Source organism: Melanerpes formicivorus, unplaced genomic scaffold (genome assembly GCF_026170545.1).
Source record: "Melanerpes formicivorus ecotype bairdi unplaced genomic scaffold, bMelFor1.0.p_v2 SCAF_9, whole genome shotgun sequence".
NCBI lineage: Eukaryota > Metazoa > Chordata > Aves > Piciformes > Picidae > Melanerpes > Melanerpes formicivorus.
In genome coordinates this window covers 8,367,985-8,440,073 of record NW_027142361.1, presented here as the reverse complement: position 1 = coordinate 8,440,073, position 72,089 = coordinate 8,367,985, and positions in this window count along the sequence as shown.

The following is a 72,089-nucleotide window of genomic DNA, read 5'->3' as shown; positions in this document are numbered from 1 at the left end:
AGGAGACTCAGGGGAGACCTTATTGCTCTCTACAAATAGCTGCTTAATCTTACTGGATATAGAACACACCACCACCATTATGTACACATAAATAGATCTTTTGAGTTAATCTGCTATGAAAATTTTACTTAAAAGCATCAACTTACCAAAAAAAATTGACAGTGGGGAGAAGGGTAAACCATCCTTGCGTGTAAGTATTTGTTGTTGTGTTCCTAGTAGCGGCTGGTAATTAAATGGGGTTTGCAACAGATGGGAGGAATGTAAGTCAGTTTGTGGCAGAAGGCAGACATGCTAGCTAATGAGAAATCACAAAAGTATACTGCAAACAGTTGACTGAGATGGGTAAGTGAGCTGGGTCTGTTATGCAAACTGTATTTCTGTTAAAGCTGTGAACATTTTAACAGGAGAATTAACAGTACCCTTCAGTTATTCAAGTACAACAGTATGGATAAGTATTATGCACATTTCCAACATCCTCCAAAATATCTTAAAGGGAGAAAGGGGATCCGCTCATTAAATCAATTAGAAAGAAAGAAAAAAAATTATATATACATATATATATATATATATACACACACTGGCCAGGCAGCAACTAATAAAGATATGTGATATCTGGTCTGCAAGAACTGACTGAAGAATAAATGATAAACTTTATAATAATTTTGGCAGAATGTGAACTGATGATGAAATTAGTTACTGATATTTTTACAATTTCTGCCAGTACTGTGATTGACTGTAAAAGGTAATGCTTGTTCTGTGGAAACAATGAACTCATTTCTTGAAATACAGATTAAATTCTATTCATTTGAACAACAGTAGACAGTTCTACAGTTCACAAATAACCTTATATTGTAAATATCAGAGAAGAGAGGAGCTATTCCTGTATCTACATGGAGATAAGACTGGACCAACTCAAGAAGGTGATATCAAGAAAAACTACTTCATAATGAAATGTATTTGATTAATTGATTAAGTATCAACTGCCCTACTTTCATAGCCAGTCTTCATGGAATGATACATGGAAGAAGTCTGAGAAGGAAAGTTAAAGCACTTGAAAACCAGAGCCATCTCCAGCTCAAGTCAGGGATGCATCAGTCTTATTTATTGTATAAATAAATGATATGTTAGCCTCTTACCACTCCTGTTAGATGAAACATGTTTGCTGAAGATAAACACCTGATGCACAGTTCAAAATACTGGCTCTGTCTAGACTCTTTGACATTCAGAAATCACAGAGGTGGTCATCACACACGTTCGGTTGGTGAATGCTAGTCCTATTGGAAGCACAAAATGTAGTCACCCTATGGATCACTAATGAGTGTATTGTGTTTTGGTAAGTTGAGATTGTTTGGCTCAGTGTATAACATATGTTTCAGATGCCAAACAACTTAAATTTGTCACATCTATGTCATCTATCCTGCATATGATCTGTCTGTTATTTTCAAATGAGGTCCCTCATCATGTTACAAGTTTACATCTGTTTCCGGATCCCACTTTTTAATCAAGTTTACTTCTGATCTATACTTCAGCTGTAAAGAAGCCTTTTAAAAGGTAGAGATTCAGAAGGTCAACTGTATCCACATCTTTCTGTCTTTTATAGTGAGATGCCCTCTTGGCAATTCTATTGATTCTCCTATTTTATCATTAAGACCTGAATAGAAAGGAAGTATCCACATAGAGAATAATGGTACCTCTCATCTGGCATGGATTTAATTCATAGCCCTTCATTTTTGCTGTTTTCAGTATGCATATGTGGGATGTTCATGTAAGGGTCTCATATGTATCCCTTTGAATTGTACAATATAACAATTTCCACAATTTTGCACTTCTACTTGACTCTAACAGATAAAAAGGTTTGGGGAAATCAGTTTTCCCAAATGAAAAAGCACAGTGACTCTGATAAGTGTGATACATTTCAAGTTGGAAAATTCTAAAAGAAAACCCCAAAGATCAAGATAGCTACATTCTGGTACTGAGTTATTCAAAGAGAGTGAGACAAGAATGCCGAATGAATGACAGTTGAACACATTTTGATTTCTCACCTCCAATTTCCTAAGGACATTGGCTGCTAAAACTTTACCATCACTCACACAATAAAAACATATGTATTTTGAAGGTAACATACATATTTTAAAGAGAACATACTAGTAAGTTGCTTTATCAGACATATTTATCAGCTATGTGGATGTGAGACATCTTTTTCCGAGAGTTTTTTCCTTAGCAAAGAGTACTCTATGAACTTGTCAGTGTAAATTTGACTGCAGGGTTCTAAGAAAATTAGTAATAACTAGGAGAGTTTTAAACTATTTGGACTAACAAAGATCTCCTATACCTAGATCTAAAGTAACTTGAAATAGCAGTTGACTTTATATTTATGAGACAGACTGTAGACAAAGGGACCATTGCTTAGCAATACCATAAAGAAAAATATATAAGCATTTGATTATAAGCTTCAATTAGATGTTTAAAATATTGCTTGAGTGGAGGAAGCAGTATACATGAATCATCTGGTGTGGCTGATTTCCCCCACTCCCTTTTATTTAATCAGCTTTACAGTGTCATTGAGATGGGAAAAGACCGAGAATGCGTGTAAATTCCAGACTTAGACTTATGTATCAAAATTTCTGGAACTATTGAACCATTACCCCAGCCATTATCTTTCAGATTTATCTTCATATAGCCTTTTTTAATACATAACTGGTTTAACACCACAGGATTTAAAGGCATCATTGTTAAACCAGCTGACCAAGGTTTTACTGATCAGCTTTGCTGCTTTTCACAATACTGTGGAGCTGATTTGTGTGACGAAGGTGGCCAGCAGGAGTTGTGTATGGCACAGATTCCCATCATGCTGTATGAGTCCATCTCTGGGAACTTCTGTCCCTCCTAAAGTGAAAGACAGTTTATACAAGCCAATGAATTATGTAAACAAGTCACTATCTCAAAAATCCCTAATTTACCAAATCCTTATAAATAAGTACACATAGAATTACCCTCAGACCTTCCTTTTCCTTGTCTGAAAAACATTTTCAGACACACATTTTGATATATAAAGTTTATAATGTTTCTGTTAAATAAGATGCAGAAGATGTTGCATACATTGCAATAAAAGATTCACAACATCAGACTCTGAAGAGGAGATTTTTTTTGATGTTTCACACAAAGAATAATAATGCATATATGGTTTTGTAAACAAATAGTAATAAAGAAATTTAGGAAATCAAATGAAACAAACAACAAGAAAACAAAAAACAAAACCACAAAACAACCAACCAACCAAAAAATAAAAAAAACCTAAGGAATTTTTCTAGACCACCTCTGATTCCCATTTCAAGTATGTGCCTTGACCTTGCTGAAACTTCATTGATCTTCCCTTTCATCCTTGGTTTCCGAGCAAAGAAAGCACTAGTATGCTGCTCTAGACAGGTTTGGATGAACAGAGCACCAGGATGAAGAGATGAAGGTGCTAGATATTCTAGCAAGGTGCTGCAAAGACATGAGCAGTTTTTCATGGCAATGGAATTTTTACTACGTTGAGTTGGGTGTTGCACTTGTTACATTCCTTCAGGAATGTCTATCTGCCCTTCTTGTACTGAGTTCCACTTTTTGTGGGCTGGTGGAAAGAAGCCATTCTAAAGAACTACTTTTCATGCTTTTATCTAGAAAAGGGATGCAGTAAAGCAGATGAGAGAGCACCCTCTACAACACAGAGTATGTTCTTCCTTCTGTGAGAATGTGAAAAAAGGAGCTACACCAGTTTTTCTTTCCTTTGGGGAATATGCTGAGAAACAGTACTAGCTGCTTTGACCCTTCAAGCATTATGGACACCTGAAAGGTGTCAAAACACAGGGAGTGTGTTATCTTCCATGCTAGCAGGTGTTGGGATGTTTTGTATGAAGCAGATGACTATCTAGGTCCCAGTTAAAATCTTAGTTCTCAAGGCCCTTACATACATTCAATGAATTCAATGTATCTCCATCTGAGATGAGAGCTATATGCCTCTTGTAGCTCAGAGGAAGGGTCAGACTCAAGATCTAAATAAAATTATCTCCTTTTACACTTTAGTCCACATTTTTTTCCAAGAGATCCAAAACAACCCCAACAACCCTTTATGTTCCCAGGTAGGACTATCAGGAAAAGAGCTCTCAGGTTTACTCAGAGAGGATAACTTTGATTACTCTGTCAAGAGATGTTTTTGTCAGGTCAGCACTGTATTTCTTTGTGAAGAATAAAAGGATTGAGAAAAGACATATAAGAAAGAAATGGGGACATACTTCTTTTGAAGTACAAAAGCAGTGTGTTTTGAATGTTTGAGGCTTTTATTATGGCTGCTTGTGTACCTCCACAAATGAAGCTAGAATGCAGAGAAGTCAGCATTAAAAATTGTTTTCAGAGCCCACTGTGCTGAAGTGTTTCATTATAGAAGAAAATTAAAGGAATCTGCTGTACCTACAACAGCAACATATGTTTCTCTCTATATATATTTAATTGTAGAATTTAGATTACAAGTTTTTAATGTAAAACACAGCAATAATTAATCCAATTTGAAGGCAATCTGTTGCTATAAAAATTAAGCATGTTCACAGCTATGCAAATGCTCTTTTAAAAATCAGATCAGTCTGACGGCAAATAACATTCTGTGTGACAGGTAGTGCTCTAACAGTTTGCAATCTTCCTCCTAGACTTGACTGTAGCACTTTTCAACATTTCTTTGAAATAACAATACCAGCAGTGAGGCAAAGCCAGCATGTTAACTATTCAAGCACTTCTTTTATTCAGATACTGTACTTTGTAATTATATTTCACTTCTTACAAGCTTTTATAACAATTGCTGTACTTTTCAAATATAGAATGTTCTTCTATTTTTAGGTACCCTTTTTTTCAACTGTATCTTCCATTGTGATGAATTTCCCCTATATATTTAGTTTTTCTGCATTGTTTGTTTTCCTTCTCCCTGTTTTCTCCATGTGAAATATTTTTCTATTCCTCTTCATTTAATGCCTTTGGATGGTTAGTTTACAACAACTGTAAACCCCCAAGTTGTGTTTTCTGAGAATATCATCTCTATTAATAAGGTAGAAAACAGCAGTGCTTCAGAGGTGTTCCTTTCAGTATGGTGCAGTATTAAATAAAGGCATTTCCATGGATATAACCTGAAGGATTTAAGTTAACTGTAAAAGTGAGAAGTGCAAAATCAGGTGAGATGTCATTTTGTGTGAAGGAGAAAAAAGTGATGGCAAAGTGAGCCCACTGGTAATATCCTGAAATGAAAGCACACGTAAAACTGACACATAAAAATTTTCCCAGCTAGAGCAACTGCTTTGATAAAACATTTCTGTGTCAACGCATTAGACAGAGTTCCTTTGGAGTTGACCTGAAGTGGGAAATAAATTCCCATGGGAATGAAGAGTTACAACAAACCTCACCACCTCCTGCTGGAAAAGCAATCTGCACATCTTGGACCTTACCTTGACTAGTCTAAGTATATAGGGTGTATTCTAAATACCTCATTGACCAGTGCACATGATTATTGCCTGGGGAAAAGAGGAATAAACAAATATATAATAGATTTTTATCATGTCCTAGTGTGCCCTGGAAGGAATGAACATGCAGCAGAGGTGAGTCCAATTATTAATGTACAATAGAAACCAGCTTGTGACTGCTTCATTTTACAAGCTTAATCACAAATAACACATTTCCCATACAATATGAAATGGTCTGGTCAAATTGCTTATGAGCTTTCAGCACTTTGACATGAAGGTAGTTCCTTTGATGTTAGGAGAAATGCTGTGATTTTAGACAGACTTGTCCAAAATGAAAGTCAGTCCCTGTTTTTTTACAAATACAGAAACTGGAAAATGGTGCTATTTATTAATTTGTTTTTAGCAAGTTCCATTACCCTGAGGGGTTTGAGAAAATGAATTAATTCTATAAGGAAAAAGTTGCCTTTGTGAAACTGGTGACTGAAAGCCAGGTGTGCATGTGGGACTCTAGTCATGAATTAGGATGTGCAGTTCGGGATTGTTTGATATAGTTGTGCAAATGTGTGCATGTGAGTTCCTTCATGAGGATGAAGAAAGAAATCCCAGCATCAACACATTATAGCAGAACATTGAGAAAACAAGATGGAAGTCAAAATTTCAGCTAGGCCTTACAGTATGATCCCAAAGTAAATAAATAAACAATCAAATAAATAAAGAGGAACAGAGTTTTGGGGAGCACTTTCAAAATGTGAACAAAGAAAACTACTGACTCCATCCTCCATTTCTTCGCAAATCCTCCCTGCAAGAACACAAATATTACGTAACTGCCTTAAATAAAAATTGAGTGCAATGGTATAAATGTGTTCTATGTGATGGCTACTTGTGCTGGGTTGAGGCAGCCCCCTTCCCCACCACTGGCAACAATAAACACTCAGATAAACAGATTGCAAAAGTGATGGAAAGTTTAAATAGAAAGCAGTGAACTTCTACAGAAAAGCAAAAGCACAGTGATAAAGAAAAATCCCACAGCAGACCCAGAGAGATCCCATCCTCACCTGAGGGTACACCCGAGACCCTCAGGGCTCCTTCTTCCCCCTCCCACTGCTAGGCTAGTCTCAGCTGGCCAGATCTGAGACTGCCCATCCCCCCGTGGCCTTGGGCCTAGCCAGGCCCAAAGCCAGGAGACATCTCCCCCAGTTACCGGCTGACGGAGGAGGAAGAAAAGAGATAGTGCTAGACTCCGCACTGGATCTTATAGTGGTGCAAAGGATTGTGGTAGGAAATACTACATAATTTCCTGTGTCCACCCCTCTGGGCTGGACTTCTGGACACAGGAAGTAAACATTGCAGGGGGGCACCCAGCTCAAACTGCAACACGCCACCCCTTATTTCATACCACAATCTTTGCACCCAAACACATCATTAAATCAGAAATCTTCCGATGACATGTTCGGCGAAGTCCATATCTTCATCTGGGCGTCCACCCAAACAGTCTCTCATTCAGGCTCTAGTGTCAGTCCATTCCAGTTCTTCTTCCCTCATCTAGTAGAACCTCTCGGCGATGCAGAGTTCACTCTTCTGCGGTGCAAGCTCTTCATGGATCCGTTGGACATCCTGGTCACCTGGAAGGAACCTCACAACTTCTCAACCAAACCTTTATTCCCATCTCTATTTACTCAGCGGCATGTTTCCACCCCTGGGGCAAGCCAGTCAGAACAATCAGGCTCTAACTGCTTCTCCACCCCTCCAGGAAAACAGCACGCTGAGCCTTTCATAACCCTGCACGGACCTATCCCAAGCCCAGTGCTGACCGTTTCCAGCCACGGCCCAAGGCTCTACAGATGCATGTCACAGTACACCGCCTTCCCGCTAGGCGTTCGCGTACCAAGACGTGACAGCATCCAAAAACTTAACCCTCCCCTGGCGGAGGGAGGGGCTGCACCACAACCTAGTGAGAAGAAGGGAGGTGGAGCCAGGTGCTCGGCGCCATTTTCGGAACTCTTCCGAAAAGGTTGGGGAAGAGACTAGGGCCGGCCCCGCCGCAGCCCAAGCGCACGGCCAGGACCGCCGCCGCCGCTACAAGCGCACAGCCGGTCCCGCCGCCGCAGCCCGAGCGCACGGCCGGGGACCGCCGTCGCCGCTCCGAGCGCACAGCCGGTCCCGCCGCCACCGCAGCTCAAGTGGACGGCCGGGGACCGCTGTGGCCGCTCCGAGCGCACGGCCGGACCAGCTGCCGCCCGAGCACACAGCAGGGCTCCGCCCACCTCTGCCGCCGCGGTACAGAATCAAAATCGCCTCCACCCCTCGGGCATTCAAACATCTCCTCCAGCAAAAACCATAAGCACGTCCTCAGGGCCCTTGAGAACAGCTTTCAGCTGGAGTCCCCATTCGCCCATAGGGAGCCGAGCTCGACCGCTCGCCGCGGCTGGCCCTACCCCGCAGCGAGAGCGGACCTGACTTTGATCTGCTCACCACTGCACCTCCCCCACTTCACTCTCTGCCGCTTTTACTGCTCCGCAGAGAATAAAGGTGGGGGAAGGCAGGTCCCGCATTCTCAAGCGGTGCCCCCATTCCGATGGTTAAGAACCACCCCTGCTTAAAATAGCAAGAGGGACTCTCTGCCACCGGTCACGCACCAGGAGTCCCCCTGCAATCCACAAGAACTTAACACAATCGCCCCAACAACAACACGAGCCCCCAACTGCCAAAAACCAAAACGACGCCCAGAACTAAATTTAAACTCCCTTATCTTTTGCAATCCGATCTGCAGAGTAGCCACAATAACCAACTCCTACTCCTGGCTGGCTCGCCAAGAATGTAAAGGGGTTGGGGGCAGATCCTCTGCCCACCTCAACCATCCTCTGATACCAAGAATGTACTAAGGGTTGAGGCAGCCCCCTTCCCGACCCCGGCAACAATAAACACTCAGACAAACGGATTGCAAAAGTGATGGAAAGTTTAAATAGAAAGCAGTGAACTTTTACAGAAAGCCAAAAGCACAGTGACAAAGAAAAATCCCAAACAGACCCAGAGAGATCCCATCCCTACCTGAGGGTACACCCGAGACCCCCAGGGCTCCTTCTTCCCCCTCCCACTGCTAGGCTAGTCTCAGCTGGCCAGATCTGAGACTGTCCATCCCCCTGTGGCCTTGGGCCTAGCCAGGCCCAAAGCCAGGAGACATCTCCCCAGTTACCAGCTGACGGAGGAGGAAGAAAAGAGATAGTGCTAGACTCCGCACTGCATCTTATAGTGGTGCAAAGGATTGTGGTATGAAATACTACATAATTTCCTGTGTCCACCCCTGGGCTGGACTTCTGGACACAGGAAGTAAACACTGCAGGGGGGCACCCAGCTCAAACTGTAACACTACTGTACTTCCCTTATCAGACAGGAGAAGGCAGGGCACAAGATAGGGTCAATTGAGAAGTCGGGAGCCCAGCTGCAGTGCATGTACACCAATGCACGCAGCCTGGGCAATAAGCAAGAGGAGCTGGAGGTCCTGGTCCACCAGGGCGACTATGATATAGTCGCCATCGCAGAAACTTGTTGGGACAACACGCATGATTGGAGTGTGTCGAGGGTTGGAAGGGTAAGGCCAAAAAGCCTCCTCCCTCCCCCCTGTAAAGTAAAGGGAAAGAAAATTGAAGGGAAAGGGAAAAAAAAACCTCACAGCTGAATTAGCAAAGCAATGGGTGCTGTATATTTACAAAGCAGGGAAACGCAGGAGAATTTACAGAATTTACAATATTTACAATATATACAAAGATATACAATAAAGTAGCACAGAAATGAGAGTTCCCCCCTCTGCTGAGGGGGTTCCCCACCTCTGCTCCCCCTTCTCTCCCCCTTTCCCCAGAGCGGGTTAGAAAGAGAGAGAAAGAGCAAAAAAAGTTAGAAGCATTTATGTGTTAATTGGAAAGCAGTTAATACAGGCCTTGCAGTTTATCAGTTTCAAGGTCAAGCCTTGGCCGAAAGCCCAGAAACAGCAAGCTGCTGCTGAAGGAGGGGAGACAGAACTGAACTGGAAAAGTGCCGGAATGCCCAGGATACCCTCCTGCACTCCCAGTTCAGAAGGTGCTTCCTCCCAATCTACCAATGAAATTAGTTTAGATCCATCTTTTTCGTTTACAAAAACATCCGTCCACCATATTCCCTTTCTTAAGAGGACAGCCTCAAACAGTCACAGAGTGCTACACTGCGGGGTTACAGGCTCTTTAGGAGAGACAAGCGAGGGAGAAGAGGAGGAGGGGTGGCTCTGTATATTAGGGAGTCACTCTCTGCCACAGAACTTGAGGTGGAAGATGAGGGACTTGAGAGCCTGTGGGTTAAAATCAGAGGGTAGCCCAACAAATCTGACATCCTGGTTGGAGTCTGTTACAGACCACCCAACCAGGATGAGGAGGCTGATGAATTATTCTACAAACAACTGGAGGCTGTCTCAATATCATCAGATCTTGTCCTTGTCGGTGACTTCAACCTCCCAGATATCTGCTGGGAACTTAATTCAGCAGAGAGGAGGCAGTCCAGAAGATTCCTGCAGAGCATGGAGGACTGCTTCCTGATGCAGCTGTTAAGTGAGCCTACCAGGGGACAGGCTCTGCTTGACCTGCTGTTCTGCAATAGGGAAGGGCTGGTGGGAGACGTGATCATGGGAGGCTGCCTAGGGTGCAGTGACCATGAGATAGTGCAGTTTTCAATATGCAGGGAGATAGGGAGGACCACCAACAGAACCTTCACTTTGGACTTCCGGAGGGCAAACTTCAGCCTGTTTAAGAAACTTATTTGTAAAGTTCCCTGGGTACCAGCCCTCATGAACCAAGGGGTCCAGGAGGGTTGGACCTACTTCAAACAGGAGCTCTTGAAGGCACAGGAACTGGAAGTTCCCATGTGCCAAAAGATGAGCCGGCAGGGAAGCCAACCGGCCTGGATGAGCAAGCAGCTCCTGGAGGATTTAAGGGGAAAAAAGAGGCTGTATCACCTTTGGAAGGAGGGGAAGGCTTCTCGGGCTATGTTCAAGGAATTTGTTAGATTATGTAGGAATAAAATTAGAGAGGCAAAGGCCAAGTTGGAGCTGAAGCTGGCCACCTCTGTCAAAGATAATAAAAAGCATTTTTACAAATATATTAACAATAAGAAGAAGGGCAAGAAGAACTTCCACTCCTTATTGGACCTGGAGGGGAACACGGTGACCAAAGATGAGGAAAAGGCTGAGGTCCTGAACACCTCCTTTGCCTCAGTGTTTAACAGCATGATGAGTGGCCTCCTGAGCTGGGCGATGGGGTCGGGGAGCAGTGTAATGCCCCGGTAATCCATGAGGAATTAGTTTGGGACCTGCTGAGCCACTTGGACACTCACAAGTCCATGGGACTGGATGGGATCCATCCTAGGGTGCTGAGAGAGCTGGCAGATGAGCTGGCCAAGCCGCTCTCCATCATTTTCCTCCAGTCCTGGCTCACTGGAAAGGTCCCAGGTGCCTGGAAACTGGCCATTGTGGTCCCCATCCACAAGAAGGGTCGGATGGAGGAACCTGGAAACTACAGGCCAGTCAACCTGACCTCAGTGCCAGGGAAAGTGATGGAGCAGATTATCCTGGCAGCAATAACTGTGCACCTGAAGGACGGCCAAGGGCTCAGGTCCAGCCAACATGGATTTAGGAGGGGCAGGTCTGGCCTCTCCAACCTGATCTCCTTCTATGAGCAGGTGACCCGCCTGGTGGATGTGGGGAGGCCTGTGGATGTAGTCTACCTGGACCTCATCAATTCCTTTGACACCGTCCCCCACAGTAAACTGCTAGCTAAGCTGTCAGCTCGTGGCTTGGACCTCAACACTGTGTGCTAGCTAAAGAAACTGGCTGGATGGCCGATCCCAGAGAGTGGTGGTGAATGGTGCCACATCCAGCTGGCGGCCAGTCACCAGTGGCGTCCCCCAGGGATCAGTACTGGGCCCCGTCCTCTTCAACATCTTCATTTATGATCTGGATGAGGGCGTTGAGTCAGTCATCAGCAAGTTTGCAGATGACACCAAGTTAGGAGCAGATGTTAGTCAGTTAGAGGGTTGAAAGGCTCTGCAGAGGGACCTCGACCGACTGGACAGATGGGCAGAATCCAATGGGATGGCATTTAACAAGTCCAAGTGCCGGGTGCTGCACTTTGGCCACGGCAACCCCATGCAGAGCTACAGGCTGGGGTCAGAGTGGCTGGAGAGCAGCCAGGCACAGCGGGACCTGGGGGTACTGGTCGATGGCAGGCTGGACATGAGCCTGCAGTGTGCCCATGTGGCCAAGAGGGCCAATGGCATCCTGGCCTGCATTAGGAATAGTGTGGCCAACAGGAGCAGGGAAGTAATTGAGACCCTGTACTCTGCATTGGTTAGGCCACACCTTGAGCACTGTGTCCAGTTCTGGGCCCCTCAGTCTAAGGAGGACATCGAGACACTTGAACGTGTCCAGAGAAGGGCAACAAGGCTGGTGAGAGGCCTTGAACACAAGCCCTATGAGGAGAGGCTGAGGGAGCTGGGATTGTTTAGCCTGGAGAAGAGGAGGCTTAGGGGTGACCTCATTGCCCTCTACAACTACCTGAAAGGTGGTTGTAGCCAGGAAGGGGTTGGTCTCTTCTCCCAGGCAACCAGCACCAGAACAAGGGGACACAGTCTCAAGCTGCACCAGGGGAGGTTTAGACTTGAGGTGAGGAGGAAGTTCTTCACCGAGCGAGTCGTTCGTCATTGGAATGGGCTGCCCAGGGAGGTGGTTGAGTCACCATCCCTGGAGGTGTTCAAGAGGAGATTGGACGTGTGTGATGGGTTGGGGCAGACCCCCCTCCCTACCACGCGCAGAAATGATGACTCAGACAAACGGATTGCAAAAGTGATGGAAAGTTTAAATAAAACATTGAGTGCGTGCAGAGAACTAGAAATACAGTGACAAGAGGAAACCCCAAAACAGACCCAGAGAGATCCCAACCCCATCTGAGGGTGCACCCAAAACCCCCAGGGTTCCTGCTTCCCCCCCCCCCCCCCACCGCTAGGCTAGTCTCAGCTGGCCAGATCTGAGAATGCCCATCCCCCCGTGGCCTTGGGCCTAGCCAGGCCCATGGCCAGGAGATCTCTCCCCCAGTTACCAGGCGGCGGAGAGGAAGGAAAGAGGAAGTGCCAGACCCCGCTGTGAGACTTATAGTGGTGCAAGGGATCATGGTAGGAAATAACCTAATTCCCTGTGTCCACCCACTGGGCTGGGCTTCTGGACACAGGAAACACCCCTGTAGCAGAGGACACCCAGCACAAACTACGACAACGTGGCACTTGGTGCCATGGTCTAGTCATGAGTTCTGTGGTGATAGGTTGGACTCAATGATCCTCGACGTCTCTTCTAACCTTAGTTATACTGTGATACAGTGATACTGTGAGAACGAGAATCCGTTCAAAACTTGTTGCTGAACACTAGATTATTCATATTCCTGTTCTTCCTGGAAACATTAAGACAGTAACAAGGTGTGGTGGGTTTGGAAGGGGTAAGGCCAAGAAGCCACCTCCCTTCCCCCTTGTAGGGTAAAGGGAAAGAAACTTGAAGGGAAAGAAAAAAAAAACTCACAAGCTGAATTAGCAAAGCAGTGGAGCTATATTTACAAAGCAATGTAGGGAATGCAGGGGAATATTTACAAATTTACAATATCTACAATATATACAAAGATATACAACAGAGTAACACAGAAATGAGAGTGACCCCCCTCGGCAGAGGGGTCCCCCACCTCCGCTCTCCCCTCTCTCCCCCCCCTTTCCCCAGAATGGGATAGAAAGAGAAAGAAAAGAGAGGGAAAAAAAAATGTTAGAAGCAGTTTGTGTTAATTGGAAAGGAGTTAATATACAGGCCTGATATCTTGTTTTCAAGGCCGAGGCCTTGGCAGAAAGCCCAGCACAGAGACAGAGCTACAGAGCTGCTGCACCGTGGAAAGGCAGAAGCAAGACTGACAGAAAAGTCGTGGAAATGTCCAGTTCACTCCCAGTTCAGAAGGTGCTTCCTCCCACTCTTCCAATGAAATTAGTTTAGACTATTCCTTCCGTTTACCAACTTCCGTCCACCATATTCCCTTTCTTAAGGGGGCAACGTCAACCGGCCACAGTCCACCCCTTCTAAACAATTTCATTGGCTGTTCATACTGTCCATCCAATCCAAAACGATATTTACAGTTCGTAAGCAAAGTTCATAGTCCATTCCGGCTATGCTCAGATGTAGATGATTCAAAAGTCCAAGAAAATCAGAAAATGAGAAAAATGGAAAACAGTTCATTTCTTCACTGACGAAGCGAAGAAAAGGGAAACAGGGATTCTCAGGGTCTCTTAGTTGACTCAGGGCTCTCAGGGATCTCAGGGTTCGTGCACCGTAGATTCCTTGTTGACTCTTCCTCTGGACGCGATGTAGCTGTACAACAGTTCGAAATCAACCTCTTTCAGCTAAAGTTAAATTTCTTTGTGGTATACACTGAATTTCACCATTCTCTTGCATTACCCAATAAGTGTGACCAGGACCTTCAGCTGAAACCACCCCTCGGACAGGTTTAGCCTCTCCTGAGGGTGAAAATACCCAAACAGTTTTACCCAACTAATTCTTTTCTCTAACAACAGGAACTCTGTCACCTTCTACTTTTCGTAGCAAATCTGAATGTGCAGGTCCAGTTCGGTTCACTGAACCTCTACTATTTACCAGCCAGGTTGCTTGTGCTAAATGTTTTTCCCAGTTTTTCAAAGATCCACCTCCCATGGCTTTGAGAGTGGTCTTCAACAAACCATTGTAGCGTTCAATCTTCCCTGAAGCTGGTGCATAGTACGGAATGTGGAATATCCACTCAATACCGTGCTCTTTTGCCCAGTTCTTTACAAGGTTGTTCTTGAAATGAGTTCCGTTGTCTGACTCAATCCTCTCTGGAGTTCCATGTCTCCACAGGATCTGTCTCTCCAGACTGAGAATGGTGTTGCGTGCAGTCGCATGTGGAACTGGATAAGTTTCCAACCATCCAGTGTTTGCCTCTACCATAGTAAGCACGTATTGCTTACCAGAACGAGAACGTGGTAGAGTGATGTAGTCAATCTGCCAAGCTTCACCATACTTGTACTTGGACCATCTGTCACCATACCACAAGGGCTTAAGTCGTTTTGCCTGCTTAATAGCAGCACAAATGTCACAGTCATGGATGACTTGCGTGATAGCATCCATGGAAATGTCTATGGATCTGTCACGAGCCCATTGGTATGTTGCATCTCTGCCTTGATGTCCTGACGAATCATGAGCCCACCGAGCTAAGAATATCTCACCTCGGTGTTTCCAGTCAAGATCAAGATTAGAGTCCATGTCTACTTGAGAAACTCTTGCAGCTAGATCTGCCTGATGGTTGTGTTGCTGTTCCTCAGTAGCTTTGCTCTTAGGAATGTGAGCATCGATGTGTCTCACTTTCACTGGAATTCTCTCGATTCGATCAGCAATGTCCTGCCACAGGTTGGCTGCCCAAATGGGTTTTCCTTTCCTCTGCCAACCACTCTTCTTCCAGTTCTTTAGCCAACCCCATAGAGCATTGGCTACCATCCATGAGTCGGTGTAGAGATAAAGCTTTGGCCATCTCTCACGTTCAGCCATGTCGAGAGCTAGCTGGACAGCTTTTACCTCTGCGAACTGACTGGATTCTCCTTCTCCATCTTTCGCCTCTGCAACTCGGCTTGTTGGACTCCACACTGCAGGCTTCCACCTTCGCTTGTTTCCAACAAGACGACAGGAACCGTCTGTGAACAAAGCATATTTCTTTTCATCATCAGAGAGGTCATTGTAAGGAGGAGCTTCCTCAGCACGAGTCACTTTCTCCTCTGGAGGTTTGGCACAGTTGATACCTTCAGGCCAACTTGAGATCACCTCCACTAGACCAGGTGTTTCAAGATTTCCCATTCGAGCTCTCTGTGTTATCAGAGCCATCCACTTAGACCACGTTGAGTCTGTGGCATGATGTGGTGCGGAGCCTTTGCCTTTGAACATCCAATTCAAAACTGGTAATCTGGGAGCTAGAAGAAGTTGTGATTCAGTTCCAATCACTTCAGAAGATGCTTTTACTCCTTCATAGGCAGCTAGAATCTCTTTCTCTGTTGGAGTATAATTAGCCTCTGAACCTCTGTAACCTCTACTCCAGAAACCAAGAGGTCGTCCACGTGTCTCACCTGGAGCTTTTTGCCACAAGCACCAGGTTGGACCATTGCCACTTGCAGCCGTGTACAAGATGTTCTTAATGTCTGGACCATCTCGGACAGGTCCCAGACCCATTGCTTGAATTACCTCTTGTTTTATTTGGTCAAAGGCTGCTTGTTGTTCAGGTCCCCAGTGGAAATGGTTTCTCTTTCGAGTCACATCATACAGAGGTTTCACAATCTGACTGTATCCAGGAATGTGCAGTCTCCAAAATCCCACTATCCCCAAGAAACGTAGGGTCTCTTGCTTGTTTGTGGGACTTGCCATGGTAGAGACTCTATTTACCACATCCACTGGAATGTGTCGGCGTCCATCCTGCCACCGCACTCCCAGAAACTGAATCTCTGTGGTAGGTCCTTTCACCTTGTCTCGCTTGATGGCAAAACCTGCATCCAGAAGAATGTCAATGATTTTGTTACCTTTCTTGAAGACTTCCTCAGCAGTTTTACCCCATACGATGATATCATCGATGAACTGGATGTGTTCTGGAGCACCGCCTTTCTCCAGAGCATCGTGGATCACTGCATGACAGATGCTTGAGCTGTGGATCCAGCCCATTGGCAGCCTGTTGAAAGTGTACTGGATTCCTCTCCAGGTGAAAGCAAACTGAGGCCTGCATTCCTCTGCTATGGGAATAGAGAAAAATGCATTAGCAATGTCTATGGTAGCATACCATTTGGCCTCTTTGGATTCCAGCTCATACTGTAGTTCCATCATGTCTGGTACTGCTGCACTCATAGGTGGTGTTACTTCATTCAGGGCTCGGTAGTCTACCGTCAGGTGCCAGTCTCCATTCTGCTTCCGCACAGGCCACACTGGACTGTTGAAAGGTGAATGAGTTTTGCTGATGACTTTCTGACTTTCCAACTGACGAATCAGATTCTGAATGGGTAACAAAGAGTCACGGTTGGTTCTGTATTGTCTGTGATGCACTGTCTGAGAAGCAACCGGCAATTTAATGTCCTGTATCTTATGTTGTCCCACAACTGCAGATTCATCAGAAAGCTCAGGTCTGGCAGATAGCTTCCATTTTTGTCCATCAATTTCTATAGAAGCTACTCCAAAAGCCCATTTGTATCCTCTAGGGTCTTTGAAACGCCCTTCTCTCAGAAAATCAATTCCCAAAATACAAGGTGCATCAGGTCCGGTCACAACTGTATGCTTCCTCCATTGTTTACCAGTTAAACTTATATTAACCTCTACCTTACTTAACTCTTGTGATCCACCAGTGACTCCCAGAATAGTTATGGACTCTGATCCCTGATAATTTGATGGTATTATGGTGCACTGAGCTCCTGTGTCAACCAAGGCCCTGTACTTCCGAAATTGTGAAGTGCCAGGCCACTGGATGTACACATCCCAATAGATTCTATTATCTCTGTTATCCCTCTCCTCCCCCTGGCGGGAGGCAGGGCACCCCTAGTTATGGGGAACATGCACACATGTGCATTGCACATATTGTGCAGGGTTATAACTTTGCATGTTATAACTGGAGCCACTGTTGGAGCCATAAGAGTCGTTCTGGGGATCTGTGGAAGTAACAGCTACCCTTCTGGTATTGCTACCTCGGGTTCTGCCACTTTGCAATTCCCTCAGTCTCCTGAAAAGATTAGAAGTTGGTTGGCCATCCCAGCGGTTCATGTTCTCACCAAACTGATCACGCAGAGTTATCCAAATAGTTCTACGTGATTGCCTTGGTGGTCTGTTTTGGAATGACCTGTTTTGGAATGTCCTGTTTTGGAATGACCTCCTTGGAGGACGTGTATTCCTCACAGACGAGACTTGTACCCACCTGGAGGAAGAATTGAAATTATCCCTTTGTGCCAATTGGGATATGGAATTTCTAAATTCATCCTTTAACTCTCTTATGCAATTTTTTATATCACCAGACATAGTTTTAATGGCTGAAACCAAAGAACCACGTGTCATGCTATCCTCCAATTGTCTCATTTGATCACTGAATTGGCCAACCGTGGGAGAAGCTCCACCATAACTTCTTGACACAATTCTGCTTGCCAGAATGTTTGCATAATTAGAAGGAGCAAGCTTGATGATCTTTTTAGCAAGACCAATACCCCCAGGAATGTCATCAGGATTCAGAGTTTCATGTTCACCATAGAGTAGCTCTCTAACAGCAAATTCTCTCAAGCGCTTAATTCCCTCATCTATGGTAGTCCAGGGTTTAGGATTCCATGGAAGATCATCTCGCGAAGGGTATCTCAGGGCAACCGCCATTAAAAGGCGTATCCACAGATTAACCTTACCGAGAGCTCCGCCTAGTTGTCTATCTATTCCATTGTCCCTTGAGAGAGTTCCTAACTGAGCTGCTGACTTGTCTCCAACTGTTAGAGCTGAAGCACCTGTATCATAACACCTACTAAGCCAAGCTAGAGCTGGCTCCTTATCTGCCCTGGTGAAATCTTTACGGACATTTCGCAATTCCTCGCGGGGCGAAGAACAGTCCGTAATATCATCTTGATCTTCATCTCCCTGAATTCTTTGCCCATATAATCCTGCTGTCATTCTCCTAAGGATCTCTTTAAGCTGAGAACCACCTTTGCCAGCTGCTTTCCTAACTTCATCTCTATCCTGCTTTGATCTCACTAGGTTAGCTAGATCTTTAAAACAAACCTTCTCTTCCTCCTCAGCAGGATCTTTTAGAGTAGAGGGCCCCTCACCAGGATCAGTCTCCTCCTCTTCTTCTCCATCTTTGCCCTTTCCACCTCTAGTCTTTAAAGGAGCCACCTTAACTGGAGCTGTGTTTGAATTTACAGCCACCTTAATGGAAGCTGACAGGTCCTGAGATAAATCAGCTGCTGGGGCAGTGACTTCCGGTCCCACCAAGGGAGTGGGTGGAAGTGACGTTGCTCCGTTAATGGCCGATGGAGAAGAAGAAGGAGGAGAAGGAGTGGGAGAAGGAGTAGGCGCCATGTTGATACCAGCCGATGCCCTTGGCTGCTTGCCAGAATCAGCAAAGTCATTTAGAGCTGCCTTACCAATTAACTTTTTAGCCTTCTTTTTAACTGACACGGGTTCTCCACAGTCCTCGTCACTAGATGACTCTGGGACTGATCGAGAGCCACAGTGTTTTCTTTTTGATCTAGTTTTAATAACAAAACACGCCCTGGACACCTTTTTCTCTCGCCACAAGGAATACAGAGAAAACACATTAGTTATCACCAGCAGCAGAATTATACACATCACATAAATCACCTTTGGATCCCAGGCATCACCTAAAGTTACTCTCTCCTCAGGCGGAATCTTAAAACCCTTTATCTCAATTGGGAGAGTGGTGGAGGTATCATTCCTGTATCTCACTGGCCATAATAAATTAATACATTTTCCGTACCATAATTTAACTTTATACATAACCGACATATAAATTGTCCGCACCAAATATTTACCCAGGTAATCCAAAATCAAACCCAAACAATATCTGTAAACCAGAGCCCCAAAAATTGAAAAGAATAATCGCTCCACAAACCGCAATACCTTCATGTTTGCTAATTCAGCTAGAAAACACTAAATCAATCAAGTAATAAATTAAACTAATTATCTGCCCCACGTTGGGCGCCAATAAAAAAATGTGGTGGGTTTGGAAGGGGTAAGGCCAAGAAGCCTCCTCCCTTCCCCCTTGTAGGGTAAAGGGAAAGAAACTTGAAGGGAAAGGAAAAAAAAACTCACAAGCTGAATTAGCAAAGCAGTGGAGCTATATTTACAAAGCAATGTAGGGAATGCAGGGGAATATTTACAAATTTACAATATCTACAATATATACAAAGATATACAACAGAGCAACACAGAAATGAGAGTGACCCCCCTCGGCAGAGGGGTCCCCCACCTCCGCTCTCCCCTCTCTCCCCCCCCTTTCCCCAGAATGGGATAGAAAGAGAAAGAAAGAGAGGGAAAAAAAAATGTTAGAAGCAGTTTGTGTTAATTGGAAAGGAGTTAATATACAGGCCTGGTATCTTGTTTTCAAGGCCGAGGCCTTGGCAGAAAGCCCAGCACAGAGACAGAGCTGCAGAGCTGCTGCACCGTGGAAAGGCAGAAGCAAGACTGACAGAAAAGTCGTGGAAATGTCCAGTTCACTCCCAGTTCAGAAGGTGCTTCCTCCCACTCTTCCAATGAAATTAGTTTAGACTATTCCTTCCGTTTACCAACTTCCGTCCACCATATTCCCTTTCTTAAGGGGGCAACGTCAACCGGCCACACAAGGCTATTCCATTAAGAAAAATGTTGGCAAGATATGAAAAGGTGTAAAGATTACATGACTGCTCTAGCTAGGTAAGCTAAATAAACACTGGTTTGAGTAATTGCTTTGTATATAGAGAAATTCTCCTGAAAGAACAAGCATCAGCCCATTAAAAAAACTAAATATGCTACACTTAATCGAATGTTCATGAGGTCTATAGAATTACAATCAACTGTTTGAGTCCAATAGTTCCTATGGAGATGCATGTTAATATACTCTACCCTAAAATTCACAGATATTTCAAATACAGTTAAACTCATGATATTGAGGGTATGGATTTTGAAGTTAATGTTTTGGTGAACAAGCCCAATAGGTGCATAGTTCCACTTCTGACTGATATTCTTATGAGCTCTCTGCATAGGGCACTAACTCACTAGCACTGCTGGTACTGTAGAAGTTCCTGCATGGTTTCAGTTATAGACTCCTGTTCATCTAAGCCCAGTTTTCAACTTGCCTGTCGAAATTTGCTACAGAACTGCAATCAACCAAGAAGTTATTCATTCTGAATTTCTGTGTTTCTTAATCTGTCTTTTATTTTCATAAAGAAAGAGAATAGTTTTCTGAACTGGGCATTTTACCTCAACAATACTGATTTAATCTACCCCCTGGTTAAGGGTTTACACCTGAGTCTCACTTCAGACTCTTAGAAACAGATCCTACAAACTATTATTCAGGACAGAGATTTCCCAAATGTAAGTAATGTCAGTGAGGTAGATAATTTTTCTGATGCAGATAAATTTGTGTTTTCATGGTCAGGCCATTAGCTTGAACTATTTGTATTGTCTTGCATTTTAATATAAAAATAAACCCAGCTATTCTCAGTTATCTAAGGAAAATAAAATCCTGAAAATGAAACAATATGAAATGTCCTTTAAATAAAATAAAATTAAAAAAACAACCATTGTTACTTAAATAATGTCAGGTTTCAGGGGATTTTTATTATTGTTTGACTTGAGAGAAATTTTTTCTCAGCTCTTCTGTCTTCCCAAGAGGAGAGGATGAACGGAGGTGAGGCCAGAGAACTGGGGGCCTTTTTTTTTTCTGTTTCATTAAGAGAATGGAATTTTGATGGTTTGGATGCAATCACAGGTTTGTATCAGATTATTTTTCTTCTGAATCAATTTCTTAATCTCTTTGTCTCAAACATTAGTTAGTTGGCTGTCTTGTTTGCTGCCTTGGGAGGTTATGTTGTAGCGGGAGGAAGTGAGAATGTATAGAGGCATTCAGTTAGGATGATAGGCTCCATATGCTTCCTCTATAGTCAGGGGAGAGCAATAAACACCTCAGGAAGGCAATTCAAAGCATCAAAGTTAAAGCAGACCCTCTAGTCAGCAGACTCACTCTCTAGACCTAGAGGCTTTATGGACCATATCTTCACTGACTACAGGAAGAGTTTAAACACTTAGCTCATATATAGACACACATGCCTCTAGGTCAGGGCAATCCCAGATATCAATACAGGCTGGGGTATGATGAAATTGAGAGCAGCCCTGCGGAAAACAACTTAAGGGTGATGGTGAATGAAAAGCTGGACATGAGCCAACTCTGCACACTTGCGGCCCAGAAGGCAAATCACATCCTAGGCTGCATCAAACAAAGCGTGGCCAGCAGATTGAGAGAGGTGATTCTACCCCTTTACTCTGCTCTGGTAAGACCTCACCTGCAGTTCTGCATCCATCTCTGGAGATCTCAACATAGAAAGCATATGGACCTGATGGAGCAGGTCTGGAGGAGGGACACAAAAATTATCATGAGGCTGGAACACCTCTCCTACATGGACAGGCTGAGGGAGCTGTGGTTGTTCAACCTGGAGAAGAGAAGGCTCCAGGGAGACCTAATAGCAGCCTTCCAGTACCTGAAGGGGGCCTACAAGAAGGCTGGAAAGGAACTGTTTACAAAAGCTTGTAGCGATGAGGGGCAACAATTTGAAATCAGGGAAGAGTAGATTTAGATTGGATGTTATGAACAAGTTCTTCACCACGAGAGTGGTGAAACACTGAAACAGGTTGCCTGGGTAGAGAGGAGATGCCCCATCCCTGGAGATAATCAAGGTCTGGCTTGACAATGATCTGAGCAACCTGATCTAGTGAAAGATGTCCCAGTTCGCTGCAGGGTATTTGGACTAGATGACCTTTGGAGGTCCCTTTCAACCCAAATCATCCCATGATTCTGCGCAGCCACAATCATAAGTGCCTCAGTGAACCTCCTGCTGAATTGAGGCTGAGACATAGTTCTCTTAGATCTCCCAAAGCTTTCGGGGTATTGACATTACAAAGGATTTTTCTCAGTTTTAGAAACAAAAGGAATCTAAATTCTGTCAATTTTGTAATCTGCTGCATTTATTGTAACCATTACAAGTAGATTGTTCATTTAGGGCTCAAACTAATCTTTTAAAGCAAACAATTTCAAAATGTGGGGAGAGAGGTCAGTAGATGAGTTCACTTTTTCTTGTCTGCAAACCTCACTGCAGGGACAAAGATGACCTTGTTTGTTAATCTGCAGTGTAAATGACTGGAAACTTTTATGTGACTGTAGTGAAGGCACATTATGCCCCGATACTGAATCTTGTCCCAGCATGTGGATAAGTTCCCCCATCTCCAGGAGGAAGACGAAAGCCAAGGCATTAGCCAGGCCAGCACGCACCCAGCGCATGCAGTGCTCGTGCTGACACCAAGTATGGGCATAATTCTAGCTTCACGCTTTCTATAGGCTGAAGCCAGTTGTTTATGAGAGTGCCCATTGGTCAAGCCCAGCCTCGAGGAATCTATAAGTATCACCCCAGTTGGTAAACAAGTTGCCCCCTCATTCACTTTGTCTCTGTGCTTGCTCGAGAGAGTAACTCTCGAGCTGCAGCCTTTGCCATTGAGCTTATTGTTGTTAGCTTCTGTTATACATGCACGCATACTGGAAGCCTCTGCATCGTGAAGAAGCCCAGAGGGAGGACCTTAGTGATGCCTGAGCTCAGCGTCGCTACAGCCAGTCATAGCAACCATGAGAGCCGACCGTGCCACCGGAGGACTGGACCAACCCCCGAGGGTAAGATCTGCCCAGTTGCCGGGGAGAAGGGGCTTGATCGATACCGAGTCCACATATGCCCTAGCCCACCATAGCGAGAGAGGAGCCGCCAAGTGCTGCTCTGAGCCCTGTGAATCTCAGGGAAGACTAAAGCATTGTTCGTGCCTATACTGCACTGAACCCGGGACCACTCCGAGAGTCCCGCTGTTCCTTTAAGCTCAGTAAACGAGAATCCGCTGCCTAACGCAGCCGCATTCTCTCCCTGAGGCTGTTTGCATCAGCCCCGAGAATCGCCGTGGTTGGGCTGACCCCCGTAGTTTTGCCTGCTGCCGAATCATCCGAGCCCACCTACCGGCCGCCGTCGTCCCGCCCTGCCGTGCGAGTCGACCCCAACCAGGACCGATCCTTGTTGTCTGGAGGGAATTGAATATCTTCCACGTGCTTCCCATCTACTAGCACTCAGTTCAAAGTATCCGCGTCCAGCAGAGTAAGCACTGACGCACAGAAAGATTGTAATATTGCTGTGTATAGCCAGAAGCCGCCCGCGTCCCGCCGAGTCGCCATCTAGTGGCCAAGCGGCGGAACCGCACCCTTCGTTATATAAATATCGAAATAGTCTGTAACTAGTTCAATTAAGTTATAATCACAACACTAAGCTACTTGTGGAATCTATTTCACGAACGTGCACTAGAACATGTATATAAGTTGGTGATTCATTGGTTATTAATAGTTTGATAATTAATAAAAATAATATTTTCATAATTCATATTTCATATTAATAAATTTAATAACCTCTTCACCACAGTGACACATGCAGGAAAAGCTTTTATCAGGGGAGATTAACCTTTCCTCTATTTTATTTCTCACCTAATACATCACAAAGCACTTTCTTTGGAAAGCAACTTTTGTTGTTCTTGCTCAAAATCCACTTGTCAACATTTCCTAGGTGTATTCACTGGCTTCTCTGTGGAAGATGGCAATGCAACTCAACATCCTATACTTGCCACTTAAATGATAGGGCTGTGAACTGACTGGAAATCTTCAGGGCTTGTATACAGACACATGCAGTGAAGCTTTTCTGCCATGTATTTAAATGTGGATAACCTCCAGCCTAGATGCCATATAACCAATGTTAAAGCAACCTGGTGTTTGAAATATTAAGTCTTGCTGAGAGCCACTGTATGTTAGAATGAGCACAGCATGGCACAGACATGGCTATATGGTTTCTACAGGGGATATTAACTCAAATGCAGCATTTCACTAATGCAGCTACTTGGCTTCCCAACAGGAGCTTGCCCTCAGATTAATAAATAGGTATAATCTGTATGTGTCACTGGTTTCACCAGTCTGTCTGTGCAGACTACAAGATAAAATCTGCTGTGGATGAAGAACTTGTAGTGAAGGTTAAATGTGCTCAAAAGTTTCATTTTTTCCTACCCATGATTTATTTGAAATACAAAATTATATTACCGAATGCTTGATGTACAAAGAACATGAAAGAGATTTTTTTAAATGACCTTCAGGAGATTTCTGAAGTTGTCCACAGTCCTTCAGATCTGAGATAAAAGAAAATCTGTACCTGCTGGCTCCACTAATGAATGATCTTCTGTGTTTTAAACTCAGATTATTTTGAGGCATTCTACCGTTGCATAGCAAAATATGAAATCTTGTACTTAGTGACATTGGCCTCATTTTCCATGTCAAATTCTTAGCTAGTATCAGCTGATGCCAGATTCATTAGCTGCTTTGAATAGCTTAAATTTACACCATCAGAGGAACTCGGTCCTACTCTTGAAAAATCTGAGCCAACACAAAAGGACTTTCCTCTCTGCTTCTTATAGGTCTTTCCAGTATTATAGCTACTAATCCCATATGTAGCTTGTGCTGCTGACAGATGTTCTCAATAATTATATTGTTGGGTCTTCTGCTTACTATGTTTAGCATGATACTGACGTATGGCAACGCTGCGACGATACTGGGGAACTGAGCCAATGTTGCCATTTCCTATTTACAAAGTAATATGTTTGGGAACCAACATAAATTCAAATAGGAAGGAGTTTTCTGATGAGAGCCCTGCAGTCAGTGCTGGTTAGTGGGAGGCATAATATGTAAATGGAGAGATTAAGTGCTTTAATTAATCAATTACTTAATTAAAGGGGCAGGGCTGACAGCTGCATAATCATAGTTGGTTCTTTGGAGGTTGAAACATTTTCTTACTCTTTTCAGGCTCTCAACCTTCATGTCACTTTACATTTCCTTCATTCCTTTTCCCATCCTAATGTCCTGCTGCTTCTTTCTTTACAAAATTAGACTCTTTCTCATCATCCCTGCTGCCCAGACATATTGTCTTTTTGGCATAATTTCTCTTCTAGACTACTACAACTGGATTTCTCCCTTTATTTTCCACATAATTTCATATAGAGCTGTAGAAATTTTCTGCCTCTCTTCCCACTGCCTCAGTTGCTTTTTTTGCTTTTTCATTGCTCTGTTCCACAGTACCAGAATTTGGCACAAGGATAATTCAGATATATCCTTTTCCGTTTGACACTTGAGGATCTTTTGGCTCTTCTCAATTCACTTCCATAGTGGACTTCCTACAATGCCTCTTCTGAACTTCTCAGTTAGCAAAACAAAGGAACCTTGAAGCTTGTTGAAGGCTGAGTGCTAAAATCAGGTGTTTCATCAATTACTTTTATTTACAAAGTTTAACTGTACTGACTTCTAACAGATTCATGACTCTTTCAGCCAGCACTTTACCCCAAAAAGTCATTCTTGATAAGCTCTGTTTGTTTGCTCATTTGTTTGTTTTGAGGGTCAGGTTCTTAACATGTTTGGAGACTGACTAGTGTTTCTTTCCTGTGTTGTTCTTCCCACCTCAGTGCTCTGTGCACACATACATGTCTCCTAAGGCATCATTCCCTCAAACCCTTTATCAACACAAGCATTGCAATGGCATTGTTTTAGATGCATGTGCTTTACAGGAGGTTTTCTACAGATTTGGCCATCCCTTTTAAAGTGTGTTTAACATCACATTGTTATGAATATACTGGTGATCTGTGATTCGTGTTAAAGGTAGAGAATTCAGAGTGCACTGGGACTGAGGGTCAGAAGCTTGCAGGATCCTGTTTTGAGGACAAAGGGGGAGCTACATATTTTACAGACTTAAACAGAGACAGTGTGTTTGGCTAATTGGAGACACCAAGGCTAAGGAGAAGAACTGAGAATTTGTTTTCTTTAGATAAGAAGCCTGGACAATTGAGCATGCGTGAAAGTGGATGCTTTGGCCCTTACCACACCGAACGTAGGGAGAAGGGATTTGATCACCTATTCTGAAGACTCATTATCATATGCCTGCCTTCTATTTAGCATAAGCTTGTTTATGTAGATGATGTAATTATATAAGATGAAGAAAGCTATTGTAAAGCTGCTGTGGGGTGAAGTTTTGTACCCTCGCATGCCCAACCAGTTGCTTTGCTTGCTTTTATTGCATTTATTGCCTTTTATTACCTTCTTAAGATCTTTTAGTGCCAATAAAACTGTTACCAAAAACTTTTACCAGGAGTGTAGTGGTTTGGAGAGAAGGCCTAAGCTCTCTCTCCCCCACAAAAAGGAAGAAAAACCACAGCTAGCCCAGCCGGAGAAGCAAGGAAAATGCTATATTTTACGAGCAATGTGGAAAATGCAAAATATGTACACAAAATATACAGTATTTACAACATATATACAGAAATATACAGCAAAGTAAAAAAAACAAGAATACAGGAACGAAATTCCCTCCTCTGGAGAGAGGGTTCCCCCCCGTACCCCCCTCTGACTGAATCCAAGAATGTGGAGTCTCCAAAATCCCACTATCCCCAAGAAACATAGGGTTTCTTGCTTGTTCGTGGGATTTGCCATGGTAGAGACTCTATTTACCACATCCAATGGGATGTGTCGGCATCCATCCTGCCACCGCACTCCCAGAAATGGAATCTCTGTGGTAGGTCCTTTCACCTTGTCTCGTTTGATGGCAAAACCTGCATTCAGAAGAATGTCAATGATTTTGTTACCTTTCTCGAAGACTTCCTCATCAGTTTTACCCCAGATGATGATATCATCGATGAACTGGATATATTCTGGAGCACCACCTTTCTCCAGAGCATAGTGGATTACTGCATGACAGATGCTTGAGCTGTGGATCCACCCACTGGCAATCTGTTGAAAGTGTACTGGATTCGTCTCCAGGTGAAAGCAAACTTTACTTTAGAATAAATCTTTATTTAGAATAAACCAAACCAGGTTGGAAGAGACCTTCAAGATCATCGCGTCCAACCCATCAACCAATCCAACCCACCCAAACAGCTAACCCATGGCACCAAGTACCCCATCAAGTCTCCTCCTGAACACCTCCAATGACGGCGACTCCACCACCTCCTTGGGCAGCCCATTCCAATTGGCAATCACTCTTTCTGTATAGAACTTCTTCCTAACATCCAACCTGAACCTCCCCTGGCGCAGCCTGAGACTGTGTCCTCTTGTTCTGGTACTGGCTGCCTGGGAGAAGAGACCATCATCCGCCTGCCTGCAACCTCCCTTCAGGTAGTTGTAGAGAGTGATAAGGTCACCCCTGAGTCTCCTCTTCTCCAGGCTGAGCAACCCCAGCTCCCTCAGTCTTTCCTCATAGGGCTTGTGTTCCAAACCCCTCACTAACTTTGTTGCTCTTCTCTGGAGTCGTTCCAGCAAGTCAACATCCTTCCTAAACTGAGGGGCCCAGAACTGAACACAGTACTCGAGGTGTGGCCTAACCAGTGCAGTATACAGGGGCAGAATGACCTCCCTGCTCCTGCTGGCCACACTGTTCCTGATGCAGGCCAGGATGCCATTGGCCCTCTTGGCTGCCTGGGCACACTGCAGGCTCATGTTCAGCCTACCATCGACCAGTACCCCCAGGTCCCTCTCTGCCTGGCTGCTCTCCAGCCACTCTTACCCCAGCCTGCAGCACTGCATGGGGTTGTTGTGGCCAATGTGCAGAACCCGGCACTTGGATGTGTTAAATCTCATGCCGTTGGATTCTGCCCATCTGTCCAGCCTGTCGAGGTCCCTCTGCAGAGCCTCTCTACCCTCCAGCAGATCAACTCCTGCCCCCAGCTTGGTGTCATCAGCAAATTTACTGATGATGGACTCAATGCCCTCATCCAGATCATCAATAAAGATGTTAAAGAGCACAGGGCCCAGCACTGATCCTTGGGGCACACCACTAGTGACTGGCCGCCAGCTGGATGTGGCACCATTCACCACCACTCTCTGGGCTCGGCCATCCAGCCAGTTCCTAACCCATCGCAGTGTGCTCCCGTCCAACCCATGGGCTGACATCTTGGCCAGCAGTTTGCTATGGGGGACGGTGTCAAAGGCCTTGCTGAGGTCCAGGTAGACTACATCCACAGGCCTCCCCACATCCACCAGGCGGGTCACCTGCTCATAGAAGGAGATCAGGTTGATCAGGCAGGACCTGCCCTTCCTAAATCTATGCTGGCTAGGCCTGAGCCCTTGGCCATCCTCTAAGTGCTGTGTGCTTGCACTCAGGATGACCTGTTCCATAATCTTGCCTGGCACTGAGGTCAGGCTGACTGGCCTATAATTCCCTGGCTCATCCAACAGGCCCTTCTTGTGGATGGGCACCACATTGGCCAGCTTCCAGTCCTCTGGGACCTCTCCAGTGAGCCAGGACTGCTGGAAAATTATGGAGAGTGGCCTGGCCAGCTCATCTGCCAGCTCTCTGAGCACCCTAGGATGAATCCCATCTGGTCCCATGGACTTGTGGGGATCCAAGCTGCTGAGGAGAGTTCCAACCACCTCCTCATGGAACATAGGGAAACTGTGCAGCTCCCTGGCTCCTTCTGCCAGCTCTGCAGGCCAGCTGTCAGGAAGACGTTCTGTCCTTCTAGTAAAAAATTGAGGCAAAGAAGGTATTAAGTATCTCTGCCTTTTCCTCATCCTTTGTTACAACTTTCCCCTCTGTGTCCACCAAGGAGTGGAGGTTGTCCTTGCCCTTCCTCTTGCTATTAATGTATTTATAGAAGGACTTTTTGTTGTCCTTCACAGCAGAGGCCAGTCTAAGCTCCAAATGTGCTTTTGCCACCCTAATTTTCTTCCTACAAGACCTAGCAACATCCTTAAACATTCCGTGGGTTGCCTCACCTTTCTTCCAAAGATGATACACCCTCTTTTTTTCCCTTAGTTCTTTTAGAAGTTCATTACCCATCCAGGCTGGCCGTCTGCCCCGGCGGCTCATCTTCTGGCCCATTGGCACAGCCTGTCCCTGCACCTTCAACAGTTCTTCCTTGAGGTAGGCCCAGCTCTCCTGGACCCCTTTGTTTTTAAGGGCTTTATCCCAAGGAACCCTCTGAATTAGTTCCTTGAGTAGCCTGAAATCCGCCCTCCGGAAGTCCAGAGTGGAGGTCTTCTTGCTACCCCTCTTAGATTGATCGAATAATGAAAATTCAATTATCTCGTGGTCACTGGCCCCTAAACACCCTCCGACCACCACATCGCCCACCATCCCTTCCCTATTGGTGAAGAGGCCAAGCATAGTGTGACCGTTTGAGCCTGTGCCTTTAAGAAAGGGACAGTTCTGGAACACTCTGGCTGAATGTTTTGGAATAATAACAAAAACAATCAGATATTCTAAACGAATTTCATTGGTAGATTGCTAGAACGCAGCTTTAAGTTTTAGTGCAGCTGGAATTTTTTCTCAGTTCATTCCTTTCCCTCTCCCTTCCAGCTTGCCTGCTTCTGGGCTCCTAGCCAGAATGACCTTAGACAAGATAAGCACTAATCCTGCATGCGCTTTTTTGAGGCCTAACAAAATTTCATCCTTATTAATTACCTTTTCTCTCTCTCTAGCCCTTTTTGGGAAAAAAAGGGAGGTAGGGGGAAAGAGTGGGGAACAGGGGGGAGAGCCCTCCTCTGTCCGGAGGAGGGAATTTCATTCCTGTATTCTTTTTTTCCTTGCTGTATATTTCTGTACATATATTGTAAATACTGTGTATACTGTATACCTAGCCTGCCTTAGAATAGAATAAACCAGGTTGGAAGAGACCTTCAAGATCATCGCGTCCAGCCCATCAACCAATCCAACCCACCTAAACAACTAACCCATGGCACCAAGCACCCCATCAAGTCTCCTCCTGAAATCCTCCAATGCCTTTCCACATTGCTTGTAAAATATAGCATTCCTTCCACTTCTGTGACTGAGTTGGCTGTGTTTTTTTTTTCCTCTTTGTGGGGGAGAGAAAGCTAGGCCTTCTCTCTCAACCCACTACACATAGCCTTACCCCTGGTAGGCTCACGCAACACCTGGGATAAGAAGCTGTCCTCCATGCATTCTGAGAACCTCCTGGATTGCCTCCTCTCTGCTATGTTAAGATCCCAGCAGATGTCAGGCAAGTTGAAGTCGCCCATGAGAACAAGGTCAGGTGATCTTGAGACAGCCCTAAGCTGCCTATAGAATGCTTCATCAACATCTTCCTCCTGGTTGGGTGGTCTATAACAGACTCCAACCAGGATGTCAGCCCTGTTGGCCTTCCCTCTAATTCTCACCCACAGGCACTCAACCTGATGGTTCCTGATCTCTGTCTCAATGGCATCTAGTGCCCCCCCGATGTGCAGGGCCACCCCTCCACCCCTTCTTCCTTGCCTGTCTCTCCTGAAGAGCCTGTAGCCATCAATTGCAGCACTCCAGTCATGTGAGTCGTCCCACCAAGTCTCTGTGATGGCAACTACATCATAACTTTCCTGCTGCAGCAAGGCTTCCAGCTCCTCTTGTTTGTTGCCCATGCTTCATGCATTAGTGTACATGCACTTCAGCCGGGCTGCTGGTTTCACCTCTGGCTCTGGCTTATCACCCCCAGACTCCAGCCTGGGGGGACTGGTTTCAGCCCCTTCCCCCTTCAAATCTAGTTTAAAGCCCTATCTATAAGACCTGTCAATTCCCTTCCTGGAATCTTTTTCCCTTTGAGGGATAGGCCATTCTCATACACTCTGTTCTTTCCCCTCCTCTGGGACAGATGTACTCCATCTGTTGCCAGCTGACCTGGTGCTGTAGAAAGTTTTTCAAGATTGAAAAAGCCAAAATTCTTTTGACTACATCAGCCTCTAAGCCACTTGTTGACTACAGCTGCTGACCTGTTCCTTATGGTATTCCCTCCTGCAACTAAGGGTATAGATGAAAAAATTATTTGTGCACCTGACCCCTCAACGAGATCCCCTAGGGCCCTAAAGTCATTCTTGATAGCTCTGGGAGTTCTGGTTGCAACATCATCATTCCCTAACTGCATAACTATTAAGGGATAGTAGTCAGAGGGCTGCACCAGACCAGGCAGCCTTCTGGTAACATCTCCAATCCTAGCTCCTGGGAGGCAACAAACCTCCCTGTAAGTAGGGTCTGGCTGACATATGGGGCCTTCTGTTCCCCTCAGGAGGGAATCACCAATAACAATTACCCTCCTCTTTTTTTTAAGGGAGCAAGTCCTGATGCCGGGGGAAGGTTGTTTAACCTTAGGCTGTTTTGCCGTAGGTTGTTTTGCCTTAGGCTGTTTTGCCTTAGGCTGTTTTGCCACAGGGAAAACCCTAGATGGTGTGTCCTCCGGCATCAGAATCACCTCACCCTCGACCTCCAATGCCCCGTACTTGTTTTCCAAGGGCAGTGGGGAAGGTGAGAGGAGGCAAGGAGGTTTAATCTTGCGTTTTTTGAGAGGAACCTGCGTCCATTCCCCTCTGCTTTTTGGATAACCAGCCTCTGCTGGGGGGGCCTGCAGAGCCTGGTTACGCAGGTTCGTCACCATTCTACAATCCCTTACATCTCTAAGTCTAGCAACCTTGTCTTTCAGTCTGGCCACCAGGATAAGCAGATAGTCGATCTGCTCACATGTTATGCAGGAGTTGTCTCCACTACCCTGCATCTCAAGTGCCAGGCTCCAGCACTGTCTGCAGCCAGATGCCTGGATACCTACCTCTTGCTTATGACACCTACCTACCTGCTTATATTCCCCCTCAGTCTGAGTCGAGACTGATTTTTTAAAGGAGTTATTGCGGCTAGTTGCCACCATGCCTAGCCCTGCCCACGGGACCTACCGGAGAAAGTTTTAGAAAAAGTGTGACGGCGCGTGCGTCTGGCCAAGAACCTGGGCTCAAACGGAAGCTGCCACGAGCTGCTGCCAGCTTTTTAAAGTGCTACAGCAACACAGGGAGCCCAAGCAATCCTGAGCATGTGGAGAAACGGCAAGAGCCGATCCAAGCCGAGTGCTGAGATACCGCACGAGTCCCACAGGTTGAAAAGGGAGCAGTTAGTGCTTTTCCGAGGCTCCTGGTCACCTATTCTGAAGACTCATTATCATATGCCTGCCTTTTATTTAGCATAAGCTTGTTTATGTAGATGATGTAACTATATAAGATGAAGAAAGCTATTGTAAAGCTGTTGTTGGGTGAAGTTTTGTACCCTCGCATGCCCAACCGGTTGCTTTGCTTGCTTTTATTGCATTTATTGCCTTTTCTTACCTTCTTAAGATCTTTTAGTGCCAATAAAACTGTTACCAAAAACTTTTACCAGGAGTCATCTATAACAACATTATCTAACAGATCTTATTGGCTGCTGGTTTCAAGTGATGTTCAGTTCAGACTTTATTGCCAAAACAAAATGGTCCAAGGGAAAAACTCGAGTAAGCTAAGTCTACAGAAGGAGCAATTATAATCAGATGCAGTTACTCATCATAATGAGTTGGTCACTCACAATCGTTGAATATAAATTCTTTTATGGAGCAGAATATTCTTGCTTGATATCACATATGCTGTTTTATCTCCAGGTCAGGTTTAAAGACAGAGAGTAAAGATGGTTGTACGCTTTCTGGAACTAAGTCTGATATTATCTTGAGAAAGCAATATGGAATTTCATACTGACTGTTTATAAAGATGGAGTCACTCAGACTGAGACAAATTCATGGTTTGATTCAGAGGTTCTCCAGCCCACAAACCATTTGCAACCTGTGTTTTGTCTGCAGAGACAGATTAATTCAATCACTTTCAACAGAATAAACCAACTATGAAGTTTGTAGCTAACAGATCTTTACCAGTTGTGCCGGTCCCTGCATCAATAAATGGGCACTTAGGCCCTGAAGTTGTCAGCCAATTGGAAGATGGAGCAGTCTGTTTTGCTGACTTATTAATTAAGCTCCCTGGCTTTAGTCCATAAAATCCTACATACCAGACTCCAGCTGCTTCTCTTGAGTCCTGTCTCATTCCAGTAACAGATCTGCTTCAAGAGCACTATACTTTTAAGAGTCTTTGTTTCATCCATTTATTTTTCATGTCAAACAACCATACCAGTTGAAACCAGACCATTAGAAGACTGACAGTCTACCCTGGAGAGCACTAGCAGGGTAGATCTTTCACCAACAACCACAGAATAGGAGACAATTGTTCTTGTGCCATGAAGATTTGGGTCCAGACAAACTGGGCACACCAACTTTTTTTATTGTGACTAGCACTGGTTGGTGCTTTTGTAGCTAGCAAGACAGAGGACACCTAAATCAAGAGAAAAAAGTACAGACCTGGAGATTTGAAGAGAGATGCTTTGTGTCACATTTGCAGAGTTAAAAATACAGTGAGTAAAGGACTTAGTACAGGAAGGAAAGATGGAGTGATGAGACATGTTTTGAGCCACAACAAGCAGTTGTGTCAAACTGAACAGTGAAGAATCTGAGGACTGTGTTGCTCACAGAACTGGTGGCATGTAGAGAGCACCAACATGTGTGCATGAAATATAGCTCATTTCAACCAAGATTCACCACTGTCAGTTCACTGAATTGCCAGTCCTTTCAAAGATTAACAGCTTTACAGATGCTATTCTTATTAACCCAGTTCCCTACCAACAATTGCCTGTGGACTAAAGGTTGAGAATTTATGTGAATCATAAACTATAACGGGATGAAACATGAAGGGGAAAGCCATAGTCTGAAGTGCATTCAATGTCAGGCAGAAAACCAAGAATAGCTCAATGACTACTTTGATATCAGCTCACTTTTGCTTAAGGTCATGATTGCGGAGAAACCACATGCTATGAATAAGAAACTTTTTTAGCTTGTCATTCATAAAAGCACATTATAAACTGAACTGTGAAGAAATTTTTGTTTTGAGAACTTTTTTCCTTGCTTAAGAAAGCAGTGAAGATATTTCTGATCAGAATTCCCTATATTGTGATCCTTAGCAGGGTATTTATACCACTTTCAGGACTTCCAGATTCTTGAAATATATGTCCAGTGGATCTACATCATTAGGGAAGTCAAAGTAGCTACAACATTTGAAATTATCAGGTTAACATGAAATGCCTAGAGGAAAATCATACAGTTGTGTCTGTTCTTTTCTCTTCTATAACATTAGAAGGATGGCAAACATTAAGGGGCCTTCTTGGCTCTTCCTATACCATTCATTCTTATGCCCTCTTACTTTGTGAATTTAAAGTTACAGTGTCTTTAAAGTAAAGTTCCTTTTTGACAGAAAGAGCATGTTGCCTGGTGAGATTTTCCCTCTGATGGAAGCAAACTCCCCTTCGCAGGCTGCACATGGGCAAACTGCTTGGGAAGAACTAGAATCCCCTTTTCCAATGGTGTAACTCCCTTGGTTTCAATGATGGTGTAGTGGGTTGGAAGGGTAAGGCCAAGAAGCCTCCTCCCTTCCCCCTGTAAGTAAGGGGAAAGAAAAATTGAAGGGAAAGGGAAAAAAAAACCTCACAAGCTGAATTAGCAAAGCAGTGGAGCTTTATATTTACAAAGCAATGAAGGATATGCAGGGGAATATATACAAATTTACAATATTTACAATATATACAAAGATATACAACAGAGTAACACAGAAATGAGAGTGACCCCCCTTGCCGAGGGGTTCCCCACCTCTGCTCTTCCCTCTCTCCCCCCCCTTTCCCCAGAGTAGTTCGGAAAAGAGGGAGAAAGAGAAAGAAAGAAGTTAAAAGCAGTTTTGTGTTAATTGGAAGCAGTTAATACAGGCCTTATCAGGTTTGAAGGCCGGAGCCTTGGCAGAAAGCCCAGCACAGAGAGAGCTGCTGCCCAAAGAAGAGGCGGAAGCAAGACTGAAGATAGAGTGCCGGAGTGCCCAGTTCACTCCCAGCTCACTCCCAGTTCAGAAGGTGCTTCCTCCCACTCTTCCAATGAAATTAGTTTAGATTATTCTTTCCGTTTACCAACTTCCGTCCACCATATTCCCTTTCTTAAGGGGACAACGTCAACCGGCCACAGATGGCAAATAAACTGGCTGCAGGATCATTTTGTACAGTGCAGTGGTTTAAATCCCTGTTGTGATTAAAAGCACTTTGATTCTTTGGCAAAGTCCTGAGCCCTCTGGATCTGATACTTCTATGGCTTAGTATGTGGGCTGGTTACCATGCAACTGGAATTTTTGTTTACTTTGGAAATACAAGATTTCTTTTATCAGTGAATGGATTGGATGAAATTTCCAACCACAATAAAGAAAATCTGAAACAATGAACAAAAAAAATCCCTTTATATAATTTCCTTTTATGAGGTAGAAATTACTGATCTATTTTTCTCTATATAAATGTTAAAGGGTGTCCATGCTTTAAAAAAAAAATAAATTAAAAAAATCAAATCCAAGATAAAATAACAATTCCACATCATGACAAGAAATGGAAAATTAAAGAAAAAGTGAAATAAAAGTATAAAATGGCAAATATCTGTGGACACTGTTGCCCTGAAAGAATCTCCCTACTTTCATCTTCTCTCCAGAAAGCATGAATTAATAGAATGAGTTGCCTATTATTCTAATATTTTAAGGATCTTCACTTTCAGAAATTGGGATGTTCAGAAAAAGTCCAGTGTTGACCATCCATGAACACACTGACAGTGGGCTGCTACTTCTTCACCTAGCACATATTATTAAGGCAGTCACTGAAATGCTAAAACACCATATGCATACGAAATAAGTATGGCAGATAATACATCTTGATGACTTATGTGTAGAACTCTATTCGAGGAAAGACATATGTTGCAACAGACAGTAATGTGTTACCTACAATCTAGACTCATTGGAGTAGGGGCGGAAAACACATCAGCCACTCGCATATGGGAGAGAAAGGTGTCGACAGCAGCCAGCTTGCTCTTCAAGCTGGAGATTGAAATGTATCTGAAAATGCACATCTTCTGTCTTGAGCTTTGACATCCAATATGAATGTATAGTTGGTGTTTGCTTCCCAGTTAAGCCAGAATGCAGACCCTTGCTATCTCTGTTGATCTGTGAGCAGATACAAAATCAGGTGTTTTGCTGCCAATAACCAGAACAGAAAAAGAAGGGAGCTAAACATCTCCTCTACTCTAAGAGGATAACCATAAGCTTATAGGTACATTTACTACTCCCCAAGCAGTTCACATGGTAACCACTGTGGCAATGCCAGCGACAAGCAGTGTGAGCAATCCGGCAGTGCAGGCCTAGAGCCTGACATGATGGTAGGCCATGCTCAGCATAAATGCAGAGCCAGCTAGCAGTGGAGCAAAACAGTGCTGTGCCTGCAGCATGTAACTAAAACAAGACACTGGTAGCTATAAACATGGACAGTTATCTTGGGACAACAGGACATGCACCTGCATCAACAAACCTCGTTGTGTCATTTGTAGTTGGACCAATAATCTGTAATAGTGCAATGTGTGGTCACTCAGAGGGAACCAATGGAGCTATGCCAACAGGGCACTCTGAGTTTATATAAGTTGTAGCAGTTGCCTTGCTACGCACTTCTGCCTTTCCTGTCTCCTGTTTCTTCTTCACTTTACTGTGCTATACTTGCACTACAGGCCTGCTCCATAGGCCTGCACCTCAGGCCTGCACCATCGGCCTGCACCACTGGAACAATAAAGGAACAATACTCGATCACATTGGTCAGTCGTATTGATTCCTATCTCCGTCGCTGATAACCATAAACCACAATCCAGCTAGTGAATATGAGATCAAAAATACAGAAAGCAAGACAAAGTATAATAGCATTTTCTGTTCTGCAGCTGTGGATTGCTTCTGTATTTCCATTCAAACAGATAAACACACATAAAAGAAAATGATGTATAGAGCAGAAGCATTTCTGCTCTCTCCCAACAGCATTTAGATTTGGACTAGCAAATTATGCTCTTTCTCTGGTGTTATGGCTTTTACACCCTTTGCTGCTGAGTTGCCCATTTCCAAGAGTAAGATAGAAAAATGGAGTTGCAGTTTTCAAAATTAAATATTGAATTATACATATTCTATTCCCTGTGCAAAATCATTAATAAGTAAGCTACTCTGGCACCTCTTTTTATTTTGTTTCACAGTAGAATTCATTGTGATTTATATTTTATTCTGAAATCCATGCTCTCAGACTGTGTTAGGTCTGACTTAAGGGATGCAACATACCTCAGAGACTTCCAATGTCTAAACAGATTCAGGGCTCTATATTAGACTGCTTTTCTGAATTTACATAGAATAGAATAGAATACATAGAATACATAGAATAAACCAGGTCGGAAGAGACCTTCAAGATCATCGTGTCCAATCCATCAACCAACCCAACCCACCTAAACAACTAAACCATGGCACCAAGCACCCTATCAAGTCTCCTCCTGAACACCTCCAATGATGGTGACTCTACCACCTCCCCAGGCAGCCCATTCCAATGGGCAATCACTCTCTCTGTATAGAACTTCTTCCTAACATCCAACCTAAACCTCCCCTGGCATAGCCTGAGACTGTATCCTCTTGTTCTGGTACTGGCTGCCTGGGAGAAGAGACCAACATCTGCCTGTCTACAACCTCCCTTCAGGTAGTTGTAGAGAGCAATAAGGTCACCCCTGAGTCTCCTCCTCTCCAGGCTATAGAGGTCTATAGTCTATTTCAGAAGCATAAATTGCATTTTGGAGTTTTCCCTAGAAACTCATTTTCAAACTGTGACTTACAAGTATGAAATCACGTTAGCTATATTCTTAAATATAATATTCATATTTTGGTAGAGTGGACAATCTTTTCTTTTCCTGGAAGTGGTTAGAATTTTTTTTGTCACATTACATTTTAGGAAAGTGCTTTGTAAAAACTTGTTTGTTCATTTAGTTCTTAATTGCAATTTTATAATTTTTAATGATTGAAATACAAAATGTACAGTTTAGCCTCAGATCTCCTGGTGCCCAAATCCTTAGCTAGCATCAATGATGATTTGCATCAGCTGACACACTAGCTCTAGATTGCAAAGCTCATTGCTTTGGGAACTGAAAGTGGCCATTTAGATATTTAACCTTAGACATGTAAGTTTGTGATTCAGGTCTTAACTGCTCACTACTCATCTCCATAGAAGAAACACCCCCCTTTGGAAAATTTCACATGTTATCAGGTCTGTTTTTCATTTAATCAACAAATAGCACAGCAACTGCCTTGTCTCTTCTTAGCTGTGAGAGCCTAAGTAGATACTTCAAAGCCCCTCTTGAAATTATAATGAAAAACAATTTCTAGCTGAGAACAGTAGAATTGTTTTCTTTATGTTCCCACGGCACCAGAGAAAAGTGAAGAGCACAATGAAGATGAAGAGGAATGTATCACAGTATAACTTAGGTTGGAAAGGACCTCGAGGATCATCGAGTCCAACCTATCAACACAGACCCCATGACTAGACCATGGCACCAAGTGCCACGTCCAATCTCCTCTTGAACACCTCCAGGGATGACGACTCAACCACCTCCCTGGGCAGCCCGTTCCAATGACGAATGACTCGCTCGGTGAAGAACTTCCTCCTCACCTCGAGTCTAAACCTCCCCTGGTGCAGCTTGAGACTGTGCCCCCTTGTTCTGGTGCTGGTTGCCTGGGAGAAGAGACCAACCCCTTCTTGGCTACAACCACCTTTCAGGTAGTTGTAGAGGTCAATGAGGTCACCCCTGAGCCTCCTCTTCTCCAGGCTAAACAATCCCAGCTCCCTCAGCCTCTCCTCATAGGGCTTGTGTTCAAGGCCTCTCACCAGCCTTGTTGCGCTTCTCTGGACACGTTCAAGTGTTTCGATGTCCTTCTTAAACTGAGGGGCCCAGAACTGGACACAGTACTCAAGGTGCGGCCTAACCAAAGCAGAGTACAGGGGCACAATGACTTCCCTGCTCCTGCTGGCCACACTATTCCTAATGTAGGCCAGGATGTCATTGGCCCTCTTGGCCACCTGGGCACACTGCTGGCTCATATTCAGGTGGCTGTCGATCACCACACCCAGGTCCCTCTCTGTTTGGGAGCTCTCCAGCCACTCCGACCTCAGCCTATAGCTCTGCATGGGGTTGCCGTAGCCAAAGTGCAGCACTCGGCACTTGGACTTGTTAAATGCCATCCCCTTGGACTCCGCCCATCTGTCCAGTCTGTCAAGGTCCCTCTGCAGAGCCTTTCAACCCTCTAACTGACTAACATCTGCAAACTTGCTGATGACTGACTCGACCCCCTCATCCAGATCATCAATGAAGATGTTAAAGAGCACAGGGCCCAGCACTGATCCCTGGGGGACGCCACTGGTGACTGGCCGCCAGCTGGATGTGGCACCATTCACCACCACTCTCTGGGCTCGGCCCTCTAGCCAGTTCCTAACCCAGCACAAAGTGTAGTGGTCCAAGCCACGAGCTGACAGCTTAGCCAGCAGTTTGCTGTGGGGGACGGTGTCAAAGGCCTTGCTGAAGTCCAGGTAGACCACATCCACAGGCCTCCCCATGACCACATCATGTGTGTTGACTGAGAGAGAGGCTGAAGGATAAAAAATACATGTAAACCAATAAACATTGTATGTCATGCCATCAAAATATTTCAGAGGGCAAAGCAGTTCAGGAAAACAGTCTGCTTCTGCAGCCTTACAGTTTAGTTTTTTCAGAATCTATTTATTTCACTAAAATTATACTGGTTGCCTCTTAACTTTCCATTGCAGGGGATGGCCATCAATCAAGCTGCATTGTTACCCCAAAGGTTACTAGAAATTATTATTTAAATATTGAGAAGTATTTCTTCAAAAGAGCCTTTGTCACTACAGATGTTTGAGTTCTTTTGCTTTGCTTACTGATTCATAATTTATGCATCATGTAAGAATTGTTGCATATTTTGTTGTGCTCAAATGTCTCCTTTTTCCTTCTTATTATTTCTGTCTATGTTTATTGTGGCATTGCAGAGGGGAAAGCCAAGCCAAGCTAATGAGTCTCTCTTTCTAAAGCTGAGGCTCTAAATTAAGGAACGAGAGGACAATAAGGTCCATAACCTTCACATTCTTGGACCACAAATTTATGTAGGCTCCATTATTTATTTAATGACTTTTACTTTCTAAATTGTTAATTGTAGCATTTTCCAAACAGCCTTTTTGTTTGTTTGGTTTTGTTTTGTTTTGTTTTGTTTTGTTTTTATGGCTGTTTGGCTCTTGGGGGGGGGAGGGTGGGGGGAGGGTGGGGATGGTGTTTGTTGGTTTTGTTTGTTTGTGTTTCTGGTTTGGGGTTTTTGTTCTCTTCTCCCAGCTTCCACCACTTTCAATGCATTATTTCATTATTTCTAAATTCCACTCACAAAATTCTACATAAAACCTCATTAGCACATTTCTTCCTTCTCTATTTCACATGCTCAGTTGCTGAAGCATTCATTGCTGGGCTGATAACTGGGCAAGCCATTCCCAGGTCTGGAGCCAATCTGTAGGCCATCCAGTTGGAGCAGTGACAGAAACACTGAACTGTGTGTCATGCCTCAGAGGCCAGCAGCTCTACTCTCAAAATGTGTTAATTCTTTTCTCATGTTCTGCTGGCCGGTGGCTTTTGCTTGATGTCTATTTCATCTTTTAAGCTGGCAGTTATCTTTGGATTTTACACCAGAGTACCAGAGCCCTAAGCCTACATTGAGAATGCAAATATTCTATAAGAACTTTGTAAAGTGCCTACATGAATATTAAATGGATCAACAGCATAACTTGTAGTAAAGTTTAAATATTTAGGACTGCTGAATTCTGCAGATATAAGAAAACTTACAGCTGAAGCCTCCTCTTTTGACTTGACCATTACAAGCAAAGGGAACTCATAGGTCCAAAACCTCTATAAAGCTAAGTGTGATGCAGACAGTTGGAGGAACAGAGGGAAAGCTGTCACTCTGCAGTTTCAACATCCATCTTTGGCTTTTAATAGTTCAGGTTACAAATTCAGGGTTAATTCTTGCCTCAAGGAAAAAAAGACAATAGCATATAGCATTTCATTCAGCACGGTATGGCTATAATTCAAGGCAATGAAGTGCCACTATAGAGGTGTTTTGATGAAGACAGCTAGTGTAGACATAAGAATATACTGATACTCTGCATTTGCACTAGCTTAACTGAAATTGTATGTTAGTTTTTACTAGGATAACTCCTCAGAAAGTTATGGCAATATAAACTTGTGTTTATAGTAAAACATGAGAAGTGTTCCAACAGAATTATTAAGGACTATATTTTATGGAACCTCTATGAAGAGGAGCAGAGTGGTAGATTCAATCTACAGTGCAGACAACTGAGAAAAACATGTGCTGAACACATCCTGAATCAGCTTAAAGGCTTCCCTTCAGGGCTTGTCATTGATAAACCAACACAGTTTTCTTAAAGCAAACAGTAATTTAATCCCCATGTAGGTAACACAATGCAACATGGGAAAGAGTCAATATAAGCCTACAAGAATGCTTCCACCTTCTACATGAGGTCTTTTGCATATTCCTCTCTTGACACATTAGGCTCAAGTCTGCTTTATTTGAGCAAAAGCAATGTGTGCCTCCCTTGAGAGACCATTTAAATTCCTATCCTCCATCTCTATCAATTTAATCTCCTCCACCTGTGTTTATGATCCTGGAAAGACAGTCTGGTGAACCTATAAAGGAGCAGATGTAATCCACCATGGTTGCTGGGAAGTGCCTGTTACAACTGTTTTCCATCCTCCTGATCTATGGAACTTGGATAGCACATGCATAACCACCTTAACATTTCTCATCAAACAGTGTCCCTAAATTGCTAGAAACCGCTTCCAGCCTATCACCACAGAGCTGTTTATTGAGGGCCATCAGTGCAGTTGGCACTGCAAAGCAAATAATAAGAGATGTGGACACTATTCCAAACGACAATGCTTGCAATGTCCATTAGAGAAAACACTGCAGAGACACAAACTGCTGCTTTACTTCCTTTGGTCTTGGGAGAAAATAGCAATATCATCTGTGTAAGCTGAGTTTGAAAAGTGATTGGCATGCTGTATGTTAACTGTTAAAGCTAGATTCTCAGCTTGTGTATAAATAGCTGTTAATGGAAGGACAAGTGATCCAATGTTCCTGTGGCAATTCCCACACATTTTACTGTGCTGCATTTGTTGGTTTCTGCCACCTCCTGTCTGTCACTTTAGACTCATCTTTTAATATCTTTAAAACTGGGTCAGGCACAATCTTTTCTTTGTGCCTGTTTACAACAATCACAGCATAAAAGTGTCCATGAAGCAAGGTGATGCTTGCAGCACTTGTGAGAACAACTCGAGATCATGCCTCATGGTTTGATCCAACTGTGCCTATATCAGACGTGTGGCTAGCACTCCTACATAAGACAGGGCTCCTGCCCGGGAATCTGTGCCACTTTCTCAGGGCAAGAGCCAGGCCATCAGGGAGTTTGGGCTCTAATGCACGCTAACCTGACATAAGAGATTCCATGTGAGGCTTCACAGCTGCTTTGACCTTGTGCAGATCGGCTGATCTTGCTCTCTCCCCCTACATTCTTCTTCCCACCTAATCCCACATGCCAGTGCAAATGTTGTTATAATATAACCTGCATTCCTTGATTCAAAATTTGTTCTAAGTCATAACAAGTATAAAATGCAAAAAAAGAAATTTCAATTTCTTAGTCTTTGCAAATTCGAAACTATGATGCCAAATGCATTATTCTTGTCTGACACCACTATGGATGACAGTGAATGGGAGCAGAAAAGGCCTGTGGTATTTTTAGGTCCAGTCTTATTTGAATTGGTCTAGTGTGCTCAAATTCTACATTTCTTTAGCAAGCACAGTTTCAGGGTCTTTGGGTGACGTTTGTAAGATATAATTTGAGTAGATTCTGTAAATCATTGTCTTACACAACTAAGAGTTTGGATATTTCCCAAAATAGCTGTATCAGAACTCTTTTAACTCTAACATTATTTTGTCTAGAAAGATGAAGGATATCTCTTCCATTATTTCTTGTACTCAAATTAATAATGGGATAGCATTAATCTGTATCTCAAAATGATTCATAATGGGAAATGAACACTGTCAGTGACAATGCTCCTGCTCAGACCAGTTTATGACAATATTCCTGAATCAGAAGTTTTGTCTATGTTGAGAAGTTCACTCATGTATAGTTGACCTCATTGTTCTTCTGCTTTTGAAATACAACCTTTCAAGCACTTCCACACTATCCAGACTGAAACAGGGAGAGGGCACTCTTTAACCTTTGAGTCAAACTAGGTTACAAACATGCAGATTCAGCTACAGTGCCTTCTGGTTTTACAGTCTGCACGCTCTGAGAAAACAGCATATTTGGGGAATTTTAAGGATCTTTCTGGAAGGGTCACACATTCACAAGTTGTATTAGATGCTGCTATTATTTCTCTGAGATGTCTGCATTAGGAAGGACTTCAGATGGATTAGAAGCCATTTATATTTTGCAGCAAGGATAATTTTGCACCTGTGAGCTGAACTTTACTGGCATTTTATTTTTCTCTTAAACAGCTTTCAGTAGAGTTGATCCTGACTTAAAATAGGAGATGACCTGTCAAGGTAATAATCTTTCTGTCATCTGAAAAGCATTAACCATGGGCCATTTTAAGGCTTTTTGTTTTCAACTAGCAAGTTTGTTGCAGAATTTCAGATTTGACTTCTTATACTTTCTATGAACTGTCTTTTGCTCTAAAAATTCTTCTGTATATACTATATTCTGCCTATGAGTATGAGATTTCAACCTCTTTCACTCTAAAATCAGTGTTAGCAAACTGATCATTCTGTGCAGTAAACAAAAATTGTTAATAGGCCAGTGTTCTTAAAGGCAGTAAAGTCATATAGTGAATTTCGCCTAGGTCTAATTGGAATTTTCACCCACATTCACAAAATATCTTCTTCTAAAGGCACAGACGTGACTAAAGCTGGCTTCCAGTGATGTTCTTATACTAACTATAATGCACTTGAATTCAAATGTACATGTCTTCAGCTTCCAGACATTGGTTCTTACTACTTCCTTCCTCCTAGATTGAAGGGTTGTTTAATATCCATTACACTCTTGTGGCTTCATTGTCATCATCCGGTGATGTGGAGCCTGGCTAGGCTTGCTGCACCGGTGCTGTAGCTGCTGACCTGTCTGGTGTGGGTGAGCTAACATTGCTCACATGCTGATGCTGAGCAGCTGCTGAATCAAAGTCAGCTGGCTTCTGCTTGTCAGCTGGAACAGGCAGAATAGGAGAGCCTGGCTCTCGTGGGTCATGTGCCCTGGCTACGTAATAGGTAGCATGTGATTGCCATTGAGACTTGAAGACAGACATGGTCTCTTTTATGTGCAGCTCAAATAAATCATGAAGTCTCTGGCTTTGTGCCTCTGACTTTGCCAATTCCCTTTCCAATTGGGAAACCTTTTGGTCAAAGAATTTAATTTCCTCCTGCATCTGTATAATACAAGATGCCATCAGGACAGCATGTTCGCTGCTGGGTTTGCTTAGCTTTGCGAAAATGCCATCTATATTTTTACAATTTAATTTTGCCCGCTCCAAGTCTGGAGCTGTAATTTTGTATCCCAAGTTATGGAAATATTTCACAGCTGTGCACCCTGCTCGCTGTGCCATTAATGTGGTGAAGAGGTTATTAAATTTATGAATATGAAATATGAATTATGAAAATATTATTTTTGTTAATTATCAAACTATTAATAATTGATGAATCACCAACTTATATACATGTTCTAGTGCACATTCGTGAAATACATTCCACAAGTGGCTTAATGTCATGATTAGAACTTGATTGAACTATCTATAGACCCTTTCTATATTTACATAATGAAGGGTGCAGTTCCGCAGCTTGGCCACTAGATGGACACTCGGCAGGACGCGGGCGGCTTCTGGCTATATACAGCGATATTATAATCTTTCTATGCATCAGCGCTTACTCTGCTAGACATGGATGCTTTGAACTGAGTGCTAGTGGATGGAAAGCATGTGGGGGATACTCTGTAGCTGTTGTTTGTAGCGAGGTGGGGTCTTGCAGATGACTGCCGCTGGACTGGTTCCTAGGCAAGTTGGAACGGCGGCGTTGGGTTACCGTCTCCTCTCTTCAAAGCAGGGAAGAGGGAATAATAGAACCTGGGCTTAGCACAGAAGCAAGTTCCCTTCAGGACTCGGTCAATTCCCTCCAAACAACAGGGGTTGGCCCGTGGGGTCGGCCCTCAGAGTCGACTCGCACGACAGGGCGGGGAGATGGTTGCCGGTAGGCAGGCTCGGAGGACGCGGCAGCAGGCAAAGAAACAGGGTCGGCCCAACCACGATGATTCTCGGGGCTGATGTAAACAGCCTCGGGGAGAGAATGCGGCTATGTTAGGCAGCAGATTCTCGTTTACTGAGCTTAAAGAAACAGCGGGACTCTCGGAGTGGTCCCGGGTTCAGTGCAGTATAGGCACGAACATTGCTGTAGTCTTCCCTGAGGCTCACAGGGCTCAGAGAGGCACACGGCAGCTCCTCTCCCACTACGGCGGGGCTAGGCATATGTGGACTCGGTATCGATCAAGTCCCTTCTCCCCGGTAACTGGGCAGATCTTACCCTCGGGGGTTGGTCCAGTCCTCTGGTGGCACAGTGGGCTCTCCCGGTCGGTACGACTGGCTGCAGCGACGCTGGGCTCCTCAGGCGCAGTGAAGGTCCTCCCTCTCTGCTTCTCACGATGCAGAGGCTTTCAGTATGTGTGCATGTATAACAGAAGCTAACAACAATAAGCTCAATGGCAAAGGCTGCAGCTCGAGGCTTGCTCTCTTGAGCAAGCACAGAGACAAAGTGAATGAGGGGGCAACTTGTTTACCAACTGGGGTGATATAGATTCCTCAAGGATGGGCTTGACCAATGGGCACTCTCATAAACAACTGGCTTCAGCCTATAGAAAGTGTGAAGCTAGAATTCTGCCCATTCTTGGTGTCAGCACGAGCACTGCATGCGCTGGGTGCGTGCTGGCCTGGCTAATGCCTTGGCTTTTGTCTTCCTCCTGGAGGAAGGGGAACTTGTCCACATGCTGGGACAAGATTCAGTATCGGGGCATAATGTGCCTTCACCACAGCACTCCCTGTGAAAAGTAGTATGATTGTGATCAAGGGCAAAACTACATCATGCTGGCAGAGGCATCTAAGGCATCTGAAATGTCACAGTTTATACTAAGCAGCAGAAGGGGCATTGTAGAAAAGTGTGGTACAGAAACACGGGAGGTGATTGCACGCTGAAGAGCCTACATCCAGAGAACAACATATCTGCATTTGAAGGCAAGCTACAATTAGAGCTATTATCAGCACTCTTACCATGCTGAGACCTGACATCAGGTTGCTCCATCACTTTGATCTCTAGGTCTTTTTAAAGTCCTGTTTATGAAAAGGTCCAGAAGATCTTACTTCTTTGCCATGTTCTTATTCAGTACTTTACCAAGTTGGTGGGTCTTGTTTGGTTTCTGTTTTAATACCAAGTGATATCACAAGTGATTTATTATTTACTTTCAAAAATAATCAGTGAAGTCATTTGTTCACAGACGGTTCCTGTTGTCTTGTTGGAAACAAACGAAGATGCAAGTCTGCAGTGTGGAGTCCAACACGCCGGGTTGCAGAGGCAAAGGATGGAGAAGGAGAATCCAGTCACTTCGCACAGGTAAAAGCTTTCCAGCTAGCTCCCGACGTAGCTGAACGTGAGAGATGGCCAAACCTTTATCTCTACACTGACTCATGGATGGTAGCCAATGCTCTATGGGGTTGGCTAAAGAACTGGAAAAAGAGTGGTTGGCAGAGGAAAGGAAAACCCATTTGGGCAGCTGACCTGTGGCAGGACATTGCTGATCGAGTCGAGAGAATTCCAGTGAAGGTGAGACACATCGATGCTCACATTCCTAAGAGCAAAGCTACTGAGGAACAGCAACACAACCATCAGGCAGATCTAGCTGTGAGAGTTTCTCAAGTAGACATGGACTCAAAGCTTGATTTTGACTGGAAACACCGAGGTGAGATATTCTTAGCTCGGTGGGCTCATGATTCGTCAGGACATCAAGGCAGAGATGCAACATACCAATGGGCTCGTGACAGATCCATAGACATTTCCATGGATGCTATCACACAAGTCATCCATGACTGTGACATTTGTGCTGCTATTAAGCAGGCAAAGCAAATTAAGCCCTTGTGGTATGGTGACAGATGGTCCAAGTACAAGTATGGTGAAGCTTGGCAGATTGACTACATCACTCTACCACGTTCTCGTTCTGGTAAGCAATACATGCTTCCTATGGTAGAGGCAAACACTGGATGGTTGGAAACTTATCCAATTCCACATGCCACTGCACGCAATACCATTCTCGGTCTGGAGAGACAGATCCTGTGGAGACACGGAAGTCCAGAGAGGATTGAGTCAGACAACGGAACTCATTTCAAGAACAACCTTGTAAGGAACTGGGCCAAAGAGCACGTTATTGAGTGGATATTCCATATTCCTTACTACGCACCAGCTTCAGGGAAGATTGAACGCTACAATGGTTTGTTGAAGACCACTCTTAAAGCCATGGGGGGTGGATCTTTGAAAACCTGGGAAAAACATTTAGCACAAGCAACCTGGCTGGTAAATAGTAGAGGTTCGGTGAACCGAGCTGGACCTGCACATTCAGATCTGCTACAGAAAGTAGAAGGTGATAGAGTTCCTGTTGTTAGAGAAAAGAACCTGCTAGGTAAAACTGTTTGGGTATTTTCGCCCTCAGGAGAGGCTATGCCTGTCCGAGGGGTGGTTTCAGCTGAAGGTCCGGGTCACACTTATTGGATAATGCAAGAGAATGGTGAAATTCAGTGTATTCCACAGAGAAATGTAACTTTAGCTGAAAGAGTCTAATTTCAAACTGTTGCACAGCTACACCGTGTCCAAAGGAAGAATCTACAAGGAATCTACGGTGCACGAACCCTGAGAACCCTGAGAGTCCTGAGTCAACTAAGAGACCCTGAGAATCCCTGTTTTCCTTTTCTTCGCTTTGTCGGCGAAGAGATGAACTGTTTCCCATTTTTCTCATTTTCTGATTTTCTTGGACTTTTGAATCATCTACATCTGAGTATAGCCGGAATGGACTATGAACTTTACTTACGAACTGTAAATATTGTCTTGGATTGGATGGACAGTATGAACAGCCAATGAAATTGTTTAGAAGGGGTGGACTGTGACCGTTTGAGGCTGTGCCTTTAAGAAAAGGACAGTACTAGGACACTATGGCTGAATGTTTTGGAAATGTTAACAAAAACAATCAGATATTCTAAACTAATTTCATTGGTGGATTGGTAAAAAAGGGCAGTTTTGAACCTACGTGCAACTGGGACTTTCCTCAGTTCACTTCCTTCCCTCCTCCCTTTCCAGCTCGTCCGCTTCTAGGCTCTCTGCCAGACTGGCCTTGGACAGATAAGCATGTGGCCTACTAACACTTTGCTTTAATTTATAACTGCTTTAATTAATAACTGCTCTTTTCCTCTCTTTCTAACCCTCTTTTGGGGGAAAAGGGGAGAGAAGGGGGTACAGGGGGGGAACTCTCCTCAACAGAGGAGGGAATTTCCTTCCTGTATTATTGTTCTTTTGCTTTTCTGTATATTTCTGTGTATATATTGTAAATACTGTAAATTGTGTATATATCCTGCATTCCCTGAAAATCACTTGTAAACATAGCATTCCCTTTTGCTTCTCCGGCTGGCTAGCTATTGTTTTTCTTCTCTCTTTGTGAGGGGAGAAGGCTGGGCCTTTCTCTCTAACCCTCGACAGAATGGTATCAGGTCTGCTACTGCTCCTCATGAAACTCCACTATAAGTGTGTTCAGCTGTTGATAATTTCCTGGAGGCGATCTCTTTTTAAGATCTATCACTTAACTGGGTCTTAATTCATTTACATTTAAAACATTTGATTTATTAATAGTATACAATGCCAATGTTTAAATCAGAACATGCTGTGCTGCTACATTCAGATATTTTACAAAAATCAGATTACAGAAGTTTGCAGTTTCATCAAAGAATAACATGAGATTTCTTTGAAACAATCTGCTTTTCATAAACCCGTGTTGTCTGGAATGAATTTTATTCCTACCCTTTAATTATTTCTCAGCTGATACTTTTCCCAGTGTTATTGTTCTGTTGTCTGAAACAGATGTCAGATTAATTAGCCTACACTTGCTCCAGTCATTTTCTCAGACTTCTTCAGAGTTTTGGCACACTCAAAGTTCACTTTCACTCTTCTGGAATTGTCACCGGCTAAGGCTGTCCCCTTAAGAAAGGGAATATGGTGGACGGAAGTTGGTAAACGGAAAGAATTATCTAAACTAATTTCCTTGGTAAAGTGGGAGGAAGCACCTTCTGAACTGGGAGTGAACTGGGCATTCCAGCACTTCTCTGTCAGTCTTGCTTCCACCTCTTCTTTGGGCAGCAGCACTCTCTGTGCTGGGCTTTCTGCCAAGGCTTCGGCCTTGAGAACCGATAAAGGCCTGTATTAACTCCTTTCCAATTAACACAAACTGCTTTTAACTTTTTTTTTCCTCTCTTTTCTTTCTCTTTCTATCCCACTCTGGGGAAAAGGGGGGAGAGAGGGGAGAGCGGAGGTGGGGAACCCCCTCTGCCGAGGGGGGTTACTCTCATTTCTGTGTTACTCTGTTGCATATCTTTGTATATATTGTAAATATTGTAAATTTGTATATATTCCCCTGCATATCCTTCATTGCTTTGTAAATATAAAGCTCCACTGCTTTGCTAATTCAGCTTGTGAGTTTTTTTTCCCTTTTCCCTTCAATTTCTTTTTCCCTTTTACTTTACAGGGGGGAGGGAAGAGGCTTCTTGGCCTTACCCTTCCAACCCACCACATTTTTTTTATTGGCGTACCCAACGTGCGGCAGATAATTAGTTTAATTTATTATTTCATTGATTTAGTGTTTTCCAGCTGAATTAGCAAACATGAAGGTGTTGTGGTTTGTGGAGCGATTATTCTTTTCAATTTTTGGGGCTCTGGTTTACAGATATTGTTTGGGTTTGATTTTGGATTACCTGGGTAAATATTTGGTGCGGACAATTTATATGTGGGTTATGTATAGAGTTAAATTATGGTATGGAAAATGTATTAATTTATTATGGCCAGTGAGATACAGAAATGTTACCTCCACCACTCTCCCAATTGAGATAAAGGGTTTTAGGATTCCGCCTGAGGAGAGAGTAACTTTAAGTGATGCCTGGGATCCAAAGGTGATTTATGTGATGTGTATAATTCTGCTGCTGGTGATAACTAATGTGTTTTCTCTGTATTCCTTGTGGCGAGAGAGAAAGGTGTCCAGAGCTTGTTTTGTTATTAAAACTAGATCAAAAAGAAAACGCCGTGGCTCTGGATCAGTCCCAGAGTCATCTAGTGACGAAGAGTGTGCAGAATCTGTGTCAGTTAAAAAGAAGGCTAAAAAGTTAATTGGTAAGGCAGCTCTAAATGACTTTTCTGCTGATTCTAGCAAGCTGCCAAAGGCGGCAGCTTTTATCAACATGGCGCCTACTCCTTCTCCTACTCCTTCTCCTCCTTCTTCTTCTCCGTCTGCCATTAACGGAGCAACGTCACTTCCACCCACTCCCTCGGTGGGACCGGAAGTCACTGCCCCAGCAGCTGATTTATCTCAGGACCTGTCAGCTTCCATTAAGGTGGCTGTAAATTCAAACACAGCTCCAGTTAAGGTGGCTCCTTTAAAGACTAGAGGTGGAAAGGGCAAAGATGGAGAAGAAGCGGTGGAGACTGATCCTGGTGAGGGGCCCTCTACTCTAAAAGATCCTGCTGAGGAGGAAGAGAAGGTTTGTTTTAAAGATCTAGCTAACCTAGTGAGATCAAAGCAGGATAGAGATGAAGCTAGGAAAGCAGCTGGCAAAGGTGTTTCTCAGCTTAAAGAGATCCTTAGGAGAATGACAGCAGGATTATATGGACAAAGAATTCAGGGAGACAAGGAGGAAGATGATATTTCAGAGTGTTCTTCTCCCCGCGAGGAATTGCGTTATGACCGTAAAGATTTCACCAGGGCGGATAAGGAGCCAGTTCTAGCTTGGCTTAGTAGGTGTTATGATACAGGTGCTCTGGCTCTAACAGTTGGAGACAAGTCAGCAGCTCAGTTAGGAACTCTCTCAAGGGATAATGGAATAGATAGACATCTAGGAAGGGCTCTCGGTAAGGTTAATCTGTGGATACGCCTTTTAATAGCGGTTGCCCTGAGATACCCTTCCCGAGATGATCTTCCATGGAACCCTAAACCCTGGACTACCATAGATGAGGGAATTAAGCGCTTGAGAGAATTTGCTGTTAGAGAGCTACTCTATGGTGAACATGAAACTCTGAATCCTGATGACATTCCTGTGGGTATTGGTCTTGCTAAAAAGATCATCAAACTTGCTCCTTCTAATTATGCAAACATTCTGGCAAGCAGAATTGTGTCAAGAAATTATGGTGGAGCTTCTCCTATGGTTGGCCAATTCAGTGATCAAATGAGACAATTGGAGGATAGCATGACACGTGGTTCTTTGGTTTCAGCCATTAAAACTATGTCTGGAGATATACAGAATTGCATAAGGGAGTTAAAAGATGAATTTAGGAATTCCATATCCCAATTGGCACAAAGGGATAATTTCAATTCTTCCTCCAGGTGGGTACAAGTCTCGTCTGTGAGGAATACACGTCCTCCAAGGAGGTCATTCCAAAACAGGACATACCAAAACAGGTCATTCCAAAACAGACCACCAAGGCAGTCACGTAGAACTATTTGGATAACTCTGCGTGATCAGTTTGGTGAGAACATGAACCGCTGGGATGGCCAACCAACTTCTAACCTTTTCAGGAGACTGAGGGAATTGCAAAGTGGCAGAACCCGAGGTAGCAATACCAGAAGGGTAGCTGTTACTTCCACAGTTCCCCAGAACGACTCTTATGGCTCCAACAGTGGCTCCAGTTATAACATGCAAAGTTATAACCCTACAGACTATGTGCAGTGCACATGTGGGCATGTTCCCCATAACTTGGGGTGCCCTGCCTCCCGCTAGGGGGAGGAGAGGGATAACAGAGATAATAGAATCTATTGGGATGTGTACATCCAGTGGCCTGGCACTTCACAATTTCGGAAGTACAGGGCCTTGGTTGACACAGGAGCTCAGTGCACCATAATACCATCAAATTATCAGGGATCAGAGTCTATAACTATTCTGGGAGTCACTGGTGGATCTCAAGAGTTAAGTAAGGTAGAGGTTAATATAAGTTTGACTGGTAAACAATGGAGGAAGCATACAGTTGTGACCGGACCTGATGCACCTTGTATTTTGGGAATTGATTTTCTGAGAGAAGGGCGTTTCAAAGACCCTAGAGGTTGCAAATGGGCTTTTGGAGTAGCTTCTATAGAAATTGATGGACAAAAATTGAAGCTCTCTGCCAGACCTGAACTTTCTGATGAATCTGCAGTTGTGGGACAACATAAGATACAGGACATTAAATTGCTAGTTGCTTCTCAGACTGTGCATCACAGACAATACAGAACCAACCGTGACTCTTTGTTGCCCATTCAGAATCTGATTCGTCAGTTGGAGAGTCAGAAAGTCGTCAGCAAAACTCATTCACCTTTCAACAGTCCAGTGTGGCCTGTGCGGAAACAGAACGGAGACTGGCGTCTGACGGTAGACTACCGAGCCCCAAATGAAGTAACACCACCTATGAGTGCAGCAGTACCAGACATGATGGAGCTACAGAATGAGCTGGAATCCAAAGAGGCCAAATGGTATGCTACCATAGACATTGCTAATGCATTTTTCTCTATTCCCATAGCAGAGGAATGCAGGCCTCAGTTTGCTTTCACCTGGAGAGGAATCCAGTACACTTTCAACAGACTGCCAATGGGCTGGATCCACAGCTCAAGCATCTGCCATGCAGTGATCCACGATGCTCTGGAGAAAGGCGGTGCTCCAGAACACATCCAGTTCATCGATGATATCATTGTCTGGGGTAAAACTGCTCAGGAAGTCTTCGAGAAAGGTAACAAAATCATTGACATTCTTCTGAATGCAGGTTTTGCCATCAAGCGAGACAAGGTGAAAGGACCTACCACAGAGATTCAGTTTCTGGGAGTGCGGTGGCAGGATGGATGTCGACACATTCCAGTGGATGTGGTAAATAGAGTCTCTACCATGGCAAGTCCCACAAACAAGCAAGAGACCCTATGTTTCTTGGGGATAGTGGGATTTTGGAGACTGCACATTCCTGGATACAGTCAGATTGTGAAACCTCTGTATGATGTGACTCGAAAGAGAAACCATTTCCACTGGGGACCTGAACAACAAGCAGCCTTTGACCAGATAAAGCAAGAGGTAGTTCAAGCAATGGGTCTGGGACCTGTCCGAGATGGTCCAGACATTAAGAACATTCTGTACACGGCTGCAAGTGACAATGGTCCAACTCAGTGCTTGTGGCAAAAATCTCCAGGTGAGACACGTGGACGACCTCTTGGTTTCTGGAGTCGAGGTTACAGAGGTTCAGAGGCTAATTATACTCCAACAGAGAAAGATATTTTAGCTGCCTATGAAGGAGTAAAAGCATCTTCTGAAGTGATTGGAACTGAATCACAACTTCTCTTAGCCCCCAGATTGCCAGTTTTGAATTGGATGTTCAAAGGCAAAGGCTCCACACCACATCATGCCACAGACTCAACATGGTCTAAGTGGATGGCTCTGATAACACAGAGAGCTCGAATGGGAAATCTTGAAAGACCTGGTCTAGTGGAGGTGATCTCAAGTTGGCCTGAAGGTATCAACTGTGCTAAACCTCCAGAGGAGAAAGTAACTCGTGCTGAGAAAGCTCCTCCTTACAATGATCTTTCTGATGATGAAAAGAAATATGCTTTGTTCACAGACGGTTCCTGTCGTCTTGTTGGAAACAAGCGAAGGTGGAAGTCTGCAGTGTGGAGTCCAACACGCCGAGTTGCAGAAGCAAAAGATGGAGAAGGAGAATCCAGTCAGTTCGCAGAGGTAAAAGCTGTCCAGCTAGCTCTCGACGTAGCTGAACGTGAGAGATGGCCAAAGCTTTATCTCTACACCGACTCATGGATGGTAGCCAATGCTCTATGGGGTTGGCTAAAGGACTGGAAAAAGAGTGGTTGGCAGAGAAAAGGAAAACCCATTTGGGCAGCCAACCTGTGGCAGGACATTGCTGATCGAATCGAGAGAATTCCAGTGAGAGTGAGACACATCGATGCTCACATTCCTAAGAGCAAAGCTACTGAGGAACAACAACACAACCTTCAGGCAGATCTGGCTGCAAGAGTTTCTCAAGTAGACATGGACTCTAATCTTGATCTCGACTGGAAACACTGAGGTGAGATATTCTTAGCTCGGTGGGCTCACGATTCGTCAGGACATCAAGGCAGAGATGCAACATACCAATGGGCTCGTGACAGATCCATAGACATTTCCATGGATGCTATCACACAAGTCATCCATGACTGTGACATTTGTGCTGCTATTAAGCAGTCAAAACGACTTAAGCCCTTGTGGTATGGTGACAGATGGTCCAAGTACAAGTATGGTGAAGCTTGGCAGATTGACTACATCACTCTACCACGTTCTCGTTCTGGTAAGCAATACGTGCTTACTATGGTAGAGGCAAACACTGGATGGTTGGAAACTTATCCAGTTCCACATGCAACTGCACGCAACACCATTCTTGGTCTGGAGAGACAAATCCTGTGGAGACACGGAACTCCAGAGAGGATTGAGTCAGACAACGGAACTCATTTCAAGAACAACCTTGTAAAGAGCTGGGCAAAAGAGCACGGTATTGAGTGGATATTCCACATTCCCTACTATGCACCAGCTTCAGGGAAGATTGAACGCTACAACGGTTTGTTGAAGACCACTCTAAAAGCTATGGGGGGTGGATCTTTGAAAAACTGGGAAAAACATTTAGCACAAGCAACCTGGCTGGTAAATAGTAGAGGTTCAGTGAACCGAGCTGGACCTGCACATTCAGATTTGCTACGGAAAGTAGAAGGTGATAGAGTTCCTGTTGTTAGAGAAAAGAATCTGTTAGGTAAAACTGTTTGGGTATTTTCACCCTAAGGAGAGGCTATACCTGTCCGAGGGGTGGTTTCAGCTGAAGGTCCTGGTCACACTTATTGGGTAATGCAAGAGAATGGTGAAATTCAGTGTATTCCACAAAGAAATTTAACTTTAGCTGAAAGAGGTTAATTTCAAACTGTTGTACAGCTACATCACGTCCAAAGGAAGAATCAACGAGGAATCTACGGTGCACGAACCCTGAGATCCCTGAGAGCCCTGAGTCAACTAAGAGACCCTGAGATTTCCCTGTTTCCCATTTCTTTGCTTCGTCAGTGAAGAAATGAACTGTTTTCCATTTTTCTCATTTTCTGATTTTCTTGGACTTTTGAATCATCTACATCTGAGTATAGCCGGAATGGACTATGAACTTTACTCACGAACTGTAAATATCGTTTTGGATTGGATGGACAGTGTGAACAGCCAATGAAATTGTTTAGAAGGGGTGGACTGTGACCGGCTGAGGCTGTCCCCTTAAGAAAGGGAATATGGTGGACGGAAGTTGGTAAACGGAAAGAATTATCTAAACTAATTTCCTTGGTAAAGTGGGAGGAAGCACCTTCTGAACTGGGAGTGAACTGGTCATTCCAGCACTTCTCTGTCAGTCTTGCTTCCACCTCTTCTTTGGGCAGCAGCTCTCTCTGTGCTGGCCTTTCTGCCAAGGCTTCGGCCTTGAGAACTGATAAAGGCCTGTATTAACTCCTTTCCAATTAACACAAACTGCTTTTAACTTTTTTTTTCCTCTCTTTTCTTTCTCTTTCTATCCCACTCTGGGGAAAGGGGGGGAGAGAGGGGAGGGCGGAGGTGGGGAACCCCCTCTGCCGAGGGGGGTTACTCTCATTTCTGTGTTACTCTGTTGTATATCTTTGTATATATTGTAAATATTGTAATTTTGTATATATTCCCCTGTGTGATGAATATACTGGTGATTTGTGTTAAAATTATAAGACTTAGAGTGCACTGGGATTAAGGGTCAGGATCTTGTGAGGCCTGTTTAGAGGGTAAAGGGAAAGAAACCTATCTTGCAGACTTGCAAGGACACTGTCTGGTTAATTGGAGACATCACGGCTGAGAAGGAGTTGTCTTAAAGATAAACATTCAGAACTGGGAATTTGTTTTCTTCAGATAAGAAGCCTGCACAATTGAGCATGCGTGAAAGTGGATGCTTTGACCCTTACCACACTGAAAGTAGGGAGAAGGGATTTGACCATCTATTCTAAGACTAATTATCATATGCCTGCCTTCTATTTAGCATAAGTTTGCTTATGTAGATGATGTAACTATATAAGATGAAGAAAACTATTGTAAGGTTGCTTTTTGGGTGAAGTTTTGTACCCTCACATGCCCAACCGGTTGCTTTGCTTGCTTTTATTGCCTTTTTACAACCTTTTAGTGCCAATAAATCTGTTACCCAAAAACTTTTACATGGAGTCATCTATAACAAATGGTGCATTGGCCGGGAATCGTCTGAACCTTCACATCTTTTGAACTGCAAATGAAGGGGCACCCCACAGCATTTTCTGTGGCTTCATTGTAGTCAAAAGATGGAATGGTCAGCACGATCAGAACTCAATAGAGGCAAGCAAAGAAATTTTTAATTTTTTTTCTTTTAATTTTTTTTCTTTTATTTTATTTTCCTTTTTTTTTCTTTTTTTTGGTGTTGTTTTGTTGTTTGACGTCCAATTGGAGGACGTGGACCCCGTAAAACTTCGTATACGAGATCCAAGCGACGATGACCACGGTGGTGAGAATACCGCTTGGGGGGGGAAGGATTCGGCTACATTTGTATTCGGCTACCTTAGTTTGAGTGTTTGAGTCTGCTGTTTCAGATTCTGCAAGGGGGGAGGTACGGTGGATCTGGTGCGGTGGCTCTGGCTGATAAAGAAGAGGGGTATTCGTGAGTAGGAATTATTTTGATTATTCTGCTTGCATGGTTATTTGTGGTATTGTTCCACTTGAATGAGTATTTGTGGTTTATTCCACTTGCCTAAGTATTTGTGGTAGCCAGGAATTGTATTCGTGAGTAGGAATAGTTTAGGCTCTTCCACTCGCATGAGTTTTTGTAGTAGCCAGGAATTGTATTCGTGAGTAGGAATTGTTTAGACTGTTCCACTCGCATGAGTTTTTGGAATTCTTTGGATTTTTTTAGTTTTTTATTTTAGTTTTATTTTATTTTAGTTTTATTTTATTTGTTTATTATTTGTAATATTTGTGGTAGTCAGGAGAAAATGGGACAAAAGAAGAGTAAGTCATCAAGGCAGGGTGGAGAGAAGGCTTTACCTTCTATTCCTCCAGAGAGTCCATTAGGGCTGCTCATTCAATAGTGGGAGGATGATGGAGAGAGAAAAGGTAAATCAAAAGAAAGAATGATTTACTACTGTATGGAGGTATGGCCAAAAGAATCATTAAGACCACATGTGTTTTGGCCTATTTTTGGATCTTTTGAGGATTGGATTTGCCAATCTTTGAACCATCATGTGAATTCTAAAAAGTGTTTTAGTAAGGATGAAGCTGAATATGTTGCTATTTGGATTAGGGTCTCACGGCCCTCTCCTGTTCCAATACTGGCATTAAAAACTGAGTATAAGGACAAAGACAAGGAGAAGGAGAAATGGGAACCCCTGGATAACCTACCACCACCTTTTCACCAGAACAGGGGTCAAGGTCCCCTAAATCAAATAGCCCTGCAACCAACTTCTCCTTCACCCACCCGAACAAGAAGCAGAGTGAGGAATGACAGGAATGAACAAGAGGGAGACAGTGTAGGATTACATCCACTCAGGGAAGTGCCTATGGGGGGGCAGCAAGGAGGAACAGGGTTTGTGACTGTACCTCTCAGTACATCAGATGTCCGCAGTTTTAAGAAAGAGATGGGTACCTTGCTGGATGATCCCTTAGGAGTAGCTGAGAGACTGGACCAATTTTTGGGTCCCAATACATATACTTGGAAAGAGATGCAGTCTATTTTGAGTATTCTATTCACTGCAGAGGAAAGAAACAGGATTAGACAGGCTGGTATGAGAATATGGGAAAGGCAGAACCAGGGGGGGCCACCAGGAGATCAAAAGTGGCCTAATCAAGACCCTGGGTGGGACCATCAGCAGCCCCAAGGGAGACAGAATATGAGTGACCTGAGAACTATAATAATACAAGGAATTAGGGAAGCTGTTCCTAGAGGACAGAATTTTGATAAAGCTTTTAGTGACCAACAGAGGAAGGATGAATTTCCCACGGAATGGATGGGAAAATTAAAGAAAGATTTGCACATGTACTCTGGAATAGACCCCAATCCTGCAATTGGAGTGTTACTTCTCAGGACACAGTTTGTGGTGAAATCATGGGGAGATATTAGAAAGAAACTGGAAAAGATTGAGGATTGGCAAGACAGGGGATTAGAGGAGTTACTACGGGAAGCTCAGAAAGTATATGTAAGGAGGGATGAAGAGAAACAAAAAGCAGAGGCTAAACTGTTTGCAACTGCTGTAAGGGAAAGTCAGAAATCAGGCAGCTGCTCGGACCTTTGGGGTACTATCGATCATGGATAAAGGTGTCAGGGGCTGTATCTTCTGGGGACAAGAATATCAAATGAGTCCCCAGAAGGAGGAGGTAATTTTTTTTGGCAGATATGGGAGCAGAAAATTGATTATACAAAAGACTCCTAAGACTCCTAAGAGGGTTGAGAAGGAAAAACCCCAGCAACAGTAATTGAAGCTAAAGGGGAACCTTTTAAGGTGCTCCTGCTTGAAACTATAGAAATAGAATCTGGAAAAGGATTTGTTTAAATGATTTGTTAGTTGTTTCAGAGACTGAATACACTCTCTTGGGAGAGATCTTTTTTTGTATTGTCAACAACAGATTACAGCTGTCCAGACTGCAGAAAAAGGATGGACGCATGTGTCGCGAGTAAAAGGACAGTAACCTCTGAGCCTGGAGAGATTAGAGTGACTCTACAGAGAAAGCAAAACTGACATCAGCATGAATTCCACACCGCTTATACAGATAATTGGAAGCATCTCCGAGACTGCAGTTAGTGCTGACAGATAAGTACTCGATGCAATACTGTACATCTCAGTCTGAAAGCTCCGGAACTTACAAGACAGACCCACCTCCTGAAATATATGCAATAGCATGTGATATTGAATCTGCGTTGCAAGAGAACATTGAGGAATATCCCCATTTCATTCTGTGTATAAAGCAGCATAGAACTCATGGGGGATGGGTAACTTGTAAATGTTTTAAATGTTGTAAGAAATGGTCTTGTATCTCTTATAATTGAGAAGTATTTTGTCCTGAATGCTGTAACTGTAAAACTGTAAAAGTAGGCCCAATAATAGGCAGTTTGGATTGATAAATATAGAGATCTTATTTTGTGGTAACGAAAAAGGATTTAAATCCCCATGGAAAATTCTTGAAAGGGATTGGCATAACTGGGAAATAAAGGCTAGAGAAATTTTTAGTTAGGGATACCAAGAACAATTAGAATAGAATAGAATGGAATGGAGTAGGCCAGGTTGGAGGAGGCCTTCGGGATCGTCACGTCCGGCCTATCAACCAATCCAACACACCTGATCAACTGGGCCATGGCACCAAGCACCCTATCAGGTCTCCTCCTGGGCACCTCCAGTGGTGGTGACTCCACCACCTCCACGGGCGGCCCATTCCAGTGGGCAGTCACTCTCTCTGTGTAGACCTTCTTCCTGGCATCCAGCCTGAACCTCCCCTGGTGCAGCCTGGGACTGTGTCCTCTTGTTCTGGTGCTGGCTGCCTGGGAGAAGAGACCAGCCTCTGCCTGTCTGCAGCCTTCCTTTAGGTAGTTGTAGAGAGCAAGGAGGTCTTCCCTGAGTCTCCTCTTCTCCAGGCTATACAACCCCAGCTTCCTCAGCCTCTCCTCATAGGGCTTGTGTTCCAAACCCCTCATCAACTTCATTGCCCTTCTCTGGACTCGTTCCAGCAAGCCAACATCCTTCCTAAACTGAGTGGCCCAGAACTGGACACAGGACTCGAGGTGTGGCCTAACCAGTGCAGTGTACAGGGGCAGAATGACCTCCCTGCTCCTGCTGGCCACACTATTCCTGATCCAAGCCAGGATGCCATTGGCCCTCTTGGCTGCCTGGGCACACTACAGGCTCATGTTCAGCCTACCATCAACCAGCACCCCCAGGTCTCTCTCTGCCTGGCCGCTCTTCATCCACTCTGACCCCAGCCTGTAGTACTGCATGGGGTTACTGTGACCAATGTGCAGAACCCAGCAATTGGATGTGTTAAATCTCATGCCGTTGGATTCTGCCCATCTGTCCAGCCTGTCGAGGTCCCTATGCAGAGCCTCTCTACCCTCCAGCAGATCAACTCCTGCCCCAGCTTGGTGTCATTTGCAAATTTACTGATGATGGACTCAATGCCCTCATCCAGATCATCAATAAAGATGTTAAAGAGGATGGGGCCCAGCACTGATCCTTGGGGCACACCACTAGTGACTGGCCACCAGCTGGATGTGACACCATTCACCACCACTCTCTGGGCTCTGCCTCCAGCCAGTTCCTAACCCAGCTCAGAGTGCTGCTGTCCAAGCCGGGAGCTGACAGCTTGGCCAGGAGTTTGCTGTGGGGGACAGTGTCAAAAACCTTGCTGAGGTCCAGGTAGACTACATCCACAGGCTTCCCCACATCCACCAGGCAGTCACCTGATCATAGAAGGAGATCAGGTTTTTGAAATTGAAAGGGCTAGTAGAAGGAAAAAAGTAAGGAAGACATAAGAAAATTATTGTAGAGGATTTTGAGGGAAGAGGAATTGAAATAACAAAAGCACAATGGGAAATGGTAAACAAGCCAACTGAGGAAGTAGAGAAGAGACTCCAAATGAAATCTTAAAGTGGGTTAAGGAATCTGTGGGGCTCCTGAAGAATGTAACTGCTGCCAAGAAGACATGACACCTGGCTGCTGGTTGCACCCAGTAGGCTAAGGAGGCAGAGTTAACATATACTGGTGGAGCCTAATCTGGATCCTAACCCAATTTTTGTATAAGGAGTCCAATCAAAATCAAAGACCATGTTCCCATGTGTGGATAAATTCTCTTCTAATATTAGTAATGACAGGTAGGTTGAAAGGCCATTATGGAGCTAAGATTATAACATCATCTGAAGTAAAGTTATGAGAACAGAACACCTATCTGCAGTTGTTGAAAGGGAGCACAGTCAACTCAGTCGGTAGAGCATGAGACTCTTAATCTCAGGGTCGTGGGTTCAAGCCTGCATCAGACAGGCAGTAGTGTCCTTTTACTGTTGGATATGTTCCCAGCTCCCTGAGAATTCAGCATACAGGTTTCCTTTGATAGGGACAGTCTTTCCTGATGTAACAGAAATACAAAAAGCATTCCAAGAGCCCAGCAACTTGAGGATTGTACCAAGATTCCACAATTTCAGTTAAGGGGGAGATTACAATTTGAAGAACCCTTGGATGTAAATATACCTGTACCCTGGATGTGGGAATGTAATTTTTATAGGACAGTAATCAAAGTGATCACAATTTATTAGTTAGGAAGAAGGAAATATGGGGAGCCATGATCAGAGCAGAAAAAAAGAACACATACCTAAAAGATGGCTGATACCTATTGGGTCAGGATGGTATTGGATATGTGGTAAAAATGCTTATAAGGTATTAACCTTAGGCTGGTAAGGAAAATGTGCTATAGGACTGGCCTATCCTCATATCTTTATAGTAAATCAGCCACAGGAATTACTCAGGAGCTTTGCAAGAAGAACCAAGAGGGGAGCAAATCCACTACCAACCAGGCATAACAAGTTTCATAGTTTTGCTAGAAGGTTTCTACCTTGGCTTGGGGTTAGTGAACTTGAAAAAGCAATGGTAAATTTTTCTGCTACAGCTGAAATTATGATGAATGCAAGCATAGATGCAATAAAAGCTCAACAGCTTGAAGTCAATAGTCTCTCAAAACAGGTTAGCTTTGGATTTCTTACATGTTGTATGTGTAGACATAAATGTAAGCTGTTGTAGTTATGTTAATCTGTAGTCTTGTTAAGTGATTGTACATCACAATCAAATATTACATCAGATTTCTTTGGATGATACTTCTTCTGGATTTAAAGAAATATGGGATAAGTTAACTTCTTGCTTATCGAATATAAGTTGCTTTAAAAAATTGTTTGTAATACCTTTTGGAATAGTTGTAATACTGATCTGTGTAATTCATTGTAATTGTTGTTTTAAAATGGTAAGACCTTTAGGTAAAATTGTTTATGCCAATAAGTTACAAGCAGATGGTTATGATCTGAAGGTGATCAAAATAGAGGAACTTAATTATGATCCAATTAAGAAGGTTCTGAAATATCTGGAAATTTTAACACAAATCAATGGTGACAAAAAGAAAATGGGGGATTGTGATGAATATACTGGTGATTTGTGTTAAAATTATAAGACTTACAGTGCACTGGGATTAAGGGTCAGGATCTTGTGAGGCCTGTTTAGAGGGTAAAGGGAAAGAAACCTATCTTGCAGACTTGCAAGGACACTGTCTGGTTAATTGGAGACATCACGGCTGAGAAGGAGTTGTCTTAAAGATAAACATTCAGAACTGGGAATTTGTTTTCTTCAGATAAGAAGCCTGCACAATTGAGCATGCGTGAAAGTGGATGCTTTGACCCTTACCACACTGAAAGTAGGGAGAAGGGATTTGACCATCTATTCTAAGACTAATTATCATATGCCTGCCTTCTATTTAGCATAAGTTTGCTTATGTAGATGATGTAACTATATAAGATGAAGAAAACTATTGTAAGGTTGCTTTTTGGGTGAAGTTTTGTACCCTCACATGCCCAACCAGTTGCTTTGCTTGCTTTTATTGCTTTTATTGCCTTTTTACAACCTTTTAGTGCCAATAAATCTGTTACCCAAAAACTTTTACATGGAGTCATCTATAACACCCTGCATATCCTTCATTGCTTTGTAAATATAAAGCTCCACTGCTTTGCTAATTCAGCTTGTGAGTTTTTTTTCCCTTTTCCCTTCAATTTTTTTTTCCCTTTTACTTTACAGGGGGGAGGGAAGAGGCTTCTTGGCCTTACCCTTCCAACCCACCACATGGAATTTTCTTGATATTCCAGAATTTATTAAAAATTAGGATTAAAGATTTCCTAAAGCAATCTATGTGCAAGCCATCTGTTTCCACTGACTTAAAAGTGTTTAATTCTACTTAAAGCTGCTTTATATTTCTCTCATACCATGGCAAACTATTTAGAGACTTGGATATAAATCATTGCAAGGTTTAGGTATGTAGCAATTACATACTAAAGCAAACCCCATTATCAGGCTAAAATTCCTGTTGAATCCAGCCTCCCCATCATGTTTTCCAAATTGTTTCTACTTTAGCAAACTAAACCATTTTGAAAACAATAAATACTATGTCATTAATACTTGACGTATGTCTTCTGCTTTCTCTGTCTTCTGTTTTTCACTTAAAACAGAGACAAATTTCAATCTTTATGCAGCAAGTTCGCAGTCCAACACTACTCTTACCTTTATTCATCACTTAATCTGTTCTGTTACACTGCTGTGGAAGATTGAGACTGTGAAAAGAAGCTTCACTTGTTCTTGAACAAATTTATCAGCAAAGCTGACTTTTATGACCTGAGTGGTCTCTGTCCTGAAGAAAAAAATGTAATCCCCACTACAGTGGAAGTGTATGTTCAAATTTCTCTACTAACCATTCTAAAAATGAAATCTCTTTGCAAACATGCTTGTCATGGCTGACTATATATTCTTCTCGTGCGAAGAGCCACTGAACTAATGTCACCACAGAAAGTCAAACTTGATTCCTCATTGAAAACACAAGCCTGGATGCAAAGGGAGGCTTTCCACTGAGCATCCTTCAGGTTTCAGATGAAGCCAATTGGGAGAGTAATTTGCTAAATATTACAGTGGTTCATGAGACATCTAAATGAACTAATTTCCCCTCATCCAAGCATGTCATAAACTTTTCAACACTCCTGAAACACAAAATTTTTCCTGCTTTTTACTGTAGTTTTCAGCTATTGAGGTGAATTGTTCAAGATCATACACAAAATGTGCAGCAGACAGCAGGGGTTTGAATGCCATTCTCCAAAAGCATGGAGACCTTAACTTACGGACTGAGGAACCTTTCTGTAAAAATTACAGCTGTTCTTTGACTGAACAAGGAATTTACTTCCTGTGCAGTCAATTCCTCCCACACCAGCTCTCAGATTTACTTTCTTCCAGCTTGTTTGCTTCCAAATCCAAAGAGCAGATACACATTGGGCAGCTCTGGAATAAACCTTGTGACTAACACAATTATAATAATGTCAGATAGTACACTACCTCATTATCATTCTACAATGACAATAAACTTACAATCATTTGTATTCCCATCTTCAACTTTCATTGTTTTAGTTGTTTGTTGAAGCTTCTTAACCTAATTACTGAAATTCACTGTTTTCATTAGTGCCACTTATTACCAAAAAAGAAGAAAAAAAATTCCTGCCAGAGTTGGAAAAATCCCAAAGTATGTGGTTGGCTCCAGCACTTCTCTCATTCTTGGAAGCTTAGGCCAGCACAGAACATAGAATAGAATAGAATAGAATAGAATAGAATAGAATAGAATAGAATAGAATAGAATAGAATAGAATAGAATAGACCAGGTTGGAAGAGACCTTCAAGATCATCGCGTCCAACCTATCACCCAACACCACCTAATCAACTAACCCATGTAACCAAGCACCCTGTCAAGTCTCCTCCTGAACACCTCCAGTGACGGCGACTCCACCACCTCCCCGGGCAGTCCATTCCAATGGGCAATCACTCTCTCTGTGTAAAACTTCCTCCTGACCTCCAGCCTGAACCTCCCCTGGTGCAGCCTGAGACTGTGTCCTCTTGTTCTGGTGCTGGCTGCCTGGGAGAAGAGACCAACCTCTGCCTGTTTACAACCTCCCTTCAGGTAGTTGTAGAGAGCAATAAGGTCACCCCTGAGTCTCCTCCTCTCCAGGCTAAGCAGCCCCAGCTCCCTCAGTCTCTCCTCATAGGGCTTGTGTTCCAAGCCCCTCACTAACTTCGTTGCCCTTCTCTTGACTCATTCCAGCAAGTCAACATCCTTCCTAAACTGAGGGGCCCAGAACTGGACACAGTACTCGAGGTGTGGCCTAACCAGTGCAGTGTACAGGGGCAGAATGACCTCCCTGCTCCTGCTGGCCACACTGTTCTTGATGCAGGCCAGGATGCCATTGGCCCTCTTGGCTGCCTGGGCACACTGCAGGCTCATGTTCATCCTACCATCAACCAGCACCCCCAGGTCCCTCTCTGCCTGGCTGCTCTCCAGCCACTCTGACCCCAGCCTGTAGCACTGCATGGGGTTGTTGTGGCCAATGTGCAGAACCCGGCACTTGGATGTGTTAAATCTCATGCCGTTGGACTCTGCCCATCTGTCCAGCCTGTCGAGGTCCCTCTGCAGAGCCTCTCTACCCTCCAGCAGATCAACTCCTGCCCCCAGCTTGGTGTCATCAGCAAATTTACTGATGATTGACTCAATGCCCTCATCCAGATCATCAATAAAGATGTTAAAGAGGATGGGGCCCAGCACTCTTTGTTTTGCAGTTGTCAAGGCTCTAAGCAGTTGTTGAGGTCTCTTCACACAGCACATTTGCCATCACTCATGGATAATATAAAGTATATTGACAGCAACATAGGTATAATTCCCAGATGATTACTAAAGGCATTTTTTCAGGAAGTGGAAGTGCTGTGAATTGATGCTAGCAAGAAGATTTACAGGAAAAGAACACAAACAGATTTTCCCATGGCAAATATTCTTGTCTTGTGATAAACTTATAACCAGATGCTGCCAAAGGACTGTGTAGGAAATACAGTTTGCAGGAATTACAGTTTGCATTCCTGGTCATCTCATTCCAGTTAAGTGGCCAGACTCCTTCGCCCACAGTGCATCTATATTCATGACTACCTTTTTGTACAGAACTAAGTTTATCCAAGAAGTTCATCCCCTAATTAATTGAAAATACTGGAAAAGGGAGGACCTGTGTTAGCATTTCTTCAATGTCTAGTATTTGACTTTTCAGTAGCAATTCAACTTTTAATGCAGAATACGGACAAAGATAAAACTCCAGTTAGAAGTGCAACTTTTATATGGGTAACGGATGCATTCAAAATGTTGTTTAAACCCTTGAAAGTGATAATAGTCAGTGTGTGTGTGTGAAGACTGAAAAAAAATGTCCACTTGTTCTTGTATACACTTTGAGAACTTTTAAAAAATATCTCAATTTTTTGGAATGATATAAAGGGTTTCTAGAGTTGCTGAGTTTCAAGAGCATTAAGACACATGCATTTAGGCAATCAAACCATATGTAAAAACTTGTTTCTGAGATACAGAGTTGCTATGTCACCCAGATTTGTATAAGCCTGTGTTCTTAAAGTTATTTTTGTGAGGCTTCATTTTGTCCTCTTAGTTTTGTCTGTTGCATTTGGTTTGGCTGAGATGGAGTCAGTTGTCCCCGTGGCATCTTTCATAGTGCTGTGTTTTGTAGTGGTAGCTGGAAGGGTATAGAAAACACACTAGTGTTTTGGCTTCTGCTGAGCAGTTCAAGGCAGGGCAAGGGAAAGAGAAGGGAAGGGAAAAGAAAGAGAATTTCTGTTTCATTTTACACTTCTACACATTATTACTGAGCATGCTGGGTATGGGATTAAGAATCAGAAAACCAGGTTTAATCACTGGTCCTACCAATTTATCTTTATCTGCCCATAGGCAAGTTAATTTAGCTTCAGCTCTTTCTTCCCATTATTTGTTTACCTAAGTTTCATGAGGGTCTGACACAGTGTTCAGTGCCACTCAATAACATCATGACATCCAGTGTGACATGTACATGCTAAATGTGTAAAACTAAACTGTGATCCTGCTTGAAAAATGAAAGGTACTTGTGCCTGGTATTCCATGCTGCTAGATTGTATGTAAAATACCATTTATCATGAGGCATCCATCATCAGAGCATCTAGCAATGTAAATATGGACTAAAAATACACAGCAAATGACCTATTTTTTACCTCTCCTCCTCTTTTTCCTTTCTCTCCACCTTCACCACAAGCTTAACAGTAGAAACAATTTTTTCACTTTCTACTCCTCAAGCCTTCACTTCTTCAGATCACAGGTCATAAAAGCACATATTTTCCTGATATTTTTTTTTCTGCTGCTATATTAAATAACCTGGCTAGTTCTAACAGGGAAATTCCTTCCTGACACCATGATGAATCACAAATTGCTTAGATACAAATGAGACAGAGTCAATTTGGGTGAAATAATCCAGAGAATCTAATAGTTTATTTCCATTTGTAATCAAGGTCAAACCTTTCAGTATTTTAAAAATAAAATATAATAGAAAAATCAATTAGCAACCTGTTTCAATTAAGTATACTTGTAGATGGTGCTTTTGTTCCAATTGTGGGGGGAAAAAAATAAATAAAAAGAACATTTGAATTCATTGCCACTGAAGTATGTTGCTGAACTATTGTTATTTCAAGGAGCCAAGGCTGAGAGATATGTAGTTAGATTTCTTCAATATTATGGACTGAATTAAGTTAAGTGGATCAAGGGTGGCATTATTTTTGGTGACATTTATTTCAATGGCACTGAGGTGTCACCTTCTGTTGCAAACTCAGCAAATCTCTTTGCTTCCAAAGTGCTTGGATCAGGCCCCTAGGACATTGTAAAGACCAAAGCATTTTCCCCTACAGAAGCTTTTTGAAAGCCTTAGAAATAAAAGCTACTTATTGATTTGAATGTGTCCATAGGGTGGATTCCACCAGGGCAGGAATGACACCCCTTCTTACCTACTGGAGCTCATGGGCAATGCAAAAATAAGGATCCCTTGAGCACATGCAAGTCCCCTTTACTAATTGTCGTAGGGTTGGGGGAAAGGCCGGGCCCTTTCCCCCCGCTGTGATTAGAGGGAAGAAAATTGAAAGGAAAAAAAAAATGCACAGCCAGATTAGCAAAGGAGTGGGTGCTGCATATATACAAAGCAGTTTACAAAATGCAGGTTTATCTACAGAATTTACAGTATTTACAATATATACAGAAATATACAACAAAGCAGCACAGAAATGAGGGTTTCCCTCCTCTGATGAGGAGGGCTCCTCACCCCTGCTCCCCCTTCTCTCCCCCTTTCCCCAGAGAGGGTTAGAAAGAGAGGAAAAAAGAAACTGTTAATTAAAAAGCAGTTATGTGTTAGAATGTTAGAAGAGGCCTCACGCTTTTATCAGCTTCAAGGTCAAGTCTGGCCGACAGCCCAGAAAGCTGCGAGCTGCAAGCCACCGAATGAGGGGAAAAAGACTGACCAGAAAGCTGCTGTACTCCCACTTCAAAAGGTGCTTTCTCCCAATCTACCAATGAAATTAGTTTAGATCCGTCTTTCGTTTACAAACATCCGACCACAATATTCCCTTTCTTAAGGGGACAGCCTCAAATGATCACAGTCCACCCCTTCTAAAAACTTTCATTGGCTGTTCATACTGTCCATCCAATCCAAGACGACATTTACAGTTTGTGAGTAAATTTCATAGACCATTCCGGCTATGCTCACATGTAGATGATTCAAAAGTCCAAGAAAATCAGGAAATGAGAAAAACGGAAAACACTTCATCTCTTCACCGACAAAGCGAAGAAAAGGAAAACAGGGATTCTCACGGTCTCTTAGTTGACTCAGGGCTTTCAGGGATCTCAGGGTTCGTGCACCGTAGATTCCTCGTTGATTCTTCCTTTGGATTCAGTGTAGCTGTACAACAGTTTGAAATTAGACTCTTTCAGCTAAAGTTACATTTCTTTGTGTCATACACTGAATTTCACTATTCTCTTGCATTACCCAATAAGTGTGACCCGGACCTTCAGCTGAAACCACCCCTCGGACAGGCATAGCGTCTCCTGAGGGTGAAAATACCCAAAGAGTTTTACCAAACAAATTCTTTTCTCTAACAACAGGAACTCTGTCACCTTCTACTTTCTGTAGCAAATCTGAATGTGCAGGTCCATCTCGGTTCACTGAACGTCTACTATTTACCAGCTAGGTTGCCTGTGCAAAATGTTTTTCCCAGTTTTTCAAAGATCCACCCCCCATGGCTTTAAGAGTGGTCTTCAACAAACCGTTGTAGCGTTCAATCTTCCCTGAAGCTGGTGCGTAGTAAGGAATATGGAATATCCACTCAATACCGTGCTCTTTGGCCCAGTTCCTTACAAGGTTGTTCTTGTTTCCAACCATCCAGTGTTTGCCTCTACCATAGTAAGCACGCATTGCTTACCAGAACGAGAACATGGAAGAGTGATGTAGTCAATCTGCCAAGCTTCACCATACTTGTACTTGGACCATCTGTCACCATACCACAAGGGCTTAATTTGCTTTGCCTGCTTAATAGAAGCACAAATGTCACAGTCATGAATGACTTGTGTGATAGCATCCATGGAAATGTCTATGGATCTGTCACGAGCCCATTGGTATGTTGCATCTCTGCCTTGATGTCCTGACGAATCGTGAGCCCACCGAGCTAAGAATATCTCACCTCGGTGTTTCCAGTCAAGATCAAGATTAGAGTCCATGTCTACTTGAGAAACTCTTGCAGCCAGATCTGCCTGATGGTTGTGTTGCTGTTCCTCAGTAGCTTTCCTCTTAGGAATGTGAGCATCGATGTGTCTCACTTTCACTGGAATTCTCTCGATTCGATCAGCAATGTCCTGCCACAGGTCTGCTGCCCAAACGGGTTTTCCTTTCCTCTGCCAACCACTCTTCTTCCAGTTCTTTAGCCAACCCCATAGAGCATTGGCTACCATCCATGAGTCGGTGTAGAGATAAAGCTTTGGCCATCTCTCACGTTCAGCCACGTCAATAGCTCGCTGGACAGCTTTTGCCTCTGTGAACTGACAGGATTCTCCTTCTCCATCCTTCGCCTCTGCAACTCGGCGTGTTGGACTCCACACTGCAGACTTCCACCATCACTTCTTTCCAACAAGACGACAGGAACCGTCTGTGAACAAAGCATATTTCTTTTCATCGTCAGAAAGGTCATTGTAAGGAGGAGCTTCCTCAGCACGAGTTACTTTCTCCTCTGGAGGTTTGGCACAGTTGGTACCTTCAGGCCAACTTGAGATCACCTCCACTAGACCAGGTCTTTCAAGATTTCCCATTCGAGCTCTCTGTGTTATCAGAGCCATCCACTTAGACCATGTTCAGTCTGTGGCATGATGTGGTGTGGAGCCTTTGCCTTTGAACATCCAATTCAAAACTGGTAATCTGGGAGCTAAGAGAAGTTGTGATTCAGTTCCAATTACTTCAGAACCTGCTTTTACTCCTTCATAGGCAGCTAAAATTTCTTTCTCTGTTGGAGTATAATTAGCCTCTGAACCTCTGTAACCTCGACTCTAGAAACCAAGAGGTCATACACGCATCTCACCTGGAGCTTTTTGCCACAAGCACTAGGTTGGACCATTGTCACTTGCAGCCGTGTACAAAATGTTCTTAAAGTCTGGACAATCTTGGACAGGTCCCAGACCCATTGCTTGAATCTCCTCTTGCTTTATCTGGTCAAAGGCTGCTTGTTGTTCAGGTCCCCAGTGGAAATGGTTTCTCATTTGAGTCACATCATACAGAGGTTTCACAATCTGACTGTATCCAGGAATGTGCAGCCTCCAAAATCCCACTATCCCCAAGAAACGTAGGGTCTCTTGCTTGTTTGTGGGATTTTCCATGATAGAGACTCTATTTACCACATCCACTGGAATGTGTCGGTGTCCATCCTGCCACCGCACTCCTAGAAACTGAATCTCTGTGGTAGGTCCTTTCACCTTGTCTTGTTTGATGGCAAAACCTGCATTCAGAAGAATGTCAATGATTTTGGTACCTTTCTTGAAGACTTCCTCAGCAGTTTTACCCCAGACGATGATATCATCGATGAACTGGATGTGTTCTGGAGCACCGCCTTTCTCCAGAGCATCCTGGATCACTGCATGTTTGCAGGGTTATAACTTTGCATGTTATGACTGGAGCCACTGTTGGAGCTATAAGAGTCATTCTGGGGAACTGTGGAAGTAACAGCTACCCTTCTGGTATTGCTACCTTGGGTTCTGCCACCTTGCAATTCCCTCAGTCTCCTGAAAAGATTAGAAGTTGGTTGGCCATCCCAGCGGTTCATGTTCTCACCAAACTGATCACGCAGAGTTATCCAAATAGTTCTATGTGATTGCCTTGGTGGTCTGTTTTGGAATGACCTGTTTTGGAATGACCTCCTTGGAGGACGTGTATTCCTCACAGATGAGACTTTATTAGAATAAACCTTTATTAGAATAAACCAAACCAGGTTGGAAGAGACCTTCAAGATCATCGTGTCCAACCCATCAACCAATCCAACCCACCCAAACAGCTAACCCATGGCACCAAGCACCCCGTCAAGTCTCCTTCTGAACACCTTCAATGACGGCGACTCCACCACCTCCCCGGGCAACCCGTTCCATAGCGCAATCACTCTTTCTGTATAGAACTTCTTCCTAGCATCCAACCTGAACCTCCCCTGGCGCAGCTTGAGACTGTGTCCTCTTGTTCTGGTACTGGGTGCCTGGGAGAAGAGACCATCATCAGCCTGTCTACAACCTCCCTTCAGGTAGTTGTAGAGAGTGATAAGGTCACCCCTAAGTCTCCTCTTCTCCAGGCTAAGCAGCCCCAGCTCCCTCAGCCTCTC